Consider the following 72,089-nt stretch of genomic DNA (forward strand, 5'->3'; position numbering starts at 1 on the left):
TAAAGTATAACGATATATACTATTCCGTACTATCGCATAACGTTATATACTATTACTATATAACGTATAACGTTATATACTATTACTATATAACGCATAACGTTATATACTATTACTATATAACGTATAACGTTATATACTATTACTATATAACGTATAACGTTATATACTATTACTATATAACGTATAACGATATATACTATTCCGTACTATCGCATAACGTTATATACTATTACTATATAACGTATAACGTTATATACTATTACTATATAACGCATAACGTTATATACTATTACTATATAACGTATAACGTTATATACTATTACTATATAACGCATAACGTTATATAATATTACTATATAACGTATAACGTTATATACTATTACTATATAACGTATAACGTTATATACTATTACTATGTAACGTATAACGTTATATACTATTACTATATAACGCATAACGTTATATAATATTACTATATAACGCATAACGTTATATAATATTACTATATAACGTATAACGTTATATACTATTACTACATAACGTATAACGTTATATACCATTACTATATAACGTATAACGTTGTATACTATTACTATATAACGTATAACGTTATATACTATTACCATATAACGTATAACGTTATATACTATTACTATATAACGCATAACGTCATATACTATTACTACATAACGTATAACGTTATATACTTATACTATATAACGGATGACGTTATATACTATTACTATATGACGCATAACGTTATATACTATTACTATATAACGTATAACGTTATATACTATTACTATATAACGTATAACGTTATATACTATTACTATATAACGTATAACGTTATATAGTATTACTATATAACGCATAACGTTATATACTATTACAATATAACGTATAACGTTATATACTATTACTATACAACGTATAACGTTATATACTATTACTCTATAACGTATAACGTTATATACTATTACTATATAACGTATAACGTTATATACTATTACTATATAACGTATAACGTTATATACTTATACTATATAACGTATAACGTTATATACTATTACTATATAACGTATAACGTTATATACTATTACTATATAACGTATAACGTTATATACTATTACTATATAACCTATAACGTTATATACTATTACTATATAACGTATAACGATATATATTATTACGAACTAACGTATAACGTTATATACTATTACTATATAACGTATAACGTTCTATACTATTACTATATAACGTATAACGTTGTATACTGTTACTATATAACGCATAACGTTATATAATATTACTATATAACGTATAACGTTATATACTATTACTATATAACGTATAACGTTATATACTATTACTATATAACGTATAACGTTATATACTATTACTATATAACGTATAACGATATATACTATTCCGTACTATCGTATAACGTTATATACTATTACTATATAACGCATAACGTTATATACTATTACTATATAACGTATAACGATATATACTATTACGTATTAACGTATAACTTTATATACTATTACTATATAACGCATAACATTATATAATATTACTATATAACGTATAACGTTATATACTATTACTATATAACGTATAACGATATATACTATTCCGTACTATCGTATAACGTTATATACTATTACTATATAACGCATAACGTTATATACTATTACTATATAACGTATAACGATATACACTATTACGTATTAACGTATAACTTTATATACTATTACTATATAACGCATAACGTTATATAATATTACTATATAACGTATAACGTTATATACTATTACTATATAACGTATAACGTTATATACTTATACTATATAACGGATGACGTTATATACTATTACTATATGACGCATAACGTTATATACTATTACTATATAACGTATAACGTTATATACTATTACTATATAACGTATAACGTTATATACTATTACTATATAACGTATAACGTTATATAGTATTACTATATAACGCATAACGTTATATACTATTACAATATAACGTATAACGTTATATACTATTACTATACAACGTATAACGTTATATACTATTACTCTATAACGTATGACGTTATATACTATTACTATATAACGTATAACGTTATATACTATTACTATATAACGTATAACGTTATATACTTATACTATATAACGTATAACGTTATATACTATTACTATATAACGTATAACGTTATATACTATTACTATATAACGTATAACGTTATATACTATTACTATATAACCTATAACGTTATATACTATTACTATATAACGTATAACGATATATATTATTACGAACTAACGTATAACGTTATATACTATTACTATATAACGTATAACGTTATATACTATTACTATATAACGTATAACGTTGTATACTGTTACTATATAACGCATAACGTTACATAATATTACTATATAACGTATAACGTTATATACTATTACTATATAACGTATAACGTTATATAGTAATACTATATAACGTATAACGTTATATACTATTACTATATAACGTATAACGATATATACTATTCCGTACTATCGTATAACGTTATATACTATTACTATATAACGCATAACGTTATATACTATTACTATATAACGTATAACGATATATACTATTACGTATTAACGTATAACTTTATATACTATTACTATATAACGCATAACATTATATAATATTACTATATAACGTATAACGTTATATACTATTACTATATAACGTATAACGTTATATACTTATACTATATAACGTATAACGTTATATACTATTACTATATAACGTATAACGTTATATACTATTACTATATAACGTATAACGTTATATACTATTACGTATTAACGTATAACGTTATATACTATTACTATATAACGTACAACGTTATATACTATTACTATATAACGTATAACGTTATATACTATTACTATATAACGTATAACGATATATACTATTCCGTACTATCGCATAACGTTATATACTATTACTATATAACGTATAACGTTATATACTATTACTATATAACGCATAACGTTATATAATATTACTATATAACGTATAACGTTATATACTATTACTACATAACGTATAACGTTATATACTTATACTATATAACGGATGACGTTATATACTATTACTATATAACGCATAACGTTATATACTATTACTATATAACGTATAACGATATATACTATTACTTATTAACGTATAACGTTATATACTATTACTATATAACGTATAACGTTATATAATATTACTATATAACGCATAACGATATATACTATTACGTATTAACGTATAACGTTATATACTATTACCATATAACGTATAACGTTATATACTATTACTATATAACGTATAACGATATATACTATTCCGTACTATCGTATAACGTTATATACTATTCCTGTATAACGCATAACGTTATATACTATTACGTGATAGCGTATAACGTTATATAGTATTACCATATCACGTATAACGTTGTATATTATTACGTACTAACGTATAACGTTATATAGTATTACCATATCACGTATAACGTTGTATACTATTACGTAATAACGTATAACGTTATATACTATTACTATATAACGCATAACGTTATATACTATTACGTATTAACGTATAACGTTATATACTATTACTATATAACGTATAACGTTATATACTATTACTATTTAACGTATAACGTTATATACTATTACTATATAACGTATAACGTTATGTACTATTACTATATAACGCATAACGTTATATAATATTACTATATAACGTTTAACGTTATATACTATTACTATATAACGTATAACGTTATATACTATTACTATATAACGTTTACCGTTATATACTATTACTATATAACGTATAACGTTATATACTATTACTATATAACGTATAACGTTATGTACTATTACGTATTAACGCATAACGTTATATAATATTACTATATAACGTTTAACGTTATATAATATTACTATATAACGTATAACGTTATATACTATTACTATATAACGTATAACGTTATATAATATTACTATATAACGTATAACGTTATATACTATTACTATGTAACGTATAACGTTATATACTATTACTATATAACGCATAACGTTATATAATATTACTATATAACGCATAACGTTATATAATATTACTATATAACGTATAACGTTATATACTATTACTACATAACGTATAACGTTATATACTATTACTATATAACGTATAACGTTATATACCATTACTATATAACGTATAACGTTGTATACTATTACTATATAACGTATAACGTTATATACTATTACTATATAACGTATAACGATATATACTATTACGTATTAACGTATAACGTTATATACTATTACGTATTAACGTATAACGTTATGTACTATTACTATATAACGTATAACGTTATATACTATTACTATATAACGTATAACGTTATATACTATTACTATATAACGTATAACGATATATACTATTACGTATTAACGTATAACGTTATATATTATTACTATATAACGTATAACGTTATATACCATTACTATATAACGTATAACGTTATATACTATTACTATATAACGCATAACGTTATATACTATTACTATATAACGTATAACGATATATACTATTCCCTACTATCGTATAACGTTATATACTATTACTATATAACGTATAACGATATATACTATTACGTATTAACGTATAACGTTATATACTATTACTATATAACGTATAACGTTATATACCATTACTATATAACGTATAACGTTGTATACTATTACTATATAACGTATAACGTTATATACTATTACTATATAACGTATAACGTTATATACTTATACTATATAACGTATAACGTTATGTACTATTACTATATAACGCATAACGTTATATACTATTACTATATAACGTATAACGATATATACTATTACTATATAACGCATAACGTTATATAATATTACTATATAACGTATAACGTTATATACTATTACTACATAACGTATAACGTTATATACTTATACTATATAACGTATAACGTTATATACTATTACTATATAATGTATAACGATATATACTATTCCGTACTATCGTATAACGTTATATACTATTACTATATAACGTATAACGATATATACTATTCCGTACTATCGTATAACGTTATATACTATTACTATATAACGCATAACGTTATATACTATTACTATATAACGTATAACGTTATATACTATTACTATATAACGTATAACGTTATATACTATTACGTATTAACGTATAACGTTATATACTATTACGTATTAACGTATAACGTTATATACTATTACTATATAACGTACAACGTTATATACTATTACTATTTAACGCATAACGTTATATACTATTACTATATACCGTATAACGATATATACTATTACGTATTAACGTATAACGTTATATACTATTACTATATAACGTACAACGTTATATACTATTACTATATAACGTATAACGTTATACACTATTACTATATAACGTATAACGATATATACTTGTCGGAGATGCAGAGACATCGAGCCTTTCTTTTGGAAGATTTCTCAATACTTGGGCTCGGGGTGACATAACTGGTCGCCGAACGTAGCCACGGTCACGGGATGAACGAAATGTTTTACAAAGGAGGTTCTAGTGTTAAGGGATACGCTGTATAAACAATCAAGTCTTGATCAGGAGCAATGCTGGTTTATGTGGAACTGCCTAGTTACGGCGCTTGGGAATTTGTTGATATTCCCGATCGATATGTATTTGATATATGTAACTGTATCTGTCTTTTATTTTGCAATCTCCTTGGAGAGTTTACTGTCATCGTCTTGGAGTGAGTCTTGGGGAAACCCTGTGCCAGAGTGAACGTGTCAGTGTGCTATCAAAATATATTAAAACGTACAGAAAGTTTCCCGTTGACCGTGGATTCGTTACAGAACCCAAGAATATTATTTAAAGCATTTGTTTACTTATTGTTTGTTATCTTAGTTAACCGATAAACTAATTATTTATCAAACTTTGTAAAGAAATATAATTTTATGTAAATACAACCTTTATTGAACATCATGATGGCAAATGCTAACGAAGATTCGTCTCGCGCTCGAAATCCAAACGACAATTCGACATACTATTACGTATTAACGTATAACGTTATATACTATTACTATATAACGTATAACGTTATATACTATTACTATATAACGCATAACGTTATATAATATTACTATATAACGTATAACGTTATATACTATTACTATATAACGCATAACGTTATATAATATTACTATATAACGTATAACGTTATATACTATTACTATAGAACGTATAACGTTATATACTATTACTATATAACGTATAACGTTATATACTATTACTATATAACGTATAACGTTATATACTATTACTATATAACGTATAACGATATATACTATTCCGTACTATCGCATAACGTTATATACTATTACTATATAACGTATAACGTTATATACTATTACTATATAACGCATAACGTTATATACTATTACTATATAACGTATAACGTTATATACTATTACTATATAACGCATAACGTTATATAATATTACTATATAACGTATAACGTTATATACTATTACTATATAACGTATAACGTTATATACTATTACTATGTAACGTATAACGTTATATACTATTACTATATAACGCATAACGTTATATAATATTACTATATAACGCATAACGTTATATAATATTACTATATAACGTATAACGTTATATACTATTACTACATAACGTATAACGTTATATACTTATACTATATAACGGATGACGTTATATAATATTACTATATAACGCATAACGTTATATAATATTACTATATAACGTATAACGTTATATACTATTACTACATAACGTATAACGTTATATACTATTACTATATAACGTATAACGTTATATACTATTACTATATAACGCATAACGTTATATACTATTACTATATAACGTATAACGATATATACTATTACTTATTAACGTATAACGGTATATACTATTACTATATAACGTATAACGTTATATAATATTACTATATAACGCATAACGATATATACTATTACGTATTAACGTATAACGTTATATACTATTACCATATAACGTATAACGTTATATACTATTACTATATAACGTATAACGATATATACTATTCCGTACTATCGTATAACGTTATATACTATTACTGTATAACGCATAACGTTATATACTATTACGTGATAGCGTATAACGTTATATAGTATTACCATATCACGTATAACGTTGTATATTATTACGTACTAACGTATAACGTTATATAGTATTACCATATCACGTATAACGTTGTATACTATTACGTAATAACGTATAACGTTATATACTATTACTATATAACGTATAACGTTATATACTATTACTATATAACGTATAACGTTATATACTATTACGTATTAACGTATAACGTTATATACTATTACTATATAACGTACAACGTTATATACTATTACTATATAACGTATAACGTTATATACTATTACTATATAACGTATAACGATATATACTATTCCGTACTATCGCATAACGTTATATACTATTACTATATAACGTATAACGTTATATACTATTACTATATAACGCATAACGTTATATAATATTACTATATAACGTATAACGTTATATACTATTACTACATAACGTATAACGTTATATACTTATACTATATAACGGATGACGTTATATACTATTACTATATAACGCATAACGTTATATACTATTACTATATAACGTATAACGATATATACTATTACTTATTAACGTATAACGTTATATACTATTACTATATAACGTATAACGTTATATAATATTACTATATAACGCATAACGATATATACTATTACGTATTAACGTATAACGTTATATACTATTACCATATAACGTATAACGTTATATACTATTACTATATAACGTATAACGATATATACTATTCCGTACTATCGTATAACGTTATATACTATTCCTGTATAACGCATAACGTTATATACTATTACGTGATAGCGTATAACGTTATATAGTATTACCATATCACGTATAACGTTGTATATTATTACGTACTAACGTATAACGTTATATAGTATTACCATATCACGTATAACGTTGTATACTATTACGTAATAACGTATAACGTTATATACTATTACTATATAACGCATAACGTTATATACTATTACGTATTAACGTATAACGTTATATACTATTACTATATAACGTATAACGTTATATACTATTACTATTTAACGTATAACGTTATATACTATTACTATATAACGTATAACGTTATGTACTATTACTATATAACGCATAACGTTATATAATATTACTATATAACGTTTAACGTTATATACTATTACTATATAACGTATAACGTTATATACTATTACTATATAACGTTTACCGTTATATACTATTACTATATAACGTATAACGTTATATACTATTACTATATAACGTATAACGTTATGTACTATTACGTATTAACGCATAACGTTATATAATATTACTATATAACGTTTAACGTTATATAATATTACTATATAACGTATAACGTTATATACTATTACTATATAACGTATAACGTTATATAATATTACTATATAACGTATAACGTTATATACTATTACTATGTAACGTATAACGTTATATACTATTACTATATAACGCATAACGTTATATAATATTACTATATAACGCATAACGTTATATAATATTACTATATAACGTATAACGTTATATACTATTACTACATAACGTATAACGTTATATACTATTACTATATAACGTATAACGTTATATACTATTACTATATAACGTATAACGTTATATACTATTACTATATAACGTATAACGTTATATACTATTACTATATAACGTATAACGATATATACTATTACGTATTAACGTATAACGCTATATACTATTACGTATTAACGTATAACGTTATATACTATTACTATATAACGTATAACGTTATATACTATTACTATATAACGTATAACGTTATATACTATTACTATATAACGTATAACGTTATATACTATTACTATATAACGTATAACGTTATATACTATTACTATATAACGTATAACGATATATACTATTCCGTACTATCGTATAACGTTATATACTATTACTATATAACGTATAACGATATATACTATTACGTATTAACGTATAACGTTATATACTATTACTATATAACGTATAACGTTATATACCATTACTATATAACGTATAACGTTGTATACTATTACTATATAACGTATAACGTTATATACTATTACTATATAACGTATAACGATATATACTATTACGTATTAACGTATAACGTTATATACTATTACGTATTAACGTATAACGTTATGTACTATTACTATATAACGTATAACGTTATATACTATTACTATATAACGTATAACGTTATATACTATTACTATATAATGTATAACGATATATACTATTACGTATTAACGTATAACGTTATATATTATTACTATATAACGTATAACGTTATATACCATTACTATATAACGTATAACGTTATATACTATTACTATATAACGCATAACGTTATATACTATTACTATATAACGTATAACGATATATACTATTCCCTACTATCGTATAACGTTATATACTATTACTATATAACGTATAACGATATATACTATTACGTATTAACGTATAACGTTATATACTATTACTATATAACGTATAACGTTATATACCATTACTATATAACGTATAACGTTGTATACTATTACTATATAACGTATAACGTTATATACTATTACTATATAACGTATAACGTTATATACTTATACTATATAACGTATAACGTTATGTACTATTACTATATAACGCATAACGTTATATACTATTACTATATAACGTATAACGATATATACTATTACTATATAACGCATAACGTTATATAATATTACTATATAACGTATAACGTTATATACTATTACTACATAACGTATAACGTTATATACTTATACTATATAACGTATAACGTTATATACTATTACTATATAATGTATAACGATATATACTATTCCGTACTATCGTATAACGTTATATACTATTACTATATAACGTATAACGATATATACTATTCCGTACTATCGTATAACGTTATATACTATTACTATATAACGCATAACGTTATATACTATTACTATATAACGTATAACGTTATATACTATTACTATATAACGTATAACGTTATATACTATTACGTATTAACGTATAACGTTATATACTATTACGTATTAACGTATAACGTTATATACTATTACTATATAACGTACAACGTTATATACTATTACTATTTAACGTATAACGTTATATACTATTACTATATACCGTATAACGATATATACTATTACGTATTAACGTATAACGTTATATACTATTACTATATAACGTACAACGTTATATACTATTACTATATAACGTATAACGTTATATACTATTACTATATAACGTATAACGATATATACTTGTCGGAGATGCAGAGACATCGAGCCTTTCTTTTGGAAGATTTCTCAATACTTGGGCTCGGGGTGACATAACTGGTCGCCGAACGTAGCCACGGTCACGGGATGAACGAAATGTTTTACAAAGGAGGTTCTAGTGTTAAGGGATACGCTGTATAAACAATCAAGTCTTGATCAGGAGCAATGCTGGTTTATGTGGAACTGCCTAGTTACGGCGCTTGGGAATTTGTTGATATTCCCGATCGATATGTATTTGATATATGTAACTGTATCTGTCTTTTATTTTGCAATCTCCTTGGAGAGTTTACTGTCATCGTCTTGGAGTGAGTCTTGGGGAAACCCTGTGCCAGAGTGAACGTGTCAGTGTGCTATCAAAATATATTAAAACGTACAGAAAGTTTCCCGTTGACCGTGGATTCGTTACAGAACCCAAGAATATTATTTAAAGCATTTGTTTACTTATTGTTTGTTATCTTAGTTAACCGATAAACTAATTATTTATCAAACTTTGTAAAGAAATATAATTTTATGTAAATACAACCTTTATTGAACATCATGATGGCAAATGCTAACGAAGATTCGTCTCGCGCTCGAAATCCAAACGACAATTCGACATACTATTACGTATTAACGTATAACGTTATATACTATTACTATATAACGTATAACGTTATATACTATTACTATATAACGCATAACGTTATATAATATTACTATATAACGTATAACGTTATATACTATTACTATATAACGCATAACGTTATATAATATTACTATATAACGTATAACGTTATATACTATTACTATAGAACGTATAACGTTATATACTATTACTATATAACGTATAACGTTATATACTATTACTATATAACGTATAACGTTATATACTATTACTATATAACGTATAACGATATATACTATTCCGTACTATCGCATAACGTTATATACTATTACTATATAACGTATAACGTTATATACTATTACTATATAACGCATAACGTTATATACTATTACTATATAACGTATAACGTTATATACTATTACTATATAACGCATAACGTTATATAATATTACTATATAACGTATAACGTTATGTACTATTACTATATAACGTATAACGTTATATACTATTACTATGTAACGTATAACGTTATATACTATTACTATATAACGCATAACGTTATATAATATTACTATATAACGCATAACGTTATATAATATTACTATATAACGTATAACGTTATATACTATTACTACATAACGTATAACGTTATATACTTATACTATATAACGGATGACGTTATATAATATTACTATATAACGCATAACGTTATATAATATTACTATATAACGTATAACGTTATATACTATTACTACATAACGTATAACGTTATATACTATTACTATATAACGTATAACGTTATATACTATTACTATATAACGCATAACGTTATATACTATTACTATATAACGTATAACGATATATACTATTACTTATTAACGTATAACGGTATATACTATTACTATATAACGTATAACGTTATATAATATTACTATATAACGCATAACGATATATACTATTACGTATTAACGTATAACGTTATATACTATTACCATATAACGTATAACGTTATATACTATTACTATATAACGTATAACGATATATACTATTCCGTACTATCGTATAACGTTATATACTATTACTGTATAACGCATAACGTTATATACTATTACGTGATAGCGTATAACGTTATATAGTATTACCATATCACGTATAACGTTGTACATTATTACGTACTAACGTATAACGTTATATAGTATTACCATATCACGTATAACGTTGTATACTATTACGTAATAACGTATAACGTTATATACTATTACTATATAACGTATAACGTTATGTACTATTACGTATTAACGCATAACGTTATATAATATTACTATATAACGTTTAACGTTATATAATATTACTATATAACGTATAACGTTATATACTATTACTATATAACGTGTAACGTTATATAATATTACTATATAACGTATAACGTTATATACTATTACTATGTAACGTATAACGTTATATACTATTACTATATAACGCATAACGTTATATAATATTACTATATAACGCATAACGTTATATAATATTACTATATAACGTATAACGTTATATACTATTACTACATAACGTATAACGTTATATACTTATACTATATAACGGATGACGTTATATACTATTACTATATAACGCATAACGTTATATACTATTACTATATAACGTATACCGTTATATACTATTACTATATAACGTATAACGTTATATACTATTACTATATAACGTATAACGTTATATACTATTACTATATAACGTATAACGATATATACTATTACGTATTAACGTATAACGTTATATACTATTACGTATTAACGTATAACGTTATATACTATTACTCTATAACGTATAACGTTATATACTATTACTATATAACGTATAACGTTATATACTATTACTATATAACGTATAACGTTATATACTATTACTATATAACGTATAACGTTATATACTATTACTATATAACGTATAACGATATATACTATTACTATATAACGTATAACGTTATATACTATTACCATATAACGTATAACGTTATATACTATTACTATATAACGTATAACGATATATACTATTACGTATTAACGTATAACGTTATATATTATTACTATATAACGTATAACGTTATATACCATTACTATATAACGTATAACGTTATATACTATTACTATATAACGCATAACGTTATATACTATTACTACATAACGTATAACGATATATACTATTCCGTACTATCGTATAACGTTATATACTATTACTATATAACGTATAACGATATATACTATTACGTATTAACGTATAACGTTATATACTATTACTATATAACGTATAACGTTATATACCATTACTATATAACGTATAACGTTGTATACTATTACTATATAACGTATAACGTTATATACTATTACTATATAACGTATAACGTTATATACTTATACTATATAACGTATAACGTTATGTACTATTACTATATAACGCATAACGTTATATACTATTACTATATAACGTATAACGATATATACTATTACTATATAACGCATAACGTTATATAATATTACTATATAACGTATAACGTTATATACTATTACTACATAACGTATAACGTTATATACTTATACTATATAACGGATGACGTTATATACTATTACTATATAACGCATAACGTTATATACTATTACTATATAACGTATAACGATATATACTATTACGTATTAACGTATAACGTTATATACTATTACTATATAACGTATAACGTTATATAATATTACTATATAACGCATAACGATATATACTATTACGTATTAACGTATAACGTTATATACTATTACCATATAACGTATAACGTTATATACTATTACTATATAACGTATAACGATATATACTATTCCGTACTGTCGTATAACGTTATATACTATTACTGTATAACGCATAACGTTATATACTATTACGTGATAGCGTATAACGTTATATAGTATTACCATATCACGTATAACGTTGTATATTATTACGTACTAACGTATAACGTTATATAGTATTACCATATCACGTATAACGTTGTATACTATTACGTAATAACGTATAACGTTATATACTATTACTATATAACGCATAACGTTATATACTATTACGTATTAACGTATAACGTTATATACTATTACTATATAACGTATAACGTTATATACTATTACTATTTAACGTATAACGTTATATACTATTACTATATAACGTATAACGTTATGTACTATTACTATATAACGCATAACGTTATATAATATTACTATATAACGTTTAACGTTATATACTATTACTATATAACGGATGACGTTATATACTATTACTATATAACGCATAACGTTATATACTATTACTACATAACGTATAACGTTATATACTTATACTATATAACGTATAACGTTATATACTATTACTATATAACGCATAACGTTATATAATATTACTATATAACGCATAACGTTATATACTATTACTACATAGCGTATAACGTTATATACTTATACTATATAACGGATGACGTTATATACTATTACTATATAACGCATAACGTTATATACTATTACTACATAACGTATAACGTTATATAATATTACTATATAACGCATAACGTTATATACTATTACTATATAACGTGTAACGTTATATACTATTACTATATAACGCATAACGTTATATAATATTACTATATAACGTATAACGTTATATACTATTACTATATAACGTATAACGATATATATTATTACGTACTAACGTATAACGTTATATACTATTACTATATAACGTATAACGTTATATACTATTACGTATTAACGTATAACGTTATATACTATTACTATATAACGTATAACGTTATATACTATTACTATATAACGCATAACGTTATATAATATTACTATATAACGTTTAACGTTATATACTATTACTATATAACGGATGACGTTATATACTATTACTATATAACGCATAACGTTATATACTATTACTACATAACGTATAACGTTATATACTTATACTATATAACGTATAACGTTATATACTATTACTATATAACGCATAACGTTATATAATATTACTATATAACGCATAACGTTATATAATATTACTATATAACGTATAACGTTATATACTATTACTATATAACGCATAACGTTATATACTATTACAATATAACGTATAACGTTATATACTATTACTATATAACGCATAACGTTATATACTATTACTATACAACGTATAACGTTATATACTATTACTATATAACGGATGACGTTATATACTATTACTATATAACGCATAACGTTATATACTATTACTACATAACGTATAACGTTATATACTTATACTATATAACGTATAACGTTATATACTATTACTATATAACGCATAACGTTATATAATATTACTATATAACGCATAACGTTATATACTATTACTACATAACGTATAACGTTATATACTTATACTATATAACGGATGACGTTATATACTATTACTATATAACGCATAACGTTATATACTATTACTACATAACGTATAACGTTATATAATATTACTATATAACGCATAACGTTATATACTATTACTATATAACGTGTAACGTTATATACTATTACTATATAACGCATAACGTTATATAATATTACTATATAACGTATAACGTTATATACTATTACTATATAACGTATAACGATATATATTATTACGTACTAACGTATAACGTTATATACTATTACTATATAACGTATAACGTTATATACTATTACTGTATAACGTATAACGTTCTATACTGTTACTATATAACGCATAACGTTATATAATATTACTATATAACGTATAACGTTATATACTATTACTCTATAACGTATAACGTTATATACTATTACTATATAACGTATAACGTTATATACAATTACTATATAACGTATAACGATATATACTATTCCGTACTATCGTATAACGTTATATACTATTACTATATAACGCATAACGTTATATACTATTACTATATAACGTATAACGTTATATACTATTACTATATAACGCATAACGTTATATAATATTACTATATAACGTATAACGTTATATACTATTAGTATATAACGTATAACGATATATACTATTACGTATTAACGTATAACGTTATATACTATTACGTATTAACGTATAACGTTATATACTATTACTATATAACGTATAACGTTATATACTATTACTATATAACGTATAACGTTATATACTATTACTATATAACGTATAACGATATACACTATTCCGTACTATCGTATAACGTTATATACTATTACTATATAACGTATAACGATATATACTATTACGTATTAACGTATAACGTTACATAATATTACGTATTAACGTATAACGTTATATACTATTACTATATAACGTATAACGTTATATACTATTACTATATAACGTATAACGTTATGTACTATTACGTATTAACGCATAACGTTATATAATATTACTATATAACGTTTAACGTTATATAATATTACTATATAACGTATAACGTTATATACTATTACTATATAACGTATAACGTTATATAATATTACTATATAACGTATAACGTTATATACTATTACTATGTAACGTATAACGTTATATACTATTACTATATAACGCATAACGTTATATAATATTACTATATAACGCATAACGTTATATAATATTACTATATAACGTATAACGTTATATACTATTACTACATAACGTATAACGTTATATACTTATACTATATAACGGATGACGTTATATACTATTACTATATAACGCATAACGTTATATACTATTACTATATAACGTATAACGTTATATACTATTACTATATAACGTATAACGTTATATACTATTACTATATAACGTATAACGTTATATACTATTACTATATAACGTATAACGATATATACTATTACGTATTAACGTATAACGTTATATACTATTACGTATTAACGTATAACGTTATATACTATTACTATATAACGTATAACGTTATATACTATTACTATATAACGTATAACGTTATATACTATTACTATATAACGTATAACGTTATATACTATTACTATATAACGTATAACGTTATATACTATTACTATATAACGTATAACGATATATACTATTCCGTACTATCGTATAACGTTATATACTATTACTATATAACGTATAACGATATATACTATTACGTATTAACGTATAACGTTATATACTATTACTATATAACGTATAACGTTATATACCATTACTATATAACGTATAACGTTGTATACTATTACTATATAACGTATAACGTTATATACTATTACTATATAACGTATAACGATATATACTATTACGTATTAACGTATAACGTTATATACTATTACTATATAACGTATAACGTTATATACCATTACTATATAACGTATAACGTTGTATACTATTACTATATAACGTATAACGTTATATACTATTACTATATAACGTATAACGTTATATACTTATACTATATAACGTATAACGTTATGTACTATTACTATATAACGCATAACGTTATATACTATTACTATATAACGTATAACGATATATACTATTACTATATAACGCATAACGTTATATAATATTACTATATAACGTATAACGTTATATACTATTACTACATAACGTATAACGTTATATACTTATACTATATAACGGATGACGTTATATACTATTACTATATAACGCATAACGTTATATACTATTACTATATAACGTATAACGATATATACTATTACGTATTAACGTATAACGTTATATACTATTACTATATAACGTATAACGTTATATAATATTACTATATAACGCATAACGATATATACTATTACGTATTAACGTATAACGTTATATACTATTACCATATAACGTATAACGTTATATACTATTACTATATAACGTATAACGATATATACTATTCCGTACTATCGTATAACGTTATATACTATTACTGTATAACGCATAACGTTATATACTATTACGTGATAGCGTATAACGTTATATAGTATTACCATATCACGTATAACGTTGTATATTATTACGTACTAACGTATAACGTTATATAGTATTACCATATCACGTATAACGTTGTATACTATTACGTAATAACGTATAACGTTATATACTATTACTATATAACGCATAACGTTATATACTATTACGTATTAACGTATAACGTTATATACTATTACTATATAACGTATAACGTTATATACTATTACTATTTAACGTATAACGTTATATACTATTACTATATAACGTATAACGTTATGTACTATTACTATATAACGCATAACGTTATATAATATTACTATATAACGTTTAACGTTATATACTATTACTATATAACGGATGACGTTATATACTATTACTATATAACGCATAACGTTATATACTATTACTACATAACGTATAACGTTATATACTTATACTATATAACGTATAACGTTATATACTATTACTATATAACGCATAACGTTATATACTATTACTATATAACGCATAACGTTATATACTATTACTATACAACGTATAACGTTATATACTATTACTATATAACGCATAACGTTATATACTATTACTACATAACGTATAACGTTATATACTTATACTATATAACGGATGACGTTATATACTATTACTATATAACGCATAACGTTATATACCATTACTACATAACGTATAACGTTATATAATATTACTATATAACGCATAACGTTATATACTATTACTATATAACGTGTAACGTTATATACTATTACTATATAACGCATAACGTTATATAATATTACTATATAACGTATAACGTTATATACTATTACTATATAACGTATAACGATATATATTATTACGTACTAACGTATAACGTTATATACTATTACTATATAACGTATAACGTTATATACTATTACGTATTAACGTATAACGTTATATACTATTACTATATAACGTATAACGTTATATACTATTACTATTTAACGTATAACGTTATATACTATTACTATATAACGTATAACGTTATGTACTATTACTATATGACGCATAACGTTATATACTATTACTATATAACGTATAACGTTATATACTATTACTATATAACGTATAACGTTATATACTATTACTATATAACGTATAACGTTATATAGTATTACTATATAACGCATAACGTTATATACTATTACAATATAACGTATAACGTTATATACTATTACTATACAACGTATAACGTTATATACTATTACTCTATAACGTATAACGTTATATACTATTACTATATAACGTATAACGTTATATACTATTACTATATAACGTATAACGTTATATACTTATACTATATAACGTATAACGTTATATACTATTACTATATAACGTATAACGTTATATACTATTACTATATAACGTATAACGTTATATACTATTACTATATAACCTATAACGTTATTTACTATTACTATATAAGGTATAACGATATATATTATTACGAACTAACGTATAACGTTATATACTATTACTATATAACGTATAACGTTATATACTATTACTATATAACGTATAACGTTGTATACTGTTACTATATAACGCATAACGTTATATAATATTACTATATAACGTATAACGTTATATACTATTACTATATAACGTATAACGTTATATACTATTACTATATAACGTATAACGTTATATACTATTACTATATAACGTATAACGTTATATACTATTACTATATAACGTATAACGATATATACTATTCCGTACTATCGTATAACGTTATATACTATTACTATATAACGCATAACGTTATATACTATTACTATATAACGTATAACGATATATACTATTACGTATTAACGTATAACTTTATATACTATTACTATATAACGCATAACATTATATAATATTACTATATAACGTATAACGTTATATACTATTACTATATAACGTATAACGTTATATACTTATACTATATAACGTATAACGTTATATACTATTACTATATAACGTATAACGTTATATACTATTACTATATAACGTATAACGTTATATACTATTACGTATTAACGTATAACGTTATATACTATTACTATATAACGTACAACGTTATATACTATTACTATTTAACGTATAACGTTATATACTATTACTATATAACGTATAACGTTATATACTATTACTATATAACGTATAACGATATATACTATTCCGTACTATCGTATAACGTTATATACTATTACTATATAACGTATAACGATATATACTATTCCGTACTATCGTATAACGTTATATACTATTACTATATAACGCATAGCGTTATATACTATTACTATATAACGTATAACGATATACACTATTACGTATTAACGTATAACTTTATATACTATTACTATATAACGCATAACGTTATATAATATTACTATATAACGTATAACGTTATATACTATTACTATATAACGTATAACGTTATATACTTATACTATATAACGTATAACGTTATATACTATTACTATATAACGTATAACGTTATATACTATTACTATATAACGTATAACGTTATATACTATTACTATATAACGTATAACGTTATATACTATTACTATATAACGTATAACGATATATACTTGTCGGAGATGCAGAGACATCGAGCCTTTCTTTTGGAAGATTTCTCAATACTTGGGCTCGGGGTGACATAACTGGTCGCCGAACGTAGCCACGGTCACGGGATGAACGAAATGTTTTACAAAGGAGGTTCTAGTGTTAAGGGATACGCTGTATAAACAATCAAGTCTTGATCAGGAGCAATGCTGGTTTATGTGGAACTGCCTAGTTACGGCGCTTGGGAATTTGTTGATATTCCCGATCGATATGTATTTGATATATGTAACTGTATCTGTCTTTTATTTTGCAATCTCCTTGGAGAGTTTACTGTCATCGTCTTGGAGTGAGTCTTGGGGAAACCCTGTGCCAGAGTGAACGTGTCAGTGTGCTATCAAAATATATTAAAACGTACAGAAAGTTTCCCGTTGACCGTGGATTCGTTACAGAACCCAAGAATATTATTTAAAGCATTTGTTTACTTATTGTTTGTTATCTTAGTTAACCGATAAACTAATTATTTATCAAACTTTGTAAAGAAATATAATTTTATGTAAATACAACCTTTATTGAACATCATGATGGCAAATGCTAACGAAGATTCGTCTCGCGCTCGAAATCCAAACGACAATTCGACATACTATTACGTATTAACGTATAACGTTATATACTATTACTATATAACGTATAACGTTATATACTATTACTATATAACGGATGACGTTATATACTATTACTATATAACGCATAACGTTATATACTATTACTACATAACGTATAACGTTATATACTTATACTATATAACGTATAACGTTATATACTATTACTATATAACGCATAACGTTATATAATATTACTATATAACGCATAACGTTATATAATATTACTATATAACGTATAACGTTATATACTATTACTATATAACGCATAACGTTATATACTATTACAATATAACGTATAACGTTATATACTATTACTATATAACGCATAACGTTATATACTATTACTATACAACGTATAACGTTATATACTATTACTATATAACGTATAACGTTATATACTATTACGTATTAACGTATAACGTTATATACTATTACTATATAACGTACAACGTTATATACTATTACTATTTAACGTATAACGTTATATACTATTACTATATAACGTATAACGTTATATACTATTACTATATAACGTATAACGATATATACTATTCCGTACTATCGTATAACGTTATATACTATTACTATATAACGTATAACGATATATACTATTCCGTACTATCGTATAACGTTATATACTATTACTATATAACGCATAGCGTTATATACTATTACTATATAACGTATAACGATATACACTATTACGTATTAACGTATAACTTTATATACTATTACTATATAACGCATAACGTTATATAAAATTACTATATAACGTATAACGTTATATACTATTACTATATAACGTATAACGTTATATACTTATACTATATAACGTATAACGTTATATACTATTACTATATAACGTATAACGTTATATACTATTACTATATAACGTATAACGTTATATACTATTACTATATAACGTATAACGTTATATACTATTACTATATAACGTATAACGATATATACTTGTCGGAGATGCAGAGACATCGAGCCTTTCTTTTGGAAGATTTCTCAATACTTGGGCTCGGGGTGACATAACTGGTCGCCGAACGTAGCCACGGTCACGGGATGAACGAAATGTTTTACAAAGGAGGTTCTAGTGTTAAGGGATACGCTGTATAAACAATCAAGTCTTGATCAGGAGCAATGCTGGTTTATGTGGAACTGCCTAGTTACGGCGCTTGGGAATTTGTTGATATTCCCGATCGATATGTATTTGATATATGTAACTGTATCTGTCTTTTATTTTGCAATCTCCTTGGAGAGTTTACTGTCATCGTCTTGGAGTGAGTCTTGGGGAAACCCTGTGCCAGAGTGAACGTGTCAGTGTGCTATCAAAATATATTAAAAGGTACAGAAAGTTTCCCGTTGACCGTGGATTCGTTACAGAACCCAAGAATATTATTTAAAGCATTTGTTTACTTATTGTTTGTTATCTTAGTTAACCGATAAACTAATTATTTATCAAACTTTGTAAAGAAATATAATTTTATGTAAATACAACCTTTATTGAACATCATGATGGCAAATGCTAACGAAGATTCGTCTCGCGCTCGAAATCCAAACGACAATTCGACATACTATAACGTATTAACGTATAACGTTATATACTATTACTATATAACGTATAACGTTATATACTATTACTATATAACGGATGACGTTATATACTATTACTATATAACGCATAACGTTATATACTATTACTACATAACGTATAACGTTATATACTTATACTATATAACGTATAACGTTATATACTATTACTATATAACGCATAACGTTATATAATATTACTATATAACGCATAACGTTATATAATATTACTATATAACGTATAACGTTATATACTATTACTATATAACGCATAACGTTATATACTATTACAATATAACGTATAACGTTATATACTATTACTATATAACGCATAACGTTATATACTATTACTATACAACGTATAACGTTATATACTATTACTATATAACGTATAACGTTATATACTATTACTATATAACGTATAACGTTATATACTATTACTATATAACGTATAACGATATATACTATTCCGTACTATCGCATAACGTTATATACTATTACTATATAACGTATAACGTTATATACTATTACTATATAACGTATAACGTTATATACTATTACTATATAACGTATAACGTTATATACTATTACTATATAACGTATAACGATATATACTATTCCGTACTATCGCATAACGTTATATACTATTACTATATAACGTATAACGTTATATACTATTACTATATAACGCATAACGTTATATAATATTACTATATAACGTATAACGTTATATACTATTACTATATAACGTGTAACGTTATATAATATTACTATATAACGTATAACGTTATATACTATTACTATGTAACGTATAACGTTATATACTATTACTATATAACGCATAACGTTATATAATATTACTATATAACGCATAACGTTATATAATATTACTATATAACGTATAACGTTATATACTATTACTACATAACGTATAACGTTATATACTATTACTATATAACGTATAACGTTATATACTATTACTATATAACGCATAACGTTATATACTATTACTATATAACGTATAACGATATATACTATTACGTATTAACGTATAACGTTATATACTATTACTATATAACGTATAACGTTATATACCATTACTATATAACGTATAACGTTGTATACTATTACTATATAACGTATAACGTTATATACTATTACCATATAACGTATAACGTTATATACTATTACTATATAACGCATAACGTCATATACTATTACTACATAACGTATAACGTTATATACTTATACTATATAACGGATGACGTTATATACTATTACTATATGACGCATAACGTTATATACTATTACTATATAACGTATAACGTTATATACTATTACTATATAACGTATAACGTTATATACTATTACTATATAACGTATAACGTTATATAGTATTACTATATAACGCATAACGTTATATACTATTACAATATAACGTATAACGTTATATACTATTACTATACAACGTATAACGTTATATACTATTACTCCATAACGTATAACGTTATATACTATTACTATATAACGTATAACGTTATATACTATTACTATATAACGTATAACGTTATATACTTATACTATATAACGTATAACGTTATATACTATTACTATATAACGTATAACGTTATATACTATTACTATATAACGTATAACGTTATATACTATTACTATATAACCTATAACGTTATATACTATTACTATATAACGTATAACGATATATATTATTACGAACTAACGTATAACGTTATATACTATTACTATATAACGTATAACGTTATATACTATTACTATATAACGTATAACGTTGTATACTGTTACTATATAACGCATAACGTTATATAATATTACTATATAACGTATAACGTTATATACTATTACTATATAACGTATAACGTTATATACTATTACTATATAACGTATAACGTTATATACTATTACTATATAACGTATAACGATATATACTATTCCGTACTATCGTATAACGTTATATACTATTACTATATAACGCATAACGTTATATACTATTACTATATAACGTATAACGATATATACTATTACGTATTAACGTATAACTTTATATACTATTACTATATAACGCATAACATTATATAATATTACTATATAACGTATAACGTTATATACTATTACTATATAACGTATAACGTTATATACTTATACTATATAACGTATAACGTTATATACTATTACTATATAACGTATAACGTTATATACTATTACTATATAACGTATAACGTTATATACTATTACGTATTAACGTATAACGTTATATACTATTACTATATAACGTACAACGTTATATACTATTACTATTTAACGTATAACGTTATATACTATTACTATATAACGTATAACGTTATATACTATTACTATATAACGTATAACGATATATACTATTCCGTACTATCGTATAACGTTATATACTATTACTATATAACGTATAACGATATATACTATTCCGTACTATCGTATAACGTTATATACTATTACTATATAACGCATAACGTTATATACTATTACTATATAACGTATAACGATATACACTATTACGTATTAACGTATAACTTTATATACTATTACTATATAACGCATAACGTTATATAATATTACTATATAACGTATAACGTTATATACTATTACTATATAACGTATAACGTTATATACTTATACTATATAACGTATAACGTTATATACTATTACTATATAACGTATAACGTTATATACTATTACTATATAACGTATAACGTTATATACTATTACGTATTAACGTATAACGTTATATACTATTACTATATAACGTACAACGTTATATACTATTACTATTTAACGTATAACGTTATATACTATTACTATATACCGTATAACGATATATACTATTACGTATTAACGTATAACGTTATATACTATTACTATATAACGTACAACGTTATATACTATTACTATATAACGTATAACGTTATATACTATTACTATATAACGTATAACGATATATACTTGTCGGAGATGCAGAGACATCGAGCCTTTCTTTTGGAAGATTTCTCAATACTTGGGCTCGGGGTGACATAACTGGTCGCCGAACGTAGCCACGGTCACGGGATGAACGAAATGTTTTACAAAGGAGGTTCTAGTGTTAAGGGATACGCTGTATAAACAATCAAGTCTTGATCAGGAGCAATGCTGGTTTATGTGGAACTGCCTAGTTACGGCGCTTGGGAATTTGTTGATATTCCCGATCGATATGTATTTGATATATGTAACTGTATCTGTCTTTTATTTTGCAATCTCCTTGGAGAGTTTACTGTCATCGTCTTGGAGTGAGTCTTGGGGAAACCCTGTGCCAGAGTGAACGTGTCAGTGTGCTATCAAAATATATTAAAACGTACAGAAAGTTTCCCGTTGACCGTGGATTCGTTACAGAACCCAAGAATATTATTTAAAGCATTTGTTTACTTATTGTTTGTTATCTTAGTTAACCGATAAACTAATTATTTATCAAACTTTGTAAAGAAATATAATTTTATGTAAAAACAACCTTTATTGAACATCATGATGGCAAATGCTAACGAAGATTCGTCTCGCGCTCGAAATCCAAACGACAATTCGACATACTATTACGTATTAACGTATAACGTTATATACTATTACTATATAACGTATAACGTTATATACTATTACTATATAACGCATAACGTTATATAATATTACTATATAACGTATAACGTTATATACTATTACTATATAACGCATAACGTTATATAATATTACTATATAACGTATAACGTTATATACTATTACTATAGAACGTATAACGTTATATACTATTACTATATAACGTATAACGTTATATACTATTACTATATAACGTATAACGATATATACTATTCCGTACTATCGCATAACGTTATATACTATTACTATATAACGTATAACGTTATATACTATTACTATATAACGCATAACGTTATATAATATTACTATATAACGTATAACGTTATATACTATTACTATATAACGTATAACGATATATACTATTACGTATTAACGTATAACGTTATATACTATTACTATATAACGTATAACGTTATATACCATTACTATATAACGTATAACGTTGTATACCATTACTATATAACGTATAACGTTATATACTATTACCATATAACGTATAACGTTATATACTATTACTATATAACGTATAACGATATATACTATTCCGTACTATCGTATAACGTTATATACTATTACTATATAACGTATAACGATATATACTAATCCGTACTATCGTATAACGTTATATACTATTACTATATAACGTATAACGATATATACTATTACGTATTAACGTATAACGTTATATACTATTACTATATAACGTATAACGTTATATACCATTACTATATAACGTATAACGTTGTATACTATTACTATATAACGTATAACGTCATATACTATTACTATATAACGTATAACGTTATATACTTATACTATATAACGTATAACGTTATGTACTATTACTATATAACGCATAACGTTATATACTATTACTATATAACGTATAACGATATATACTATTACTATATAACGCATAACGTTATATAATATTACTATATAACGTATAACGTTATATACTATTACTACATAACGTATAACGTTATATACTTATACTATATAACGGATGACGTTATATACTATTACTATATAACGCATAACGTTATATACTATTACTATTTAACGTATAACGTTATATACTATTACTATATAACGTATAACGTTATGTACTATTACTATATAACGCATAACGTTATATAATATTACTATATAACGTTTAACGTTATATACTATTACTATATAACGTATAACGTTATATACTATTACTATATAACGTTTACCGTTATATACTATTACTATATAACGTATAACGTTATATACTATTACTATATAACGTATAACGTTATGTACTATTACGTATTAACGCATAACGTTATATAGTAATAGTATATAACGTTATACGTTATATACTATTACTATATAACGCATAACGTTATATACTATTACTATATAACGTATAACGATATATACTATTACGTATTAACGTATAACGTTATATACTATTACTATATAACGTATAACGTTATATACCATTACTATATAACGTATAACGTTGTATACTATTACTATATAACGTATAACGTTATATACTATTACCATATAACGTATAACGTTATATACTATTACTATATAACGCATAACGTCATATACTATTACTACATAACGTATAACGTTATATACTTATACTATATAACGGATGACGTTATATACTATTACGTGATAGCGTATAACGTTATATAGTATTACCATATCACGTATAACGTTGTATATTATTACGTACTAACGTATAACGTTAAATAGTATTACCATATCACGTATAACGTTGTATACTATTACGTAATAACGTATAACGTTATATACTATTACTATATAACGCATAACGTTATATACTATTACGTATTAACGTATAACGTTATATACTATTACTATATAACGTATAACGTTATATACTATTACTATTTAACGTATAACGTTATATACTATTACTATATAACGTATAACGTTATGTACTATTACTATATAACGTATAACGTTATATACTATTACTATATAACGTATAACGTTGTATACTGTTACTATATAACGCATAACGTTATATAATATTACTATATAACGTATAACGTTATATACTATTACTATATAACGTATAACGTTATATACTATTACTATATAACGTATAACGTTATATACTATTACTATATAACGTATAACGATATATACTATTCCGTACTATCGTATAACGTTATATACTATTACTATATAACGCATAACGTTATATACTATTACTATATAAGGTATAACGATATATACTATTACGTATTAACGTATAACTTTATATACTATTACTATATAACGCATAACATTATATAATATTACTATATAACGTATAACGTTATATACTATTACTATATAACGTATAACGTTATATACTTATACTATATAACGTATAACGTTATATACTATCACTATATAACGTATAACGTTATATACTATTACTATATAACGTATAACGTTATATACTATTACGTATTAACGTATAACGTTATATACTATTACTATATAACGTACAACGTTATATACTATTACTATTTAACGTATAACGTTATATACTATTACTATATAACGTATAACGTTATATACTATTACTATATAACGTATAACGATATATACTATTCCGTACTATCGTATAACGTTATATACTATTACTATATAACGTATAACGATATATACTATTCCGTACTATCGTATAACGTTATATACGATTACTATATAACGCATAACGTTATATACTATTACTATATAACGTATAACGATATATACTATTACGTATTAACGTATAACTCTATATACTATTACTATATAACGCATAACGTTATATAATATTACTATATAACGTATAACGATATATATTATTACGAACTAACGTATAACGTTATATACTATTACTATATAACGTATAACGTTATATACTATTACTATATAACGTATAACGTTGTATATTGTTACTATATAACGCATAACGTTATATAATATTACTATATAACGTATAACGTTATATACTATTACTATATAACGTATAACGTTATATACTATTACTATATAACGTATAACGTTATATACTATTACTATATAACGTATAACGATATATACTATTCCGTACTATCGTATAACGTTATATACTATTACTATATAACGCATAACGTTATATACTATTACTATATAACGTATAACGATATATACTATTACGTATTAACGTATAACTTTATATACTATTACTATATAACGCATAACATTATATAATATTACTATATAACGTATAACGTTATATACTATTACTATATAACGTATAACGTTATATACTTATACTATATAACGTATAACGTTATATACTATCACTATATAACGTATAACGTTATATACTATTACTATATAACGTATAACGTTATATACTATTACGTATTAACGTATAACGTTATATACTATTACTATATAACGTACAACGTTATATACTATTACTATTTAACGTATAACGTTATATACTATTACTATATAACGTATAACGTTATATACTATTACTATATAACGTATAACGATATATACTATTCCGTACTATCGTATAACGTTATATACTATTACTATATAACGTATAACGATATATACTATTCCGTACTATCGTATAACGTTATATACTATTACTATATAACGCATAACGTTATATACTATTACTATATAACGTATAACGATATATACTATTACGTATTAACGTATAACTTTATATACTATTACTATATAACGCATAACGTTATATAATATTACTATATAACGTATAACGTTATATACTATTACTATATAACGTATAACGATATATACTATTCCGTACTATCGTATAACGTTATATACTATTACTATATAACGCATAACGTTATATACTATTACTATATAACGTATAACGATATATACTATTACGTATTAACGTATAACTTTATATACTATTACTATATAACGCATAACGTTATATAATATTACTATATAACGTATAACGTTATATACTTATACTATATAACGTATAACGTTATATACTATTACTATATAACGTATAACGTTATATACTATTACTATATAACGTATAACGTTATATACTATTACTATATAACCTATAACGTTATTTACTATTACTATATAACGTATAACGATATATATTATTACGAACTAACGTATAACGTTATATACTATTACTATATAACGTATAACGTTATATACTATTACTATATAACGTATAACGTTGTATACTGTTACTATATAACGCATAACGTTATATAATATTACTATATAACGTATAACGTTATATACTATTACTATATAACGTATAACGTTATATACTATTACTATATAACGTATAACGTTATATACTATTACTATATAACGTATAACGTTATATACTATTACTATATAACGTATAACGATATATACTATTCCGTACTATCGTATAACGTTATATACTATTACTATATAACGCATAACGTTATATACTATTACTATATAACGTATAACGATATATACTATTACGTATTAACGTATAACTTTATATACTATTACTATATAACGCATAACATTATATAATATTACTATATAACGTATAACGTTATATACTATTACTATATAACGTATAACGTTATATACTTATACTATATAACGTATAACGTTATATACTATTACTATATAACGTATAACGTTATATACTATTACTATATAACGTATAACGTTATATACTATTACGTATTAACGTATAACGTTATATACTATTACTATATAACGTACAACGTTATATACTATTACTATTTAACGTATAACGTTATATACTATTACTATATAACGTATAACGTTATATACTATTACTATATAACGTATAACGATATATACTATTCCGTACTATCGTATAACGTTATATACTATTACTATATAACGTATAACGATATATACTATTCCGTACTATCGTATAACGTTATATACTATTACTATATAACGCATAGCGTTATATACTATTACTATATAACGTATAACGATATACACTATTACGTATTAACGTATAACTTTATATACTATTACTATATAACGCATAACGTTATATAAAATTACTATATAACGTATAACGTTATATACTATTACTATATAACGTATAACGTTATATACTTATACTATATAACGTATAACGTTATATACTATTACTATATAACGTATAACGTTATATACTATTACTATATAACGTATAACGTTATATACTATTACTATATAACGTATAACGTTATATACTATTACTATATAACGTATAACGATATATACTTGTCGGAGATGCAGAGACATCGAGCCTTTCTTTTGGAAGATTTCTCAATACTTGGGCTCGGGGTGACATAACTGGTCGCCGAACGTAGCCACGGTCACGGGATGAACGAAATGTTTTACAAAGGAGGTTCTAGTGTTAAGGGATACGCTGTATAAACAATCAAGTCTTGATCAGGAGCAATGCTGGTTTATGTGGAACTGCCTAGTTACGGCGCTTGGGAATTTGTTGATATTCCCGATCGATATGTATTTGATATATGTAACTGTATCTGTCTTTTATTTTGCAATCTCCTTGGAGAGTTTACTGTCATCGTCTTGGAGTGAGTCTTGGGGAAACCCTGTGCCAGAGTGAACGTGTCAGTGTGCTATCAAAATATATTAAAACGTACAGAAAGTTTCCCGTTGACCGTGGATTCGTTACAGAACCCAAGAATATTATTTAAAGCATTTGTTTACTTATTGTTTGTTATCTTAGTTAACCGATAAACTAATTATTTATCAAACTTTGTAAAGAAATATAATTTTATGTAAATACAACCTTTATTGAACATCATGATGGCAAATGCTAACGAAGATTCGTCTCGCGCTCGAAATCCAAACGACAATTCGACATACTATTACGTATTAACGTATAACGTTATATACTATTACTATATAACGTATAACGTTATATACTATTACTATATAACGGATGACGTTATATACTATTACTATATAACGCATAACGTTATATACTATTACTACATAACGTATAACGTTATATACTTATACTATATAACGTATAACGTTATATACTATTACTATATAACGCATAACGTTATATAATATTACTATATAACGCATAACGTTATATAATATTACTATATAACGTATAACGTTATATACTATTACTATATAACGCATAACGTTATATACTATTACAATATAACGTATAACGTTATATACTATTACTATATAACGCATAACGTTATATACTATTACTATACAACGTATAACGTTATATACTATTACTATATAACGTATAACGTTATATACTATTACGTATTAACGTATAACGTTATATACTATTACTATATAACGTACAACGTTATATACTATTACTATTTAACGTATAACGTTATATACTATTACTATATAACGTATAACGTTATATACTATTACTATATAACGTATAACGATATATACTATTCCGTACTATCGTATAACGTTATATACTATTACTATATAACGTATAACGATATATACTATTCCGTACTATCGTATAACGTTATATACTATTACTATATAACGCATAGCGTTATATACTATTACTATATAACGTATAACGATATACACTATTACGTATTAACGTATAACTTTATATACTATTACTATATAACGCATAACGTTATATAAAATTACTATATAACGTATAACGTTATATACTATTACTATATAACGTATAACGTTATATACTTATACTATATAACGTATAACGTTATATACTATTACTATATAACGTATAACGTTATATACTATTACTATATAACGTATAACGTTATATACTATTACTATATAACGTATAACGTTATATACTATTACTATATAACGTATAACGATATATACTTGTCGGAGATGCAGAGACATCGAGCCTTTCTTTTGGAAGATTTCTCAATACTTGGGCTCGGGGTGACATAACTGGTCGCCGAACGTAGCCACGGTCACGGGATGAACGAAATGTTTTACAAAGGAGGTTCTAGTGTTAAGGGATACGCTGTATAAACAATCAAGTCTTGATCAGGAGCAATGCTGGTTTATGTGGAACTGCCTAGTTACGGCGCTTGGGAATTTGTTGATATTCCCGATCGATATGTATTTGATATATGTAACTGTATCTGTCTTTTATTTTGCAATCTCCTTGGAGAGTTTACTGTCATCGTCTTGGAGTGAGTCTTGGGGAAACCCTGTGCCAGAGTGAACGTGTCAGTGTGCTATCAAAATATATTAAAACGTACAGAAAGTTTCCCGTTGACCGTGGATTCGTTACAGAACCCAAGAATATTATTTAAAGCATTTGTTTACTTATTGTTTGTTATCTTAGTTAACCGATAAACTAATTATTTATCAAACTTTGTAAAGAAATATAATTTTATGTAAATACAACCTTTATTGAACATCATGATGGCAAATGCTAACGAAGATTCGTCTCGCGCTCGAAATCCAAACGACAATTCGACATACTATAACGTATTAACGTATAACGTTATATACTATTACTATATAACGTATAACGTTATATACTATTACTATATAACGTATAACGTTATATACTATTACGTATTAACGTATAACGTTATATACTATTACTATATAACGTACAACGTTATATACTATTACTATTTAACGTATAACGTTATATACTATTACTATATAACGTATAACGTTATATACTATTACTATATAACGTATAACGATATATACTATTCCGTACTATCGTATAACGTTATATACTATTACTATATAACGTATAACGATATATACTATTCCGTACTATCGTATAACGTTATATACTATTACTATATAACGCATAACGTTATATACTATTACTATATAACGTATAACGATATATACTATTACGTATTAACGTATAACTTTATATACTATTACTATATAACGCATAACGTTATATAATATTACTATATAACGTATAACGTTATATACTATTACTATATAACGTATAACGATATATACTATTCCGTACTATCGTATAACGTTATATACTATTACTATATAACGCATAACGTTATATACTATTACTATATAACGTATAACGATATATACTATTACGTATTAACGTATAACTTTATATACTATTACTATATAACGCATAACGTTATATAATATTACTATATAACGTATAACGTTATATACTTATACTATATAACGTATAACGTTATATACTATTACTATATAACGTATAACGTTATATACTATTACTATATAACGTATAACGTTATATACTATTACTATATAACCTATAACGTTATTTACTATTACTATATAACGTATAACGATATATATTATTACGAACTAACGTATAACGTTATATACTATTACTATATAACGTATAACGTTATATACTATTACTATATAACGTATAACGTTGTATACTGTTACTATATAACGCATAACGTTATATAATATTACTATATAACGTATAACGTTATATACTATTACTATATAACGTATAACGTTATATACTATTACTATATAACGTATAACGTTATATACTATTACTATATAACGTATAACGTTATATACTATTACTATATAACGTATAACGATATATACTATTCCGTACTATCGTATAACGTTATATACTATTACTATATAACGCATAACGTTATATACTATTACTATATAACGTATAACGATATATACTATTACGTATTAACGTATAACTTTATATACTATTACTATATAACGCATAACATTATATAATATTACTATATAACGTATAACGTTATATACTATTACTATATAACGTATAACGTTATATACTTATACTATATAACGTATAACGTTATATACTATTACTATATAACGTATAACGTTATATACTATTACTATATAACGTATAACGTTATATACTATTACGTATTAACGTATAACGTTATATACTATTACTATATAACGTACAACGTTATATACTATTACTATTTAACGTATAACGTTATATACTATTACTATATAACGTATAACGTTATATACTATTACTATATAACGTATAACGTTATATACTATTCCGTACTATCGTATAACGTTATATACTATTACTATATAACGTATAACGATATATACTATTCCGTACTATCGTATAACGTTATATACTATTACTATATAACGCATAGCGTTATATACTATTACTATATAACGTATAACGATATACACTATTACGTATTAACGTATAACTTTATATACTATTACTATATAACGCATAACGTTATATAAAATTACTATATAACGTATAACGTTATATACTATTACTATATAACGTATAACGTTATATACTTATACTATATAACGTATAACGTTATATACTATTACTATATAACGTATAACGTTATATACTATTACTATATAACGTATAACGTTATATACTATTACTATATAACGTATAACGTTATATACTATTACTATATAACGTATAACGATATATACTTGTCGGAGATGCAGAGACATCGAGCCTTTCTTTTGGAAGATTTCTCAATACTTGGGCTCGGGGTGACATAACTGGTCGCCGAACGTAGCCACGGTCACGGGATGAACGAAATGTTTTACAAAGGAGGTTCTAGTGTTAAGGGATACGCTGTATAAACAATCAAGTCTTGATCAGGAGCAATGCTGGTTTATGTGGAACTGCCTAGTTACGGCGCTTGGGAATTTGTTGATATTCCCGATCGATATGTATTTGATATATGTAACTGTATCTGTCTTTTATTTTGCAATCTCCTTGGAGAGTTTACTGTCATCGTCTTGGAGTGAGTCTTGGGGAAACCCTGTGCCAGAGTGAACGTGTCAGTGTGCTATCAAAATATATTAAAACGTACAGAAAGTTTCCCGTTGACCGTGGATTCGTTACAGAACCCAAGAATATTATTTAAAGCATTTGTTTACTTATTGTTTGTTATCTTAGTTAACCGATAAACTAATTATTTATCAAACTTTGTAAAGAAATATAATTTTATGTAAATACAACCTTTATTGAACATCATGATGGCAAATGCTAACGAAGATTCGTCTCGCGCTCGAAATCCAAACGACAATTCGACATACTATTACGTATTAACGTATAACGTTATATACTATTACTATATAACGTATAACGTTATATACTATTACTATATAACGGATGACGTTATATACTATTACTATATAACGCATAACGTTATATACTATTACTACATAACGTATAACGTTATATACTTATACTATATAACGTATAACGTTATATACTATTACTATATAACGCATAACGTTATATAATATTACTATATAACGCATAACGTTATATAATATTACTATATAACGTATAACGTTATATACTATTACTATATAACGCATAACGTTATATACTATTACAATATAACGTATAACGTTATATACTATTACTATATAACGCATAACGTTATATACTATTACTATACAACGTATAACGTTATATACTATTACTATATAACGTATAACGTTATATACTATTACGTATTAACGTATAACGTTATATACTATTACTATATAACGTACAACGTTATATACTATTACTATTTAACGTATAACGTTATATACTATTACTATATAACGTATAACGTTATATACTATTACTATATAACGTATAACGATATATACTATTCCGTACTATCGTATAACGTTATATACTATTACTATATAACGTATAACGATATATACTATTCCGTACTATCGTATAACGTTATATACTATTACTATATAACGCATAGCGTTATATACTATTACTATATAACGTATAACGATATACACTATTACGTATTAACGTATAACTTTATATACTATTACTATATAACGCATAACGTTATATAAAATTACTATATAACGTATAACGTTATATACTATTACTATATAACGTATAACGTTATATACTTATACTATATAACGTATAACGTTATATACTATTACTATATAACGTATAACGTTATATACTATTACTATATAACGTATAACGTTATATACTATTACTATATAACGTATAACGTTATATACTATTACTATATAACGTATAACGATATATACTTGTCGGAGATGCAGAGACATCGAGCCTTTCTTTTGGAAGATTTCTCAATACTTGGGCTCGGGGTGACATAACTGGTCGCCGAACGTAGCCACGGTCACGGGATGAACGAAATGTTTTACAAAGGAGGTTCTAGTGTTAAGGGATACGCTGTATAAACAATCAAGTCTTGATCAGGAGCAATGCTGGTTTATGTGGAACTGCCTAGTTACGGCGCTTGGGAATTTGTTGATATTCCCGATCGATATGTATTTGATATATGTAACTGTATCTGTCTTTTATTTTGCAATCTCCTTGGAGAGTTTACTGTCATCGTCTTGGAGTGAGTCTTGGGGAAACCCTGTGCCAGAGTGAACGTGTCAGTGTGCTATCAAAATATATTAAAACGTACAGAAAGTTTCCCGTTGACCGTGGATTCGTTACAGAACCCAAGAATATTATTTAAAGCATTTGTTTACTTATTGTTTGTTATCTTAGTTAACCGATAAACTAATTATTTATCAAACTTTGTAAAGAAATATAATTTTATGTAAATACAACCTTTATTGAACATCATGATGGCAAATGCTAACGAAGATTCGTCTCGCGCTCGAAATCCAAACGACAATTCGACATACTATAACGTATTAACGTATAACGTTATATACTATTACTATATAACGTATAACGTTATATACTATTACTATATAACGGATGACGTTATATACTATTACTATATAACGCATAACGTTATATACTATTACTACATAACGTATAACGTTATATACTTATACTATATAACGTATAACGTTATATACTATTACTATATAACGCATAACGTTATATAATATTACTATATAACGCATAACGTTATATAATATTACTATATAACGTATAACGTTATATACTATTACTATATAACGCATAACGTTATATACTATTACAATATAACGTATAACGTTATATACTATTACTATATAACGCATAACGTTATATACTATTACTATACAACGTATAACGTTATATACTATTACTATATAACGTATAACGTTATATACTATTACTATATAACGTATAACGTTATATACTATTACTATATAACGTATAACGATATATACTATTCCGTACTATCGCATAACGTTATATACTATTACTATATAACGTATAACGTTATATACTATTACTATATAACGTATAACGTTATATACTATTACTATATAACGTATAACGTTATATACTATTACTATATAACGTATAACGATATATACTATTCCGTACTATCGCATAACGTTATATACTATTACTATATAACGTATAACGTTATATACTATTACTATATAACGCATAACGTTATATAATATTACTATATAACGTATAACGTTATATACTATTACTATATAACGTGTAACGTTATATAATATTACTATATAACGTATAACGTTATATACTATTACTATGTAACGTATAACGTTATATACTATTACTATATAACGCATAACGTTATATAATATTACTATATAACGCATAACGTTATATAATATTACTATATAACGTATAACGTTATATACTATTACTACATAACGTATAACGTTATATACTATTACTATATAACGTATAACGTTATATACTATTACTATATAACGCATAACGTTATATACTATTACTATATAACGTATAACGATATATACTATTACGTATTAACGTATAACGTTATATACTATTACTATATAACGTATAACGTTATATACCATTACTATATAACGTATAACGTTGTATACTATTACTATATAACGTATAACGTTATATACTATTACCATATAACGTATAACGTTATATACTATTACTATATAACGCATAACGTCATATACTATTACTACATAACGTATAACGTTATATACTTATACTATATAACGGATGACGTTATATACTATTACTATATGACGCATAACGTTATATACTATTACTATATAACGTATAACGTTATATACTATTACTATATAACGTATAACGTTATATACTATTACTGTATAACGTATAACGTTATATAGTATTACTATATAACGCATAACGTTATATACTATTACAATATAACGTATAACGTTATATACTATTACTATACAACGTATAACGTTATATACTATTACTCTATAACGTATAACGTTATATACTATTACTATATAACGTATAACGTTATATACTATTACTATATAACGTATAACGTTATATACTTATACTATATAACGTATAACGTTATATACTATTACTATATAACGTATAACGTTATATACTATTACTATATAACGTATAACGTTATATACTATTACTATATAACCTATAACGTTATATACTATTACTATATAACGTATAACGATATATATTATTACGAACTAACGTATAACGTTATATACTATTACTATATAACGTATAACGTTATATACTATTACTATATAACGTATAACGTTGTATACTGTTACTATATAACGCATAACGTTATATAATATTACTATATAACGTATAACGTTATATACTATTACTATATAACGTATAACGTTATATACTATTACTATATAACGTATAACGTTATATACTATTACTATATAACGTATAACGATATATACTATTCCGTACTATCGTATAACGTTATATACTATTACTATATAACGCATAACGTTATATACTATTACTATATAACGTATAACGATATATACTATTACGTATTAACGTATAACTTTATATACTATTACTATATAACGCATAACATTATATAATATTACTATATAACGTATAACGTTATATACTATTACTATATAACGTATAACGTTATATACTTATACTATATAACGTATAACGTTATATACTATTACTATATAACGTATAACGTTATATACTATTACTATATAACGTATAACGTTATATACTATTACGTATTAACGTATAACGTTATATACTATTACTATATAACGTACAACGTTATATACTATTACTATTTAACGTATAACGTTATATACTATTACTATATAACGTATAACGTTATATACTATTACTATATAACGTATAACGATATATACTATTCCGTACTATCGTATAACGTTATATACTATTACTATATAACGTATAACGATATATACTATTCCGTACTATCGTATAACGTTATATACTATTACTATATAACGCATAACGTTATATACTATTACTATATAACGTATAACGATATACACTATTACGTATTAACGTATAACTTTATATACTATTACTATATAACGCATAACGTTATATAATATTACTATATAACGTATAACGTTATATACTATTACTATATAACGTATAACGTTATATACTTATACTATATAACGTATAACGTTATATACTATTACTATATAACGTATAACGTTATATACTATTACTATATAACGTATAACGTTATATACTATTACGTATTAACGTATAACGTTATATACTATTACTATATAACGTACAACGTTATATACTATTACTATTTAACGTATAACGTTATATACTATTACTATATACCGTATAACGATATATACTATTACGTATTAACGTATAACGTTATATACTATTACTATATAACGTACAACGTTATATACTATTACTATATAACGTATAACGTTATATACTATTACTATATAACGTATAACGATATATACTTGTCGGAGATGCAGAGACATCGAGCCTTTCTTTTGGAAGATTTCTCAATACTTGGGCTCGGGGTGACATAACTGGTCGCCGAACGTAGCCACGGTCACGGGATGAACGAAATGTTTTACAAAGGAGGTTCTAGTGTTAAGGGATACGCTGTATAAACAATCAAGTCTTGATCAGGAGCAATGCTGGTTTATGTGGAACTGCCTAGTTACGGCGCTTGGGAATTTGTTGATATTCCCGATCGATATGTATTTGATATATGTAACTGTATCTGTCTTTTATTTTGCAATCTCCTTGGAGAGTTTACTGTCATCGTCTTGGAGTGAGTCTTGGGGAAACCCTGTGCCAGAGTGAACGTGTCAGTGTGCTATCAAAATATATTAAAACGTACAGAAAGTTTCCCGTTGACCGTGGATTCGTTACAGAACCCAAGAATATTATTTAAAGCATTTGTTTACTTATTGTTTGTTATCTTAGTTAACCGATAAACTAATTATTTATCAAACTTTGTAAAGAAATATAATTTTATGTAAAAACAACCTTTATTGAACATCATGATGGCAAATGCTAACGAAGATTCGTCTCGCGCTCGAAATCCAAACGACAATTCGACATACTATTACGTATTAACGTATAACGTTATATACTATTACTATATAACGTATAACGTTATATACTATTACTATATAACGCATAACGTTATATAATATTACTATATAACGTATAACGTTATATACTATTACTATATAACGCATAACGTTATATAATATTACTATATAACGTATAACGTTATATACTATTACTATAGAACGTATAACGTTATATACTATTACTATATAACGTATAACGTTATATACTATTACTATATAACGTATAACGATATATACTATTCCGTACTATCGCATAACGTTATATACTATTACTATATAACGTATAACGTTATATACTATTACTATATAACGCATAACGTTATATAATATTACTATATAACGTATAACGTTATATACTATTACTATATAACGTATAACGATATATACTATTACGTATTAACGTATAACGTTATATACTATTACTATATAACGTATAACGTTATATACCATTACTATATAACGTATAACGTTGTATACCATTACTATATAACGTATAACGTTATATACTATTACCATATAACGTATAACGTTATATACTATTACTATATAACGTATAACGATATATACTATTCCGTACTATCGTATAACGTTATATACTATTACTATATAACGTATAACGATATATACTAATCCGTACTATCGTATAACGTTATATACTATTACTATATAACGTATAACGATATATACTATTACGTATTAACGTATAACGTTATATACTATTACTATATAACGTATAACGTTATATACCATTACTATATAACGTATAACGTTGTATACTATTACTATATAACGTATAACGTCATATACTATTACTATATAACGTATAACGTTATATACTTATACTATATAACGTATAACGTTATGTACTATTACTATATAACGCATAACGTTATATACTATTACTATATAACGTATAACGATATATACTATTACTATATAACGCATAACGTTATATAATATTACTATATAACGTATAACGTTATATACTATTACTACATAACGTATAACGTTATATACTTATACTATATAACGGATGACGTTATATACTATTACTATATAACGCATAACGTTATATACTATTACTATTTAACGTATAACGTTATATACTATTACTATATAACGTATAACGTTATGTACTATTACTATATAACGCATAACGTTATATAATATTACTATATAACGTTTAACGTTATATACTATTACTATATAACGTATAACGTTATATACTATTACTATATAACGTTTACCGTTATATACTATTACTATATAACGTATAACGTTATATACTATTACTATATAACGTATAACGTTATGTACTATTACGTATTAACGCATAACGTTATATAGTAATAGTATATAACGTTATACGTTATATACTATTACTATATAACGCATAACGTTATATACTATTACTATATAACGTATAACGATATATACTATTACGTATTAACGTATAACGTTATATACTATTACTATATAACGTATAACGTTATATACCATTACTATATAACGTATAACGTTGTATACTATTACTATATAACGTATAACGTTATATACTATTACCATATAACGTATAACGTTATATACTATTACTATATAACGCATAACGTCATATACTATTACTACATAACGTATAACGTTATATACTTATACTATATAACGGATGACGTTATATACTATTACGTGATAGCGTATAACGTTATATAGTATTACCATATCACGTATAACGTTGTATATTATTACGTACTAACGTATAACGTTAAATAGTATTACCATATCACGTATAACGTTGTATACTATTACGTAATAACGTATAACGTTATATACTATTACTATATAACGCATAACGTTATATACTATTACGTATTAACGTATAACGTTATATACTATTACTATATAACGTATAACGTTATATACTATTACTATTTAACGTATAACGTTATATACTATTACTATATAACGTATAACGTTATGTACTATTACTATATAACGTATAACGTTATATACTATTACTATATAACGTATAACGTTGTATACTGTTACTATATAACGCATAACGTTATATAATATTACTATATAACGTATAACGTTATATACTATTACTATATAACGTATAACGTTATATACTATTACTATATAACGTATAACGTTATATACTATTACTATATAACGTATAACGATATATACTATTCCGTACTATCGTATAACGTTATATACTATTACTATATAACGCATAACGTTATATACTATTACTATATAACGTATAACGATATATACTATTACGTATTAACGTATAACTTTATATACTATTACTATATAACGCATAACATTATATAATATTACTATATAACGTATAACGTTATATACTATTACTATATAACGTATAACGTTATATACTTATACTATATAACGTATAACGTTATATACTATCACTATATAACGTATAACGTTATATACTATTACTATATAACGTATAACGTTATATACTATTACGTATTAACGTATAACGTTATATACTATTACTATATAACGTACAACGTTATATACTATTACTATTTAACGTATAACGTTATATACTATTACTATATAACGTATAACGTTATATACTATTACTATATAACGTATAACGATATATACTATTCCGTACTATCGTATAACGTTATATACTATTACTATATAACGTATAACGATATATACTATTCCGTACTATCGTATAACGTTATGTACGATTACTATATAACGCATAACGTTATATACTATTACTATATAACGTATAACGATATATACTATTACGTATTAACGTATAACTCTATATACTATTACTATATAACGCATAACGTTATATAATATTACTATATAACGTATAACGATATATATTATTACGAACTAACGTATAACGTTATATACTATTACTATATAACGTATAACGTTATATACTATTACTATATAACGTATAACGTTGTATATTGTTACTATATAACGCATAACGTTATATAATATTACTATATAACGTATAACGTTATATACTATTACTATATAACGTATAACGTTATATACTATTACTATATAACGTATAACGTTATATACTATTACTATATAACGTATAACGATATATACTATTCCGTACTATCGTATAACGTTATATACTATTACTATATAACGCATAACGTTATATACTATTACTATATAACGTATAACGATATATACTATTACGTATTAACGTATAACTTTATATACTATTACTATATAACGCATAACATTATATAATATTACTATATAACGTATAACGTTATATACTATTACTATATAACGTATAACGTTATATACTTATACTATATAACGTATAACGTTATATACTATCACTATATAACGTATAACGTTATATACTATTACTATATAACGTATAACGTTATATACTATTACGTATTAACGTATAACGTTATATACTATTACTATATAACGTACAACGTTATATACTATTACTATTTAACGTATAACGTTATATACTATTACTATATAACGTATAACGTTATATACTATTACTATATAACGTATAACGTTATATACTATCACTATATAACGTATAACGTTATATACTATTACTATATAACGTATAACGATATATACTATTCCGTACTATCGTATAACGTTATATACTATTACTATATAACGTATAACGATATATACTATTCCGTACTATCGTATAACGTTATATACTATTACTATATAACGCATAACGTTATATACTATTACTATATAACGTATAACGATATATACTATTACGTATTAACGTATAACTTTATATACTATTACTATATAACGCATAACGTTATATAATATTACTATATAACGTATAACGTTATATACTATTACTATATAACGTATAACGTTATATACTTATACTATATAACGTATAACGTTATATACTATTACTATATAACGTATAACGTTATATACTATTACTATATAACGTATAACGTTATATAATATTACTATATAACGCATAACGATATATACTATTACGTATTAACGTATAACGTTATATACTATTACTATATAACGTATAACGTTATATACTATTACTATATAACGTATAACGATATATACTATTCCGTACTATCGTATAACGTTATATACTATTACTATATAACGCATAACGTTATATACTATTACTATATAACGTATAACGATATATACTATTACGTATTAACGTATAACTTTATATACTATTACTATATAACGCATAACATTATATAATATTACTATATAACGTATAACGTTATATACTATTACTATATAACGTATAACGTTATATACTTATACTATATAACGTATAACGTTATATACTATCACTATATAACGTATAACGTTATATACTATTACTATATAACGTATAACGTTATATACTATTACGTATTAACGTATAACGTTATATACTATTACTATATAACGTACAACGTTATATACTATTACTATTTAACGTATAACGTTATATACTATTACTATATAACGTATAACGTTATATACTATTACTATATAACGTATAACGATATATACTATTCCGTACTATCGTATAACGTTATATACTATTACTATATAACGTATAACGATATATACTATTCCGTACTATCGTATAACGTTATATACTATTACTATATAACGCATAACGTTATATACTATTACTATATAACGTATAACGATATATACTATTACGTATTAACGTATAACTCTATATACTATTACTATATAACGCATAACGTTATATAATATTACTATATAACGTATAACGATATATATTATTACGAACTAACGTATAACGTTATATACTATTACTATATAACGTATAACGTTATATACTATTACTATATAACGTATAACGTTGTATATTGTTACTATATAACGCATAACGTTATATAATATTACTATATAACGTATAACGTTATATACTATTACTATATAACGTATAACGTTATATACTATTACTATATAACGTATAACGTTATATACTATTACTATATAACGTATAACGATATATACTATTCCGTACTATCGTATAACGTTATATACTATTACTATATAACGCATAACGTTATATACTATTACTATATAACGTATAACGATATATACTATTACGTATTAACGTATAACTTTATATACTATTACTATATAACGCATAACGTTATATAATATTACTATATAACGTATAACGTTATATACTATTACTATATAACGCATAACGTTATATAATATTACTATATAACGTATAACGTTATATACTATTACTATAGAACGTATAACGTTATATACTATTACTATATAACGTATAACGTTATATACTACTACTATATAACGTATAACGATATATACTATTCCGTACTATCGTATAACGTTATATACTATTACTATATAACGCATAACGTTATATACTATTACTATATAACGTATAACGTTATATACTATTACTATATAACGCATAACGTTATATACTATTACTATATAACGTATAACGATATATACTATTACGTATTAACGTATAACGATATATACTATTACTATATAACGTATAACGTTATGTACTATTACTATATAACGCATAACGTTATATAATATTACTATATAACGTATAACGTTATATACTATTACTATATAACGCATAACGTTATATACTATTACTATATAACGTATAACGATATATACTATTACGTATTAACGTATAACTTTATATACTATTACTATATAACGCATAACGTTATATAATATTACTATATAACGTATAACGTTATATACTATTACTATATAACGTATAACGTTATATACTTATACTATATAACGTATAACGTTATATACTATTACTATATAACGTATAACGTTATATACTATTACTATATAACGTATAACGTTATATACTATTACGTATTAACGTATAACGTTATATACTATTACTATATAACGTACAACGTTATATACTATTACTATTTAACGTATAACGTTATATACTATTACTATATACCGTATAACGATATATACTATTACGTATTAACGTATAACGTTATATACTATTACTATATAACGTACAACGTTATATACTATTACTATATAACGTATAACGTTATATACTATTACTATATAACGTATAACGATATATACTTGTCGGAGATGCAGAGACATCGAGCCTTTCTTTTGGAAGATTTCTCAATACTTGGGCTCGGGGTGACATAACTGGTCGCCGAACGTAGCCACGGTCACGGGATGAACGAAATGTTTTACAAAGGAGGTTCTAGTGTTAAGGGATACGCTGTATAAACAATCAAGTCTTGATCAGGAGCAATGCTGGTTTATGTGGAACTGCCTAGTTACGGCGCTTGGGAATTTGTTGATATTCCCGATCGATACGTATTTGATATATGTAACTATATCTGTCTTTTATTTTGCAATCTCCTTGGAGAGTTTACTGTCATCGTCTTGGAGTGAGTCTTGGGGAAACCCTGTGCCAGAGTGAACGTGTCAGTGTGCTATCAAAATATATTAAAACGTACAGAAAGTTTCCCGTTGACCGTGGATTCGTTACAGAACCCAAGAATATTATTTAAAGCATTTGTTTACTTATTGTTTGTTATCTTAGTTAACCGATAAACTAATTATTTATCAAACTTTGTAAAGAAATATAATTTTATGTAAATACAACCTTTATTGAACATCATGATGGCAAATGCTAACGAAGATTCGTCTCGCGCTCGAAATCCAAACGACAATTCGACATACTATTACGTATTAACGTATAACGTTATATACTATTACTATATAACGTATAACGTTATATACTATTACTATATAACGCATAACGTTATATAATATTACTATATAACGTATAACGTTATATACTATTACTATATAACGCATAACGTTATATAATATTACTATATAACGTATAACGTTATATACTATTACTATAGAACGTATAACGTTATATACTATTACTATATAACGTATAACGTTATATACTATTACTATATAACGTATAACGATATATACTATTCCGTACTATCGTATAACGTTATATACTATTACTATATAACGCATAACGTTATATACTATTACTATATAACGTATAACGTTATATACTATTACTATATAACGTATAACGTTATATACTATTACGTATTAACGTATAACGTTATATACTATTACTATATAACGTACAACGTTATATACTATTACTATTTAACGTATAACGTTATATACTATTACTATATACCGTATAACGATATATACTATTACGTATTAACGTATAACGTTATATACTATTACTATATAACGCATAACGTTATATAATATTACTATATAACGTATAACGTTATATACTATTACTATATAACGTGTAACGTTATATAATATTACTATATAACGTATAACGTTATATACTATTACTATGTAACGTATAACGTTATATACTATTACTATATAACGCATAACGTTATATAATATTACTATATAACGCATAACGTTATATAATATTACTATATAACGTATAACGTTATATACTATTACTACATAACGTATAACGTTATATACTTATACTATATAACGGATGACGTTATATACTATTACTATATAACGCATAACGTTATATACTATTACTATATAACGTATAACGATATATACTATTACGTATTAACGTATAACGTTATATACTATTACTATATAACGTATAACGTTATATAATATTACTATATAACGCATAACGATATATACTATTACGTATTAACGTATAACGTTATATACTATTACCATATAACGTATAACGTTATATACTATTACTATATAACGTATAACGATATATACTATTCCGTACTATCGTATAACGTTATATACTATTACTGTATAACGCATAACGTTATATACTATTACGTGATAGCGTAAAACGTTATATAGTATTACCATATCACGTATAACGTTGTATATTATTACGTACTAACGTATAACGTTATATAGTATTACCATATCACGTATAACGTTGTATACTATTACGTAATAACGTATAACGTTATATACTATTACTATATAACGCATAACGTTATATACTATTACGTATTAACGTATAACGTTATATACTATTACTATATAACGTATAACGTTATATACTATTACTATTTAACGTATAACGTTATATACTATTACTATATAACGTATAACGTTATGTACTATTACTATATAACGCATAACGTTATATAATATTACTATATAACGTTTAACGTTATATACTATTACTATATAACGTATAACGTTATATAGTAATAGTATATAACGTTATACGTTATATAGTAATATTATATAACGTTAAACGTTATATAGTAATATTATATAACGTATAACGTTATGTACTATTACGTATTAACGCATAACGTTATATAATATTACTATATAACGTTTAACGTTATATAATATTACTATATAACGTATAACGTTATATACTATTACTATATAACGTATAACGTTATATAATATTACTATATAACGTATAACGTTATATAATATTACTATGTAACGTATAACGTTATATACTGTTACTATATAACGCATAACGTTATATAATATTACTATATAACGCATAACGTTATATACTATTACTATATAACGTATAACGTTATATACTATTACTATATAACGTATAACGTTATATACTATTACTATATAACGTATAACGTTATATACTATTACTATATAACGTATAACGATATATACTATTACGTATTAACGTATAACGTTATATACTATTACGTATTAACGTATAACGTTATATACTATTACTATATAACGTATAACGTTATATACTATTACTATATAACGTATAACGTTATATACTATTACTATATAACGTATAACGTTATATACTATTACTATATAACGTATAACGTTATATACTATTACTATATAACGTATAACGATATATACTATTCCGTACTATCGTATAACGTTATATACTATTACTATATAACGTATAACTTTATATACCATTACTATATAACGTATAACGTTGTATACTATTACTATATAACGTATAACGTTATATACTATTACCATATAACGTATAACGTTATATACTATTACTATATAACGCATAACGTCATATACTATTACCATATAACGTATAACGTTATATGCTATTACTATATAACGTATAACGTTATGTACTATTACTATATAACGCATAACGTTATATACTATTACTATATAACGTATAACGATATATACTATTACGTATTAACGTATAACGTTATATATTATTACTATATAACGTATAACGTTATATACCATTACTATATAACGTATAACGTTATATAGTATTACTATATAACGCATAACGTTATATACTTTAACTATATGACGTATAACGATATATACTATTCCGTACTATCGTATAACGTTATATACTATTACTATATAACGTATAACGATATATACTATTACGTATTAACGTATAACGTTATATACTATTACTATATAACGTATAACGTTATATACCATTACTATATAACGTATAACGTTGTATACTATTACTATATAACGTATAACGTTATATACTATTACCATATAACGTATAACGTTATATACTATTACTATATAACGCATAACGTCATATACTATTACCATATAACGTATAACGTTATATGCTATTACTATATAACGTATAACGTTATGTACTATTACTATATAACGCATAACGTTATATACTATTACTATATAACGTATAACGATATATACTATTACGTATTAACGTATAACGTTATATATTATTACTATATAACGTATAACGTTATATACCATTACTATATAACGTATAACGTTATATACTATTACTATATAACGCATAACGTTATATACTATTACTATATAACGTATAACGATATATACTATTCCGTACTATCGTATAACGTTATATACTATTACTATATAACGTATAACGATATATACTATTACGTATTAACGTATAACGTTATATACTATTACTATATAACGTATAACGTTATATACCGTTACTATATAACGTATAACGTTGTATACTATTACTATATAACGTATAACGTTATATACTATTACCATATAACGTATAACGTTATATACTATTACTATATAACGTATAACGATATATACTATTCCGTACTATCGTATAACGTTATATACTATTACTGTATAACGCATAACGTTATATACTATTACGTGATAGCGTAAAACGTTATATAGTATTACCATATCACGTATAACGTTGTATATTATTACGTACTAACGTATAACGTTATATAGTATTACCATATCACGTATAACGTTGTATACTATTACGTAATAACGTATAACGTTATATACTATTACTATATAACGCATAACGTTATATACTATTACGTATTAACGTATAACGTTATATACTATTACTATATAACGTATAACGTTATATACTATTACTATTTAACGTATAACGTTATATACTATTACTATATAACGTATAACGTTATGTACTATTACTATATAACGCATAACGTTATATAATATTACTATATAACGTTTAACGTTATATACTATTACTATATAACGTATAACGTTATATACTATTACTATATAACGTTTACCGTTATATACTATTACTATATAACGTATAACGTTATATACTATTACTATATAACGTATAACGTTATGTACTATTACGTATTAACGCATAACGTTATATAATATTACTATATAACGTTTAACGTTATATAATATTACTATATAACGTATAACGTTATATACTATTACTATATAACGTATAACGTTATATAATATTACTATATAACGTATAACGTTATATAATATTACTATGTAACGTATAACGTTATATACTGTTACTATATAACGCATAACGTTATATAATATTACTATATAACGCATAACGTTATATACTATTACTATATAACGTATAACGTTATATACTATTACTATATAACGTATAACGTTATATACTATTACTATATAACGTATAACGTTATATACTATTACTATATAACGTATAACGTTATATACTATTACTATATAACGTATAACGATATATACTATTCCGTACTATCGTATAACGTTATATACTATTACTATATAACGTATAACTTTATATACCATTACTATATAACGTATAACGTTGTATACTATTACTATATAACGTATAACGTTATATACTATTACCATATAACGTATAACGTTATATACTATTACTATATAACGCATAACGTCATATACTATTACCATATAACGTATAACGTTATATGCTATTACTATATAACGTATAACGTTATGTACTATTACTATATAACGCATAACGTTATATACTATTACTATATAACGTATAACGATATATACTATTACGTATTAACGTATAACGTTATATATTATTACTATATAACGTATAACGTTATATACCATTACTATATAACGTATAACGTTATATACTATTACTATATAACGCATAACGTTATATACTTTAACTATATGACGTATAACGATATATACTATTCCGTACTATCGTATAACGTTATATACTATTACTATATAACGTATAACGATATATACTATTACGTATTAACGTATAACGTTATATACTATTACTATATAACGTATAACGTTATATACCATTACTATATAACGTATAACGTTGTATACTATTACTATATAACGTATAACGTTATATACTATTACCATATAACGTATAACGTTATATACTATTACTATATAACGCATAACGTCATATACTATTACCATATAACGTATAACGTTATATGCTATTACTATATAACGTATAACGTTATGTACTATTACTATATAACGCATAACGTTATATACTATTACTATATAACGTATAACGATATATACTATTACGTATTAACGTATAACGTTATATATTATTACTATATAACGTATAACGTTATATACCATTACTATATAACGTATAACGTTATATACTATTACTATATAACGCATAACGTTATATACTATTACTATATAACGTATAACGATATATACTATTCCGTACTATCGTATAACGTTATATACTATTACTATATAACGTATAACGATATATACTATTACGTATTAACGTATAACGTTATATACTATTACTATATAACGTATAACGTTATATACCGTTACTATATAACGTATAACGTTGTATACTATTACTATATAACGTATAACGTTATATACTATTACCATATAACGTATAACGTTATATACTATTACTATATAACGCATAACGTCATATACTATTACCATATAACGTATAACGTTATATTCAATTACTATATAACGTATAACGTTATGTACTATTACTATATAACGCATAACGTTATATACTATTACTATATAACGTATAACGATATATACTATTACGTATTAACGTATAACGTTATATACTATTACTATATAACGTATAACGTTATATACTATTACTATATAACGTATAACGATATATACTATTCCGTACTATCGTATAACGTTATATACTATTACTATATAACGCATAACGTTATATAATATTACTATATAACGTATAACGTTATATACTATTACTATATAACGTATAACGTTATATACTATTACTATATAACGTATAACGTTGTATACTGTTACTATATAACGCATAACGTTATATAATATTACTATATAACGTATAACGTTATATACTATTACTATATAACGTATAACGTTATATACTATTACTATATAACGTATAACGTTATATACTATTACTATATAACGTATAACGATATATACTATTCCGTACTATCGTATAACGTTATATACTATTACTATATAACGCATAACGTTATATACTATTACTATATAACGTATAACGATATATACTATTACGTATTAACGTATAACTTTATATACTATTACTATATAACGCATAACATTATATAATATTACTATATAACGTATAACGTTATATACTATTACTATATAACGTATAACGTTATATACTTATACTATATAACGTATAACGTTATATACTATCACTATATAACGTATAACGTTATATACTATTACTATATAACGTATAACGTTATATACTATTACTATATAACGTATAACGTTATATACTATTACTATATAACGTATAACGTTATATACTATTACTATATAACGTATAACGATATATACTATTCCGTACTATCGTATAACGTTATATACTATTACTATATAACGCATAACGTTATATACTATTACTATATAACGTATAACGATATATACTATTACGTATTAACGTATAACTTTATATACTATTACTATATAACGCATAACATTATATAATATTACTATATAACGTATAACGTTATATACTATTACTATATAACGTATAACGTCATATACTTATACTATATAACGTATAACGTTATATACTATCACTATATAACGTATAACGTTATATACTATTACTATATAACGTATAACGTTATATACTATTACTATATAACGCATAACGTTATATACTATTACTATATAACGTATAACGATATATACTATTACGTATTAACGTATAACTTTATATACTACTACTATATAACGCATAACATTATATAATATTACTATATAACGTATAACGTTATATACTATTACTATATAACGTACAACGTTATATACTATTACTATTTAACGTATAACGTTATATACTATTACTATATACCGTATAACGATATATACTATTACGTATTAACGTATAACGTTATATACTATTACTATATAACGTACAACGTTATATACTATTACTATATAACGTATAACGTTATATACTATTACTATATAACGTATAACGATATATACTTGTCGGAGATGCAGAGACATCGAGCCTTTCTTTTGGAAGATTTCTCAATACTTGGGCTCTGGGTGACATAACTGGTCGCCGAACGTAGCCACGGTCACGGGATGAACGAAATGTTTTACAAAGGAGGTTCTAGTGTTAAGGGATACGCTGTATAAACAATCAAGTCTTGATCAGGAGCAATGCTGGTTTATGTGGAACTGCCTAGTTACGGCGCTTGGGAATTTGTTGATATTCCCGATCGATACGTATTTGATATATGTAACTATATCTGTCTTTTATTTTGCAATCTCCTTGGAGAGTTTACTGTCATCGTCTTGGAGTGAGTCTTGGGGAAACCCTGTGCCAGAGTGAACGTGTCAGTGTGCTATCAAAATATATTAAAACGTACAGAAAGTTTCCCGTTGACCGTGGATTCGTTACAGAACCCAAGAATATTATTTAAAGCATTTGTTTACTTATTGTTTGTTATCTTAGTTAACCGATAAACTAATTATTTATCAAACTTTGTAAAGAAATATAATTTTATGTAAATACAACCTTTATTGAACATCATGATGGCAAATGCTAACGAAGATTCGTCTCGCGCTCGAAATCCAAACGACAATTCGACATACTATTACGTATTAACGTATAACGTTATATACTATTACTATATAACGTATAACGTTATATACTATTACTATATAACGCATAACGTTATATAATATTACTATATAACGTATAACGTTATATAATATTACTATATAACGCATAACGTTATATAATATTACTATATAACGTATAACGTTATATACTATTACTATAGAACGTATAACGTTATATACTATTACTATATAACGTATAACGTTATATACTATTACTATATAACGTATAACGATATATACTATTCCGTACTATCGTATAACGTTATATACTATTACTATATAACGTATAACTTTATATACCATTACTATATAACGTATAACGTTGTATACTATTACTATATAACGTATAACGTTCTATACTATTACCATATAACGTATAACGTTATATACTATTACTATATAACGCATAACGTCATATACTATTACCATATAACGTATAACGTTATATGCTATTACTATATAACGTATAACGTTATGTACTATTACTATATAACGCATAACGTTATATACTATTACTATATAACGTATAACGATATATACTATTACGTATTAACGTATAACGTTATATATTATTACTATATAACGTATAACGTTATATACCATTACTATATAACGTATAACGTTATATACTATTACTATATAACGCATAACGTTATATACTTTAACTATATGACGTATAACGATATATACTATTCCGTACTATCGTATAACGTTATATACTATTACTATATAACGTATAACGATATATACTATTACGTATTAACGTATAACGTTATATACTATTACTATATAACGTATAACGTTATATACCATTACTATATAACGTATAACGTTGTATACTATTACTATATAACGTATAACGTTATATACTATTACCATATAACGTATAACGTTATATACTATTACTATATAACGCATAACGTCATATACTATTACCATATAACGTATAACGTTATATGCTATTACTATATAACGTATAACGTTATGTACTATTACTATATAACGCATAACGTTATATACTATTACTATATAACGTATAACGATATATACTATTACGTATTAACGTATAACGTTATATATTATTACTATATAACGTATAACGTTATATACCATTACTATATAACGTATAACGTTATATACTATTACTATATAACGCATAACGTTATATACTATTACTATATAACGTATAACGATATATACTATTCCGTACTATCGTATAACGTTATATACTATTACTATATAACGTATAACGATATATACTATTACGTATTAACGTATAACGTTATATACTATTACTATATAACGTATAACGTTATATACCGTTACTATATAACGTATAACGTTGTATACTATTACTATATAACGTATAACGTTATATACTATTACCATATAACGTATAACGTTATATACTATTACTATATAACGCATAACGTCATATACTATTACCATATAACGTATAACGTTATATTCAATTACTATATAACGTATAACGTTATGTACTATTACTATATAACGCATAACGTTATATACTATTACTATATAACGTATAACGATATATACTATTACGTATTAACGTATAACGTTATATACTATTACTATATAACGTATAACGTTATATACTATTACTATATAACGTATAACGATATATACTATTCCGTACTATCGTATAACGTTATATACTATTACTATATAACGCATAACGTTATATAATATTACTATATAACGTATAACGTTATATACTATTACTATATAACGTATAACGTTATATACTATTACTATATAACGTATAACGTTGTATACTGTTACTATATAACGCATAACGTTATATAATATTACTATATAACGTATAACGTTATATACTATTACTATATAACGTATAACGTTATATACTATTACTATATAACGTATAACGTTATATACTATTACTATATAACGTATAACGATATATACTATTCCGTACTATCGTATAACGTTATATACTATTACTATATAACGCATAACGTTATATACTATTACTATATAACGTATAACGATATATACTATTACGTATTAACGTATAACTTTATATACTATTACTATATAACGCATAACATTATATAATATTACTATATAACGTATAACGTTATATACTATTACTATATAACGTATAACGTTATATACTTATACTATATAACGTATAACGTTATATACTATCACTATATAACGTATAACGTTATATACTATTACTATATAACGTATAACGTTATATACTATTACTATATAACGTATAACGTTATATACTATTACTATATAACGTATAACGTTATATACTATTACTATATAACGTATAACGATATATACTATTCCGTACTATCGTATAACGTTATATACTATTACTATATAACGCATAACGTTATATACTATTACTATATAACGTATAACGATATATACTATTACGTATTAACGTATAACTTTATATACTATTACTATATAACGCATAACATTATATAATATTACTATATAACGTATAACGTTATATACTATTACTATATAACGTATAACGTCATATACTTATACTATATAACGTATAACGTTATATACTATCACTATATAACGTATAACGTTATATACTATTACTATATAACGTATAACGTTATATACTATTACTATATAACGCATAACGTTATATACTATTACTATATAACGTATAACGATATATACTATTACGTATTAACGTATAACTTTATATACTACTACTATATCACGCATAACATTATATAATATTACTATATAACGTATAACGTTATATACTATTACTATATAACGTATAACGTTATATACTTATACTATATAACGTATAACGTTATATACCATCACTATATAACGTATAACGTTATATACTATTACTATATAACGCATAACGTTATATACTATTACTATATAACGTATAACGATATATACTATTACGTATTAACGTATAACTTTATATACTATTACTATATAACGCATAACGTTATATAATATTACTATATAACGTATAACGTTATATACTATTACTATATAACGTATAACGTTATATACTTATACTATATAACGTATAACGTTATATACTATTACTATATAACGTATAACGTTATATACTATTACTATATAACGTATAACGTTATATACTATTACGTATTAACGTATAACGTTATATACTATTACTATATAACGTACAACGTTATATACTATTACTATTTAACGTATAACGTTATATACTATTACTATATACCGTATAACGATATATACTATTACGTATTAACGTATAACGTTATATACTATTACTATATCACGTACAACGTTATATACTATTACTATATAACGTATAACGTTATATACTATTACTATATAACGTATAACGATATATACTTGTCGGAGATGCAGAGACATCGAGCCTTTCTTTTGGAAGATTTCTCAATACTTGGGCTCGGGGTGACATAACTGGTCGCCGAACGTAGCCACGGTCACGGGCTGAACGAAATGTTTTACAAAGGAGGTTCTAGTGTTAAGGGATACGCTGTATAAACAATCAAGTCTTGATCAGGAGCAATGCTGGTTTATGTGGAACTGCCTAGTTACGGCGCTTGGGAATTTGTTGATACTCCCGATCGATACGTATTTGATATATGTAACTGTATCTGTCTTTTATTTTGCAATCTCCTTGGAGAGTTTACTGTCATCGTCTTGGAGTGAGTCTTGGGGAAACCCTGTGCCAGAGTGAACGTGTCAGTGTGCTATCAAAATATATTAAAACGTACAGAAAGTTTCCCGTTGACCGTGGATTCGTTACAGAACCCAAGAATATTATTTAAAGCATTTGTTTACTTATTGTTTGTTATCTTAGTTAACCGATAAACTAATTATTTATCAAACTTTGTAAAGAAATATAATTTTATGTAAATACAACCTTTATTGAACATCATGATGGCAAATGCTAACGAAGATTCGTCTCGCGCTCGAAATCCAAACGACAATTCGACATACTATTACGTATTAACGTATAACGTTATATACTATTACTATATAACGTATAACGTTATATACTATTACTATATAACGCATAACGTTATATAATATTACTATATAACGTATAACGTTATATACTATTACTATATAACGCATAACGTTATATAATATTACTATATAACGTATAACGTTATATACTATTACTATAGAACGTATAACGTTATATACTATTACTATATAACGTATAACGTTATATACTATTACTATATAACGTATAACGATATATACTATTCCGTACTATCGTATAACGTTATATACTATTACTATATAACGCATAACGTTATATACTATTACTATATAACGTATAACGTTATATACTATTACTATATAACGCATAACGTTATATAATATTACTATATAACGTATAACGTTATATACTATTACTATATAACGTTATACGTTATATAATATTACTATATAACGTATAACGTTATATACTATTACTATGTAACGTATAACGTTATATACTATTACTATATAACGCATAACGTTATATAATATTACTATATAACGCATAACGTTATATAATATTACTATATAACGTATAACGTTATATACTATTACTACATAACGTATAACGTTATATACTTATACTATATAACGGATGACGTTATATACTATTACTATATAACGCATAACGTTATATACTATTACTATATAACGTATAACGATATATACTATTACGTATTAACGTATAACGTTATATACTATTACTATATAACGTATAACGTTATATAATATTATTATATAACGTATAACGATATATACTATTACGTATTAACGTATAACGTTATATACTATTACCATATAACGTATAACGTTATATACTATTACTATATAACGTATAACGATATATACTATTCCGTACTATCGTATAACGTTATATACTATTACTGTATAACGCATAACGTTATATACTATTACGTGATAGCGTAAAACGTTATATAGTATTACCATATCACGTATAACGTTGTATATTATTACGTACTAACGTATAACGTTATATAGTATTACCATATCACGTATAACGTTGTATACTATTACGTAATAACGTATAACGTTATATACTATTACTATATAACGCATAACGTTATATACTATTACGTATTAACGTATAACGTTATATACTATTACTATATAACGTATAACGTTATATACTATTACTATTTAACGTATAACGTTATATACTATTACTATATAACGTATAACGTTATGTACTATTACTATATAACGCATAACGTTATATAATATTACTATATAACGTTTAACGTTATATACTATTACTATATAACGTATAACGTTATATAGTAATAGTATATAACGTTAAACGTTATATACTATTACTATATAACGTATAACGTTATATACTATTACTATATAACGTATAACGTTATGTACTATTACGTATTAACGCATAACGTTATATAATATTACTATATAACGTTTAACGTTATATAATATTACTATATAACGTATAACGTTATATACTATTACTATATAACGTATAACGTTATATAATATTACTATATAACGTATAACGTTATATAATATTACTATGTAACGTATAACGTTATATACTGTTACTATATAACGCATAACGTTATATAATATTACTATATAACGCATAACGTTATATACTATTACTATATAACGTATAACGTTATATACTATTACTATATAACGTATAACGTTATATACTATTACTATATAACGTATAACGTTATATACTATTACTATATAACGTATAACGATATATACTATTACGTATTAACGTATAACGTTATATACTATTACGTATTAACGTATAACGTTATATACTATTACTATATAACGTATAACGTTATATACTATTACTATATAACGTATAACGTTATATACTATTACTATATAACGTATAACGTTATATACTATTACTATATAACGTATAACGTTATATACTATTACTATATAACGTATAACGATATATACTATTCCGTACTATCGTATAACGTTATATACTATTACTATATAACGTATAACTTTATATACCATTACTATATAACGTATAACGTTGTATACTATTACTATATAACGTATAACGTTATATACTATTACCATATAACGTATAACGTTATATACTATTACTATATAACGCATAACGTCATATACTATTACCATATAACGTATAACGTTATATGCTATTACTATATAACGTATAACGTTATGTACTATTACTATATAACGCATAACGTTATATACTATTACTATATAACGTATAACGATATATACTATTACGTATTAACGTATAACGTTATATATTATTACTATATAACGTATAACGTTATATACCATTACTATATAACGTATAACGTTATATACTATTACTATATAACGCATAACGTTATATACTTTAACTATATGACGTATAACGATATATACTATTCCGTACTATCGTATAACGTTATATACTATTACTATATAACGTATAACGATATACACTATTACGTATTAACGTATAACGTTATATACTATTACTATATAACGTATAACGTTATATACCATTACTATATAACGTATAACGTTGTATACTATTACTATATAACGTATAACGTTATATACTATTACCATATAACGTATAACGTTATATACTATTACTATATAACGCATAACGTCATATACTATTACCATATAACGTATAACGTTATATGCTATTACTATATAACGTATAACGTTATGTACTATTACTATATAACGCATAACGTTATATACTATTACTATATAACGTATAACGATATATACTATTACGTATTAACGTATAACGTTATATATTATTACTATATAACGTATAACGTTATATACCATTACTATATAACGTATAACGTTATATACTATTACTATATAACGCATAACGTTATATACTATTACTATATAACGTATAACGATATATACTATTCCGTACTATCGTATAACGTTATATACTATTACTATATAACGTATAACGATATATACTATTACGTATTAACGTATAACGTTATATACTATTACTATATAACGTATAACGTTATATACCGTTACTATATAACGTATAACGTTGTATACTATTACTATATAACGTATAACGTTATATACTATTACCATATAACGTATAACGTTATATACTATTACTATATAACGTATAACGATATATACTATTCCGTACTATCGTATAACGTTATATACTATTACTGTATAACGCATAACGTTATATACTATTACGTGATAGCGTAAAACGTTATATAGTATTACCATATCACGTATAACGTTGTATATTATTACGTACTAACGTATAACGTTATATAGTATTACCATATCACGTATAACGTTGTATACTATTACGTAATAACGTATAACGTTATATACTATTACTATATAACGCATAACGTTATATACTATTACGTATTAACGTATAACGTTATATACTATTACTATATAACGTATAACGTTATATACTATTACTATTTAACGTATAACGTTATATACTATTACTATATAACGTATAACGTTATGTACTATTACTATATAACGCATAACGTTATATAATATTACTATATAACGTTTAACGTTATATACTATTACTATATAACGTATAACGTTATATACTATTACTATATAACGTTTACCGTTATATACTATTACTATATAACGTATAACGTTATATACTATTACTATATAACGTATAACGTTATGTACTATTACGTATTAACGCATAACGTTATATAATATTACTATATAACGTTTAACGTTATATAATATTACTATATAACGTATAACGTTATATACTATTACTATATAACGTATAACGTTATATAATATTACTATATAACGTATAACGTTATATAATATTACTATGTAACGTATAACGTTATATACTGTTACTATATAACGCATAACGTTATATAATATTACTATATAACGCATAACGTTATATACTATTACTATATAACGTATAACGTTATATACTATTACTATATAACGTATAACGTTATATACTATTACTATATAACGTATAACGTTATATACTATTACTATATAACGTATAACGATATATACTATTACGTATTAACGTATAACGTTATATACTATTACGTATTAACGTATAACGTTATATACTATTACTATATAACGTATAACGTTATATACTATTACTATATAACGTATAACGTTATATACTATTACTATATAACGTATAACGTTATATACTATTACTATATAACGTATAACGTTATATACTATTACTATATAACGTATAACGATATATACTATTCCGTACTATCGTATAACGTTATATACTATTACTATATAACGTATAACTTTATATACCATTACTATATAACGTATAACGTTGTATACTATTACTATATAACGTATAACGTTATATACTATTACCATATAACGTATAACGTTATATACTATTACTATATAACGCATAACGTCATATACTATTACCATATAACGTATAACGTTATATGCTATTACTATATAACGTATAACGTTATGTACTATTACTATATAACGCATAACGTTATATACTATTACTATATAACGTATAACGATATATACTATTACGTATTAACGTATAACGTTATATATTATTACTATATAACGTATAACGTTATATACCATTACTATATAACGTATAACGTTATATACTATTACTATATAACGCATAACGTTATATACTTTAACTATATGACGTATAACGATATATACTATTCCGTACTATCGTATAACGTTATATACTATTACTATATAACGTATAACGATATATACTATTACGTATTAACGTATAACGTTATATACTATTACTATATAACGTATAACGTTATATACCATTACTATATAACGTATAACGTTGTATACTATTACTATATAACGTATAACGTTATATACTATTACCATATAACGTATAACGTTATATACTATTACTATATAACGCATAACGTCATATACTATTACCATATAACGTATAACGTTATATACTATTACTATATAACGTATAACGTTATGTACTATTACTATATAACGCATAACGTTATATACTATTACTATATAACGTATAACGATATATACTATTACGTATTAACGTATGACGTTATATATTATTACTATATAACGTATAACGTTATATACCATTACTATATAACGTATAACGTTATATACTATTACTATATAACGCATAACGTTATATACTATTACTATATAACGTATAACGATATATACTATTCCGTACTATCGTATAACGTTATATACTATTACTATATAACGTATAACGATATATACTATTACGTATTAACGTATAACGTTATATACTATTACTATATAACGTATAACGTTATATACCGTTACTATATAACGTATAACGTTGTATACTATTACTATATAACGTATAACGTTATATACTATTACCATATAACGTATAACGTTATATACTATTACTATATAACGCATAACGTCATATACTATTACCATATAACGTATAACGTTATATTCAATTACTATATAACGTATAACGTTATGTACTATTACTATATAACGCATAACGTTATATACTATTACTATATAACGTATAACGATATATACTATTACGTATTAACGTATAACGTTATATACTATTACTATATAACGTATAACGTTATATACCATTACTATATAACGTATAACGTTATATACTATTACTATATAACGCATAACGTTATATACTATTACTATATAACGTATAACGATATATACTATTCCGTACTATCGTATAACGTTATATACTATTACTATATAACGTATAACGATATATACTATTACGTATTAACGTATAACGTTACATAATATTACGTATTAACGTATAACGTTATATACTATTACTATATAACGTATAACGTTATATACTATTACTATATAACGTATAACGATATATATTATTACGAACTAACGTATAACGTTATATACTATTACTATATAACGTATAACGTTATATACTATTACTATATAACGTATAACGTTCTATACTGTTACTATATAACGCATAACGTTATGTAATATTACTATATAACGTATAACGATATATACTATTCCGTACTATCGTATAACGTTATATACTATTACTATATAACGTATAACGATATATACTATTACGTATTAACGTATAACGTTATATACTATTACTATATAACGTATAACGTTATATACCGTTACTATATAACGTATAACGTTGTATACTATTACTATATAACGTATAACGTTATATACTATTACCATATAACGTATAACGTTATATACTATTACTATATAACGCATAACGTCATATACTATTACCATATAACGTATAACGTTATATTCTATTACTATATAACGTATAACGTTATGTACTATTACTATATAACGCATAACGTTATATACTATTACTATATAACGTATAACGATATATACTATTACGTATTAACGTATAACGTTATATACTATTACTATATAACGTATAACGTTATATACCATTACTATATAACGTATAACGTTATATACTATTACCATATAACGTATAACGTTATATACTATTACTATATAACGTTTAACGTTATATACTATTACTATATAACGTATAACGTTATATACTATTACTATATAACGTTTACCGTTATATACTATTACTATATAACGTATAACGTTATATACTATTACTATATAACGTATAACGTTATGTACTATTACGTATTAACGCATAACGTTATATAATATTACTATATAACGTTTAACGTTATATAATATTACTATATAACGTATAACGTTATATACTATTACTATATAACGTATAACGTTATATAATATTACTATATAACGTATAACGTTATATAATATTACTATGTAACGTATAACGTTATATACTGTTACTATATAACGCATAACGTTATATAATATTACTATATAACGCATAACGTTATATACTATTACTATATAACGTATAACGTTATATACTATTACTATATAACGTATAACGATATATACTATTCCGTACTATCGTATAACGTTATATACTATTACTATATAACGTATAACTTTATATACCATTACTATATAACGTATAACGTTGTATACTATTACTATATAACGTATAACGTTATATACTGTTACTATATAACGCATAACGTTATATACTATTACTATATAACGCATAACGTCATATACTATTACCATATAACGTATAACGTTATATGCTATTACTATATAACGTATAACGTTATGTACTATTACTATATAACGCATAACGTTATATACTATTACTATATAACGTATAACGATATATACTATTACGTATTAACGTATAACGTTATATATTATTACTATATAACGTATAACGTTATATACCATTACTATATAACGTATAACGTTATATACTATTACTATATAACGCATAACGTTATATACTTTAACTATATGACGTATAACGATATATACTATTCCGTACTATCGTATAACGTTATATACTATTACTATATAACGTATAACGATATATACTATTACGTATTAACGTATAACGTTATATACTATTACTATATAACGTATAACGTTATATACCATTACTATATAACGTATAACGTTGTATACTATTACTATATAACGTATAACGTTATATACTATTACCATATAACGTATAACGTTATATACTATTACTATATAACGCATAACGTCATATACTATTACCATATAACGTATAACGTTATATGCTATTACTATATAACGTATAACGTTATGTACTATTACTATATAACGCATAACGTTATATACTATTACTATATAACGTATAACGATATATACTATTACGTATTAACGTATAACGTTATATATTATTACTATATAACGTATAACGTTATATACCATTACTATATAACGTATAACGTTGTATACTATTACTATATAACGTATAACGTTATATACTATTACCATATAACGTATAACGTTATATACTATTACTATATAACGCATAACGTCATATACTATTACCATATAACGTATAACGTTATATTCAATTACTATATAACGTATAACGTTATGTACTATTACGTATTAACGTATAACGTTACATAATATTACGTATTAACGTATAACGTTATATACTATTACTATATAACGTATAACGTTATATACTATTACTATATAACGTATAACGATATATATTATTACGAACTAACGTATAACGTTATATACTATTACTATATAACGTATAACGTTATATACTATTACTATATAACGTATAACGTTCTATACTGTTACTATATAACGCATAACGTTATGTAATATTACTATATAACGTATAACGATATATACTATTCCGTACTATCGTATAACGTTATATACTATTACTATATAACGTATAACGATATATACTATTACGTATTAACGTATAACGTTATATACTATTACTATATAACGTATAACGTTATATACCGTTACTATATAACGTATAACGTTGTATACTATTACTATATAACGTATAACGTTATATACTATTACCATATAACGTATAACGTTATATACTATTACTATATAACGCATAACGTCATATACTATTACCATATAACGTATAACGTTATATTCTATTACTATATAACGTATAACGTTATGTACTATTACTATATAACGCATAACGTTATATACTATTACTATATAACGTATAACGATATATACTATTACGTATTAACGTATAACGTTATATACTATTACTATATAACGTATAACGTTATATACCATTACTATATAACGTATAACGTTATATACTATTACTATATAACGCATAACGTTATATACTATTACTATATAACGTATAACGATATATACTATTCCGTACTATCGTATAACGTTATATACTATTACTATATAACGTATAACGTTATATACTTATACTATATAACGTATAACGTTATATACTATTACTATATAACGTATAACGTTATATACTATTACTATATAACGCATAACGTTATATACTATTACTATATAACGTATAACGTTATATACTTATACTATATAACGTATAACGTTATATACTATTACTATATAACGTATAACGTTATATACTATTACTATATAACGTATAACGTTATATACTATTACTATATAACGTATAACGTTATATACTATTACTATATAACGTATAACGTTATATACTATTACTATATAACGCATAACGTTATATAATATTACTATATAACGTATAACGTTATATACTATTACTATATAACGTATAACGTTATATACTATTACTATATAACGTATAACGTTATATACTATTACTATATAACGTATAACGATATATACTATTCCGTACTATCGTATAACGTTATATACTATTACTATATAACGCATAACGTTATATACTATTACTATATAACGTATAACGATATATACTATTACGTATTAACGTATAACTTTATATACTATTACTATATAACGCATAACATTATATAATATTACTATATAACGTATAACGTTATATACTATTACTATATAACGTATAACGTTATATACTTATACTATATAACGTATAACGTTATATACTATCACTATATAACGTATAACGTTATATACTATTACTATATAACGTATAACGTTATATACTATTACTATATAACGTATAACGTTATATACTATTACTATATAACGTATAACGTTATATACTATTACTATATAACGTATAACGATATATACTATTCCGTACTATCGTATAACGTTATATACTATTACTATATAACGCATAACGTTATATACTATTACTATATAACGTATAACGATATATACTATTACGTATTAACGTATAACTTTATATACTATTACTATATAACGCATAACATTATATAATATTACTATATAACGTATAACGTTATATACTATTACTATATAACGTATAACGTCATATACTTATACTATATAACGTATAACGTTATATACTATCACTATATAACGTATAACGTTATATACTATTACTATATAACGTATAACGTTATATACTATTACTATATAACGCATAACGTTATATACTATTACTATATAACGTATAACGATATATACTATTACGTATTAACGTATAACTTTATATACTACTACTATATAACGCATAACATTATATAATATTACTATATAACGTATAACGTTATATACTATTACTATATAACGTATAACGTTATATACTTATACTATATAACGTATAACGTTATATACTATCACTATATAACGTATAACGTTATATACTATTACTATATAACGCATAACGTTATATACTATTACTATATAACGTATAACGATATATACTATTACGTATTAACGTATAACTTTATATACTATTACTATATAGCGCATAACGTTATATAATATTACTATATAACGTATAACGTTATATACTATTACTATATAACGTATAACGTTATATACTTATACTATATAACGTATAACGTTATATACTATTACTATATAACGTATAACGTTATATACTATTACTATATAACGTATAACGTTATATACTATTACGTATTAACGTATAACGTTATATACTATTACTATATAACGTACAACGTTATATACTATTACTATTTAACGTATAACGTTATATACTATTACTATATACCGTATAACGATATATACTATTACGTATTAACGTATAACGTTATATACTATTACTATATAACGTACAACGTTATATACTATTACTATATAACGTATAACGTTATATACTATTACTATATAACGTATAACGATATATACTTGTCGGAGATGCAGAGACATCGAGCCTTTCTTTTGGAAGATTTCTCAATACTTGGGCTCGGGGTGACATAACTGGTCGCCGAACGTAGCCACGGTCACGGGATGAACGAAATGTTTTACAAAGGAGGTTCTAGTGTTAAGGGATACGCTGTATAAACAATCAAGTCTTGATCAGGAGCAATGCTGGTTTATGTGGAACTGTCTAGTTACGGCGCTTGGGAATTTGTTGATATTCCCGATCGATACGTATTTGATATATGTAACTGTATCTGTCTTTTATTTTGCAATCTCCTTGGAGAGTTTACTGTCATCGTCTTGGAGTGAGTCTTGGGGAAACCCTGTGCCAGAGTGAACGTGTCAGTGTGCTATCAAAATATATTAAAACGTACAGAAAGTTTCCCGTTGACCGTGGATTCGTTACAGAACCCAAGAATATTATTTAAAGCATTTGTTTACTTATTGTTTGTTACCTTAGTTAACCGATAAACTAATTATTTATCAAACTTTGTAAAGAAATATAATTTTATGTAAATACAACCTTTATTGAACATCATGATGGCAAATGCTAACGAAGATTCGTCTCGCGCTCGAAAT

This window comes from Bombus terrestris, chromosome 13 (assembly GCF_910591885.1).
Source record: "Bombus terrestris chromosome 13, iyBomTerr1.2, whole genome shotgun sequence".
NCBI lineage: Eukaryota > Metazoa > Arthropoda > Insecta > Hymenoptera > Apidae > Bombus > Bombus terrestris.